This window comes from Numida meleagris, chromosome 1, assembly GCF_002078875.1.
Source record: "Numida meleagris isolate 19003 breed g44 Domestic line chromosome 1, NumMel1.0, whole genome shotgun sequence".
NCBI classification, from domain to species: domain Eukaryota; kingdom Metazoa; phylum Chordata; class Aves; order Galliformes; family Numididae; genus Numida; species Numida meleagris.
The window spans coordinates 151,564,368-151,631,755 of NC_034409.1; the positions used below are offsets into that span (position 1 = coordinate 151,564,368).

Sequence of the window (67,388 nt, forward strand, 5' to 3'; positions counted from 1 at the left end):
AGTCTAGCCCTAGACAGCAGGAAAGCTAAGTTTGTATCTATACTAGAAAATTAAGTAGGCCAGCACCTATTTTCTGGATGTGACTGAAATGGTAAATACAGTGCAGATATACCAAAAATCATCTTTGTATTCCTCCTCCTGGAACACCTTCTGGAAACCATTCGTGTCTCAATCTATCTCCTGAACAACACACAAGCATTATTTGGGAGAAGGCTAGTTTGCACAGCCCCAACATTATGCATGTTAATCAATGGTTATTTGCACAGCTGCATGTATATCAATGCTGGACTCTACGATTTGGCCCTGTTCAGCTTGGTGAAGACCTGATTAAAACTAAGAGGACAGGACTTTGTTCTACACAACAGCACTCACATTAACAAGAATCATAGCTGGAGCTACTGGAGGATCCCATTTCATAATGGGAAAAAGTGGCCTTCCAACTACCAGGAGAGTGAAAAAGATGTAAAATTCTTCTCTTCAGAGCTCACCTCTCTCTAAAGATAGGCATTACAAGCTTACTGGAATGACTGTGAGTAATGGCCTATTAATTCTCATTGTGAAATGAGACAATATGATTTCATTTTTTACAGTGATGATAAAATGGAAACATTAATTATTTCTATGCCAGTTAGGAAGTAGCTTATGGTATAGACAAATGATTTGAAATTTCTGTCCATAAGAAAGTGTGCACAAATAGTATATCTGGACAAAACAGAGATCACGTAGACTAATCTCCTGCTAAAGCAGGTTCCCTACAGTGGGTTGCACAGGAAAGCATGAGCAAGCAACCTGCTGTGATACAAGCACTTGGTATAAATAGCAAGCCTGATGTAGAGATTGCCACCAATTTGTACTGCATCCAAAGCAGAACAGGAAAAAAGTGTCTAAGTTTCATAAAGTGTCAACAGTTCATGGAAGATGGATTATTGTGGAGATAATAATAGAATCACAGAATCAGAGAATGGTTTCGGTTGGAAGGGGCCTTTAAGACCATCTAGTTCCAACCCCCTGCTATAGGCAGGGACACCTCCCTCTAGACCAGGTTGCTCAAAGCCCCATCCAGACTGGCCTTGAATGCTTCCAGGGAGGGGGCATCCTCAGCCTCACTGGGCAACCTGTTCCAGCGTCTCACCACCCTCACAGTAAAGAATTTATTCCCAATATCTAGTCTATATCTACCAGTTTAAAGCCATTTCCCCTCATCCTCTTGCTACCTGCCCTTATAAAATATAATAAACATGTACAATTTTTATTTTCCTAAATATATAACCATTAAAAGGAAAACCACTGCATGATGGAGGGTGATGAAGGCCCAGGCTGCTGCCCCAATACATGCAGTGATGGACTGTGAGGTCACCAACCAAGAGGTTGAGACATCAGCAAGAGATGACCATGACCTAAGAAACCCTCACTGTATAAATTCAGGAACAGCAGGGACAAGCATGGACTCACACCTAGACTCCAGTTGAGCACATCTGTGAGAACTGGACCACAGAACGAAGCCTTGGCTGGGTGAAGGAAGTGCTGGAATGAAGGAAGTGTAGGAATGAAATCTTGGTCACTCTTTTTTTGTCAAAAGATAATACAAAATTTCTATACACAAGAACTGAAAGTAATTGCCCAACTGTGTTAAAATTTCTGCTTGGTTCAAAAAGATCCTGAATAGCAGAATCTCACAAGGTCTCCTGGCTCAAACGCTTTAGTAGTCATCAACAGACAGCACCAACTATTTCCTACAAATCTTGGAGCTAAAATTTAAAAAATAACTGCTAGACAATTAAATAGATAGTTCTTCTGTCACTGAAGAAAAGAATAAACATGTTTTCAGCACAAAACATTGTTGTTGCACACAAGACTGACACTGGGACAGCCAGTCTATTTACAGTTTGGTGGCAATGTAATTACTTATCTTCCCTCCTACTTTCCATTCTGAAAACTTTCCTTTTGAAATCTAACTTTTCTATGAAGAGATTATTTTTGTCTGTACTACACAAAATGCACTACTATCTGGTCTCTTCTGGTTAGGATCACTAGGTGCTATTGTGATACAAACAGCAAATCATAGTATCCTAAGTATTTTGTAACACTGTATTTATTACATTATCAGTCTTCCCCTGAAATGCAATGTTCCCATCACCATTTACAGTCTACAATTTTATTGTCTGTATCTATTTAACATGTTGTCTATTTTCTGTCTAGGTACCTAACTATCCACCAAAGTTGTATCCAAATCTTACAAATATATTTTTTCATTTTCTTACTTTTAAGTCATGCCTGTAATTGTCACATTTAAAATTGTTTCTTTCATAGCAGACGATCCCTTCTAAACAAAGGAACAAAAGCTGTATTAACTGATGGAATGACGTATCTGTATGTATTTGCACCACCACTTCATAGAACATTTTGAAGGATCCATCTTCATGGCATTGTTCTGTCCTGTTTGAAGAATTATGGCAGCCTGCTCAAAGGACAAAAGCAACATCAGGATAATCCATGAAACTCCAGCCACTTCCAGTGATATCCTGCCTTTTCTATCTAGTAAATACTAAGCTGTTCCCTAGAGGTCATTAGGGCTTGTTTTGCTGTCTTAGAAGTTGTCCTCAAACATGATACTTTTAAATGTAGGGTCACAGTACTTTGTGATACATGGGGCATGCAAACCCCATCAATAAACAGTTTGCAATTGCCATTCCTTGATTCTGAATACATGTAACGGTTACTTCTTCTTCTCATTTTTTCTTCTGCTTCATCATAAAAATATAAGATGTGGTTTCTGACCTCCCCCCTTTCCTCACACCACCACCTGCCAATGAAGACATTCTACAGCATAAATAATTAATGCTGTCATGTTAATTCCTAGGCTGCTACCAAGAAGCATGGCCTTTTCATAGTTTCTTTTCTGTTTCTTCAGTCGTTGCTGCATCCATAATGAAGTGCAACAGTAATGTAACATTAAAGTTGCAAATTTAAACACAGAGAAGTGTGGAAATGGAAGCATTACTACTCTCACAATAATGCTAAGTCCACTATTTCTGACACTTAGAAAAGATAAGATACTGCAAAAAAATCTGCTAGTTAGCGGGAGAAGGAAGTAGACTCCATACAGCATGAAGACTGGCTCGTTATCCATGCTAAAGATAGTCTGCCTCTGTTGTGATTTCTGCCATATTGTTGGCAATTGCAGTGCAAAAGTTGCTTCCCAGCTTGACTCCAAGTCTTCCAAACCTCAGAGGCAGGAAATACAAGAATTCACTTTCCTCTGCAACAGCAAGGAAGCTGATAGCAGTTTCAGATTTTTCAGAGGAAACAAGTTAATGATGGGCACCACTTACAAAGCATCATTAGCTCAGATCCAGCATGAGTGAAACTGTGCTAAAAACCATGTCAGAATCTCTATTACACTTGGTCTCTGATAGATTTTGGTTTCTAACAAGTGCTTACTCAAATGTACTCTACACCTTTACAGAGGCATTGTAGTACTGTTGTACCACTCTGCTGTGTTGGCTAGGTTGTTAATTGCCAGGTAAGAATGTTGCCTGTAAGACTGAACACAGACATTAGAGTCATTGGTGCTGGCACAATAAACCAGGCATGATACAGAACATGAAGATGGCACTTTCTATCACATCTAGAATCACCTACAGAAAGCCTAAATACGTAGCCTATTTTATTTGCCAGAATGAAATAACTTGAAGAACCACTGAGACACAACACTGTCAATCTCCAAATTTAAAAAAGTATCTCCGTTCAAGACATCAGGAGATGGCCAGTCACCAGTTTGCACTACTGAAACTGAAATTATCACTTTGGATGAATTCAGTTACATTTCACAGGCACCTGAAGCTATTTGAGATACCCTAGTGCATTGTACCTGGACTTTCGCTATTACCACAGAAGCTCACTGGTCTCCCATGACTCCTGTATCACATATCCCAGCTGATCCCATACACATGATCAAGATACTTTAGGGCATTTAAAATGGCCTGAGAAACCTGAGTATGAAGTTGATCCCTTAGCAAGATTAGAATTAATCTCACCTAAAACAAGTGAGATCATCTAATTTACTTTTCCAGGCTCTTGCCTGTTATCAGTGAATAAGTACAAGCACACTCAAAAGTTTTTCATTCCTTGCTACAGTAGACATCCAAGATTATTGAAATGAACTGTCTTTTGAAATTTAGATTTGCTTTACTTTGTCCAGGAATACGAGATTTATAGTAAGTAAATATTCACTTACTCATTTAATAAGTATAATCTTAAGCATTTTCCTGTAGGTAAGTATGTTAGAGTTAGCATATATTTTATCCTAAATATTTTAGGCATCCATAACCTGAAAGCTAATGCAGACTTCAAACAGTATTTTGATTCCTACTTTATTAGTACCTTATAAAGTTTTCAACTTTCATTGAACAAAGCACTTTTTTCACCTTAATGTTCAAAATATTGTTTTCATGATGTGAAAACAAATAAAATTTACAGTTATGAGAAGTAGTATCGTGAGGCCTGTTCTTGAGGTCTGTCTCCCAAGTCAAATTTAGTGATGCACACAGATGGACCTGTCTTTAAATTAAAGATTAATTTCTAGCTAATGTGGTAAAGATTAATTTCTAGAGAATATGGTTTTCTATGGCAGCAGTTTCCAGTCTTTTTACCATAGTGAAAATCCCTTATGTGTATTCAAATCAGTGGAAGTTCCAACCTATTATAAATAACAAATTTAGGTAAAGCACCAATAGCAGCATTTTCTTACTTAATTTAGCATGTCTTCAAATTTTTTTCGGTGGAATCCTCAAGATAGACTATTGGTTGAATATTGCAGGTTACTACTATCCTTTTTCAAAATGTAGAAGAGTAAAAACATCTTCCAAATCTACATTTTAAATTTAAGTTATTGAATAAGCTATTATAAACAAACAGATAAATGACAAAACCCTTCACTGAGGACTGGAAGACAAGGTGTGAAACTACACCCTACCAGACAGCAACACCCATTTAAAAAGTTTCAATCACTGTTTTGCTGTTTTTTGTTTCTAAGTTAGGATTTCTTAAAAGTTTGAATAAGATTTTAAAATTTTTTCCTATAATCAGATGCAGTGAACCCTGTCCACCATTTTGACTGAATCACCATGTGTGTAAAAATAATTAGAAATCTCATTGTCAGATTCAGAAAAATATAAGAAACGCTGCTAATGAATTTAACTGCATAGCACATCTTTGATTATACCAATAACTTCCCTTCAAATACAAGAAAGATCATGTCCAAACTAATATCCTTATGCTAAACGAGTAAGGATGTGAATTTGATTAAGAAGAAAGTGACCAAAATTTTCTGAGAGAGACACTCACAACCTTTGAGAACAAAAGAAGCAAATTTCAGAGGAAAATTCCTTCCAATAATTGAAAAGGTTTTTTACTAGAAGTGCTTAGTAATCTCCTAATGAAAACTCTCTATGGGTGAGTGGCTTTCAAGCTTCCCATCACCTTCGTTTGAGAGTAACAGAATTGGAAATGGAAAGAAAACTAAATTGATCACAAAGCTAATGTGGACAGGAAAGATAATCTAGTCACAGAACAAATGGTTCTGCCATAACTGTCCATTTTACATTGGCTCCTGAGCCTTAATGAACTGATGAATGTAATATGTAATGGCTCACAGAAGTTATATATAATGTCTCTTCAAATTTTGATGGTGATGACATCTCGACATTCGCTGTCAAGTATGTAGGACCATTTGTGTACCTCCAGCTTCTTGAATGCTAATCAGTTATATACCTCTGATTTCACGAGAGATGAAAAGGTCAGATGCACCACATCATTCCACAGTAATTCTGCTGAAGAATAAAAATAGCACAGCAAAAAAAATAAATAAATAAAATAAAAAATTATGCATTCACCACCAGTACCCTGGAGAATGTAGGGGAAATAGAACAATACAAAACTAATACAAACATGTTATTCAAGGTCTTAGATTATTTTCTTCTTCTTTTTTTTTTTTTAAAGAGACTAAACCAGATTTTCCTAGTAAAGAAAGACTACTGAAAGAAAGATGAAAGTCTCAACTGTGTTGATGCCTGCAAGAAGTCGGCACCTCAAATAGGTGACAGCTACAATAAAACTACTTGACATCTGTGCCACTCATTTTTAGGATAATGTCTGACATCTGTTCTAACACTCACCCTTCACTATATAGGCAAACTGTAGTGTATTCTAATGAGTCTTAGACCATCACACCAGGCTCACCAAGGCCTGGTTCCTAATGACAAAGGGATTCAAGGGAGGGCTTGGTTTTAACAAATTCTGTGAACGTGTATTGGACACCACTAGTAGAAGGAGATGCATTTCCTTCACTGCCTGGTGAACTTCTCCAAATAACTCCCAGGCTTTGTCTCTGAATCAAATACACAAAAGATCCTATTCACCTGAAGAAAGTCAAGATTTTGCCTTGTAAATCCTGGACGGAAATACAAATCAGGACTTCTCTACTACACAGAGGGATTTCTCAGTATGTACTGACTATGTCCCGACACTTTGACAAAGTGAAGAGATACACACCAGTTAAGTTTTGAATATGTTTAAATCACGTTGTCTACTGAGATTTTAAAATTTCCTTCAATCCTCTTTTTAGCATAACCCTTGACAATGCCAAAGTCTCTAATATTATATCCAACAAGTGAGCTTAATAATCATTTGGTAGTTTACTCAGAAATGCTTGCTTCTTACAGGCCATTCATAGCTTGTGTAAAATTATTGTCTATCACACATATCAACAAGACAATAGAGTAAATTTTAAACATGCTTATTTTAAAGGTATTTTCTACATTTTCTACAGCACAGATTCACAAAATGTTGGATGTCACTCTCTCACAAAGAAAGATGAAAAACTGTTATCACAAATGGTAGAAAAGCAAGGTCAAAGCATACATTTCTTCCACCTATCCTTTCACCTATTAATCTGATAGATTTGCTCTTCAAGAGAAATGAAAGACATCAAATCTTTCCTCCAAATTAGCTGAAACATTAGAAGTCACATGCGGCTACAGTTGGTCACATAAAGAACTTGTAGTTTGCAACTGATAAGAGCTAAATGGTTTATATCCATACATTTGTAAGAAGAATACAAAAAAAGTCAGCAACTAGATCTGCTGGAACTGTAAGTGAAGGAAAACAAGAGGCTAGTTAGAATGATGTAAAAGCCACAAGTGAAGAAGTTCCAGATACCAGAAAGAGCAAAAAAAAAAAAAAAAAAAAAATGGAGTGAAGTCAAGGATGTTGGTATCAGCTCCAGACAAAATAAAGGTATCTGCAAGGGAATTATGAGCTTCAGTATAAGTATGTATGACTATTTGAGACACCATCACAGGATGGACAGACATGATGTCAGCGTCCTTACTTTGGCAAGTTAGGTTACCTTAGGTTATCTCAGATGGCAACTGTATCTCACCCTGGGTGCCTAAGATGTCATCATAGTTCACCTACATCTATCCCAGTGGAATACAGAAAGTTATTTAGCTGGCAAAACATAGGTCAAGGTTAACTGGGTAGCTCTCCACACTTCAATGACTATTACTAACTAAATTGTCTCCTTTGGCTAAAATTGGCTTAACATCTATCTCACAGCTAGGAAGACAACCCAGTTCACACACTCATATTTAGATACCCACTTTGAAGACGAACCCTTTCCCAAACAGCAGGGTCTCATTTAGCGCCTGGGCACAGGCACGTAGTGCCCTCAGATGAGAGAGGACATCCTGGATTACTGGCTGATCAGATTTGAGACTTGTAGGAAACCTGAACCCTTCTACCCAAGTTGTAGGTTGCCAAGAACATTTCAAATGCTCCTAAACACTGTATTTAGGAAAATCAATCAAGACCTATTTATTTATCATGTGAACCTGAATCGTGCCCATTCTATCTGTCCTATTAAGATCTTCAAGGACAGAACCCCATGCATATTCTAAGTCTGTTCTAGTGATAGCTGTTTGCCAATAGACAGCAAGCCCACAGGTCTTTTCAAATCAGTTTTCCAACTGAGGAAAGACAGAAACCACTTGTTATATTCCATGTATCATCCACATGAACATGGACCCACTGAGACACGTCAGCATGGAGGCAAGCTCTTCTTCCAGAATATTGAAATAGTATCAAAGCCCTATTTGGGGAAAAAATTTGCTTCTATTATTTTATCAGAATAAATGCATTCCCTTAGTGTGTGGGTATATATTTCTTATTTTGAAAAGATTTTTTGTACACTGAAAGATTCCAAGGCTACAAGCTACCAAGACCAACATATCTTAGGAGCCCAGTCCTTCTCACCTGCTAACAAAAGAAACCTGACATAAGAGTTTTAACAGAGTCACCTGCAGATACATTTCATATCAAGGCAGGGTAGCTGGTGTAGGGACCTGCAAATAGCACCACTGCTTGGAAGATGCTTCCTACTAATTCCCTCTCCACTCACGACTTCACAGGAAAAAATGCTGGAGTATTACAGTACACCCACACAGCCAGATAACTGACCTTCTCAGGTCTGCAAAAATATTGCTTTGCCTCTGGGGTCTTTTTAGGAATGAACCATCTAACACCCTTCAAAACAGAAATCAAGTGGAGTTCTGGGGACAGACCACTGTAGGGATCACTGCTAAAAGACAGTACAGAGGGGACTGATCCAAAGCTGATACCCTCAACCCTGCACTGTCCTGCTACACTGAAAAAAAAAAGAACAAGCAAAGGTCCAACAATGCTTCCACAGGCTGAGGATCATTCCCTAAGGCAAATTCATCAGGCAGTGTAGATGCAGCATTAGATGCTACCCCCAAGGGAGAAATGCACAATTTCTTCAACTGTTTTTCATCCCACATGGATTTTTCATTGTAAACAATACAGGAAAAAGCCAGATAGAATGAATTATGTTTCTAAATGTCACACTTTCCCCACATATGACAAATGCAGAGAAAAATCAGTGTTAGGAAGGTATTAGGCAAACTGTGGATCCTGGGTTGTAGACTATGATCTGTCATTAGCCAACTTGCTTGTTGAAAGCAGTTGAGGAACTTGAAGAATATGGGGCAAAGCTAACTGATAGCAGGAAAATTAAGCAAATAGAAAATTCTGCATTTCAAAAGATGATTCATAATTTAAAAAAATGAGAGCCAATATGCGACACCTGGAAGGTAGAGTTCAGGGTAGGAAGAGGAAGGAAAGGAGGAAGAGCTCAAGCATGGGAGTTCTCTGACTTTCAGGAGAGAAAATGCATCACACCACTGGTTTTGTATTTTGCAAAACATCCTACATCTTACTGATTCCTTTTCACTTAATCCTGCTGCATGCAACCATGCATCAACTGTTGTGAAACAGAAGTCTTGCTGTCAGCTCAGGAGTAGTAAATGTTGGGATTCACAGAGACACATGGAATAAACTCACTCTCATCTTAGGTTTCTTTCCTCTTTCACAAAGGGTGGTTTCTCTAATTATGATGGAGGGTAGATGAAGAAATATTTCATGGTGTCATAAGGGTTGTTTGAAGACTCTACAAGGCTACCAACCAAAACAGTGTAATAAACACAGTTCTCACATGTTTGGGTTTTTTTGTTTTGTTATTATTCTTGATATTGTTGTAACCTCTTCTATTATTACAACTGAAAATTATAGTTAATTATACCATACCACTGTATGGTATAAATTAATTCCTCTTTAATTTATATCAGTTGCCACTGGACTGCAAAAATTTTCCTTACACTGAGAGTTTATTGTAAAATCATTAATTAAGGATTGGAAAAGAAATCACACAATGTTTCAGAAAAAAATACTAACACCAATCACCATCCTGGAATATATTAGCAAAGTCTGAGCTAAATTAGAGAGTTGATAAATATATTAGCACAGCACCAATAGTGCATAATGAAATCTTTTAAGGAACATAGGGAAAAGGAATAAAGTTATTAAAAATAAATGTCTTTTTCTACAATGGTACATGCAAGGGGTCTCCACCGTATTAAAGCACATAAAAATAATGGAGAACAAAATTGAGCTGTGAGCTCTGAGATTTTCTACATTTGCTTATTTTTATCGTAGAACTCAGGCAGGTGTCCGAGGCAATAAACTACAGTTTCATGTATAAATGAAGCAGTAAGTTTCAGTAACTTGAAATTAATTTAGATTAAAATTAAAGTTTAGCTCCATACAGAATTGAGTTGTGAAATAGTGCTGTCAAAAATGTATGGAGATCTAAATTTAAAATGTCTGTTGGCTAACAGAACAGTGGAATATAGGTAAAAGACTGTGATTTGAAGCCCACACTTACTAAAGAGCAGATAAAACCAAGTTTTTTAAGTATCTGGCCCATGTTAGCCATCATATCAGCTTGTCACTAAGTTAGCAATATTTACTGTCTTCCTTTATTTTGTAAGTACAAAACATGTTTACAATGATGCCATACAAATCTTTATCTGACTTTTATGTTAATGTTTCTGAAAAAGATCCAAAAAATGAAATATTTCTTTCGTTACTACTAATGTTTTTAAGCCACATTTGAACTCTTTATTTAAAAGCAAACAAGCAGTAAAACCCTTTTGCTTCATTACGGCAGTACTGTCCAAATCATTTGGATATTTTATTAAAATATACATCAATAAGAAATGTTAAAAATCAGAAGTGACATTATTTTGGAGGGTGAATTGCTAATAAAGCAACACAGATTTTCATCCTGTGTGAAACAGCTGGACCATGACGGGATCACATTAGCACTAATTAAAATGATATTTTTTTGGTGCAGTTTTTGTTAATCCAGCTTCATTGCACTCAAAAGGATTTTTGCAATCTGTAATAAAGGCTATTATGTAATCTTACTCTGGTTCTTTTGCATCAGGTTACTGTGTGAAATTTTCCCATAATAAGCCATATTTTCTTAAAAGTCTCACTCAATAAAATCAATATTAAGTTTTTTACTATTACACCATTTTTCCCCAATATATGATGCTAATTTAATTTAAAAAAAAATTAAAGCTTTAATTTATTTTTGCTTGATGAACAAGAAAAATATCATATTAAAGATAACATTTTGCCATGTTTCTCTTTCTCCCTCACTTTCCTGGGTCCCTGTTGTTCCCAATGTATAATTTGCAAAACATATTGCTTCAATACTTACAATGAGAGAGGCGGCCCAGCTGTGGGAGGGAAAGGACAGCAGTCTCCAATATTACCATAATAATCTGCCCAAGGTCCCATGAGCCCTCTGGAGTATACAATTCTCTATACTGCAGGCCCCAGCTGGAGAATGTTCTCTTGACATGTATGCCAACCTTTGCCTGCAGGCAAAATAAAAAAAGGCAGAGAAGTAATCATGAAAATAAAAAATCTTGTCAACTGTGGTAGGATGCAGTTTCCATGTTTTTTTGCTCACGTAGGCAGTCATTGTGCTAACAAAATGATAGGAGACTTTAAAAGACTGCAGCTGGTATGTGTTTAGCTGGAGAGGGAAGAACATCATGTGCCATGTTAATTCTGCAATTCTAACTTTGGGAAAAAATGAGCAGTGGTATTGTATTGTATTACTGTCAATATGCATGACAGCTTTATTTACCTCCTCTTCCAATGGCTGCTCATTATAGGATTTAAGCAGGAAAGTGAAACCTTGACAGCGTTGTGCTAATTGCAAAGGGCCAGATTGTGAGCCTCTTTTTTTTTTTCTTTTTTTTCACAGTGATGTAAGCTCTCAGGCAAAGAGTCTTGCTGGCTCAGTGGGACTAATTGGGAAGTAAGTATTCACCACTGTGAAAGGCATACAGTTGGCTTAGAGCAGTTTCCAAGAAAAATGTATAACTTTAAATGAAATAATGGAATAAGCAGAAAAGGTGGTTGCATCAATGACCAAATATATACTTTTGCTCTTCAGTTTCAAACTCAGTTTCCTCCAAAACTCAAGTTCCTTCTTCTGATTGTATTCAAACAGATGTGAGAGGAAACCGCTATCACAGACTCCAAATCAAGTCCCATGTTGCTACAGACTTTTTGAGTAAAGAGATAAAAGGTGTGTGTGTACCAGTTGTGGGTGAAAGGCTGTATTTTCTAAACAGCGTTGTCAAAGTAGGAGAAAGGGTTATTTACCATTGTAACCCTAATTAACACTAAGGTAAGAATGCCTTTTACTTTACCTTGTTATTGTAAATGCGCAGTATTTCACCTCAGTTTAACCCTGCGGATTTCACAAGTTTACTCAAGGTGGAAAATAGGTGGTACTAAACCAGTACCCAAACTGAAAGCCTTAGCTCTCCCATCTGAATGAGTTCAGAATGTAGAGTCCATAGAAGAAAATGATACATTTCTTCATCTGATGACTAAATGCCTTTAGGATAGGGCGGATTTGTGTAGCCATAAGCCTGTATGCAAGCAGTGAAAATGTACATGGAAAGCTAACAGATCAGAAGCAACCTGATCTGAACCAGCAATCAGATTGTTGCTGGTGGCTCAGGGTATACAGACATGAAGGAGACTCAAGAGAGAGGGGCTGCTCCCAGTAGGGGAAGATTCAATGCAGTCTCCATCTTCCTCCTCCCTTCTAAACCCCACTCCCTTCCTACTCCACACTAATCCACAGAGAGCTTTCCTTCACACAATTAATAAAAGCAAAAAGCTTTTAAAAGATCAGAAAAAAACTTTTTACCTACCTCTGTGTTCGTATGTATGTATGTTTGGGTTGGGTTTTTTTGTTTCCAAAGTCATTTGGCCTCCTTTCTTTAAGGCATCTAGGAAAAAAAAAAAGAGCATGTATTAGCTCAATAATTGCTCTTGAAGGATATGTACAGTAGTGAGTTAAAGAGTTCAATTTGTTGTCTGCAAGTGGAAGTCATTACTTACACTGGGTGGACTTGGGAGAGACCCCGTCTGTCTGGCAGATGAGTGAGATCATTCTTTAAGTCTGCAGGCTCACAGGCCAAACAGAGCTTAATCGAAGATGCTAGAGAACTTAAAAATGAGGATAAAATGAAAACAAAATAAAATATATATTAAAACAACTGTGCCAAGGTTAAAAAGCATAGAGAGTATTCCATGTGGATGTAAGAAAAAGGAGGAAGCACAGCCAAAGCCTATTTATACAGACTTTAACAAGGTCCCGTCTCAAAATTACTGGAACTGAAGAACATGACTCTCCAGAAAGACATGGCTTTTAGACTCCAAGGCACTACCCTTAGGAGAAGTTTTCACGTAATGCAGCTTTGGATATAGGTGTCTAAACTGTCTATTTGCATTTCATGGTGGACAAATATGAATAAATTAGATCTGTTTCTTACCATGGAATGAGTAGGAAGCCCAGTTATTGTCACTGTGTTTGAGGCAGATATATAACCTTGCTATCAGGTTCATCTATGTTCTTGTAAGAATGAATAGAAGTTTGAGGTGGCATTCCTTCTCTGTCTTCTTAATTGCAAAAACCCTTGTGGCTTGTTAACGTGGTTTGTGTTAACTACTTAACACATCTGAAGCCACAGCTCTGTCAGTAAATTCAGCACTCCTTAGGCCATGGTCATGGAATGAGAATCATTTGAGTTGGAAGGGATCTTTTAAGGTCATCAAGTCTAACTCCCCTGTGATGAACAGGGACAACTACAGCTACAGCAAGTTGCTCAGAGCCCCATCCAGCCTGACCCTGGATGTCTCCAGGGACAGAGCATCCACTAAACAGTCCAGATGAGAACAATTAAACCCGAACTCTACTACTCTCTGCAACAGGGGACCTTAACAAAGCTGCTTATTGGGAACCAAGAGTGGCTTCATAAACTCTTAGACTTAGATCATCCCCAGGAACAGTCTGGGAAAGCATGGGCCAAAACCATGGGTAGAAAGATTTCTACTGCTACTTACCAATATAGATGCAGCATGAACACATTTTGCTTATAAATGAAATTAATTTAATGGATTTTAATGGATTGGTGAGATCACCATAAGAACATAAAAACAGTTACCATAACACAAAGCAAGTAAATAGTTCAAAAAAAGTACTCTATAAACATGTTACAGAACTTTGTGAAACATTTATGCTTTATTTCCTGCTTGGACCACTTGAAAATATATAAAGTTTGATATGAAATGTCACTGTGACATAAAAAATTAAATATTTTTTCAGAAAATGTAAGAATATATGCTAGCTTAAAAAAGCACATTTGGTTTTCATCTGAGACAATTTTATCAATTCAACCCAAGAAGAACATACATTTTTTACTTACCTGGATTTGCATTTTTCTTCAACTAGGTCTACTCATAGATACTAGGCATAGCAGTAAGCATCTGGCTGATAATCAATATGAGACAGGAGGCCAGGGTCAGATTCCATTAGGAAAAAAAACAACCACCATCTAGTGGAAAAATGTGTTTTGACAACTGTAGCCCTCCCACCATCTCTGAATTACATAATTTCATGTTTTTGTCTTGATAATAGGAATACAAGCAGGGGTTTCTCAGATTAATTTTGTCTTTCTTTCTTCACACAATGAAATGAATCCCAACCCACTTTATCTTATGCATCTATTTTTGCATGGGATGAAATCTGGAAGTTCTAGTCTCTCTCCAGAGACAGCCTAGTTAGCTAGTTGATCAGACAGCCAAACTTACGTAAAATGAATGGCATGTTTCTATTACTTCATGTCGCTTTGGAAAATCCCTCTAGGCAGGTACTAAGATGTGCCAACTGCCTTTAAAAATCCAGCTCCCGATCTCCACAAAATCCCAACCACCTGTGTTATGTTCTCAGTTTGCAAGTACTTTTCTGTGCTTTACAGACTCCCCTGGCTCACGTCAGCAGAAAATATTTGCAACCAGTCCAAGCAATTCCAACTGCAGATGCTGCTGAGAAGCTGGCTCACCCATGGAAGAGGAGGTCAGCAGTCAGCGCAGTACTGACAAAAGCAAAAGCAAAGCAAAATGTGTACACATACAACCAAGATTTTCTCAGCAGCCCTCTGATTAAGAGAACCAACCGGAACTGGGCATGCCATAGCAGCTACCACAGACCTTGAGCTGAAGAAACACAATGGATGTCTACCTAAGAAAAGGAGATTAGAGCACTTGCCCAAAACAGAAAAACAAAATGAAAACAAGCTTTTCTGAAAGTGGGAGTAAGTACTTCTCTGTTGAGTGCGACAGTTTGTTGACAAACTGTTGACAAGTATCTGAAATACTGACTACAGCATAAACCAGATGGACTCCTTGTCACATGGTATTTTGTACCTCTGTCAAGGCCATGAAAGGAAAATACGAGGGAAGAGTAAAAACTAGAAGACTAAAATTTACTGAAAGGCTGATTCAAACTCAATAGAATATTGGACTTTAATGAATTTTGATTCAGTATTGTGTGTGAACAAGAGTTTTGGTAGTAAGCAGTGCCAGGAAAAATGCTTATAGTTGAATTAGAGGCCTTTAAGAGTGTTATGAAGCATGGTGAGCAATAGGATGGGTTTTTATAATTAGTAAACGTGCTTAAAAATAAGGATATTAATTTAAAGTTGTAAATTTACTGGTTGGAGCTTAAAATAAACCCCCTAAACAAAGAATAAAATAAATATGGTTTGCCAGGAAAAAATTGAATGCCAGAGCCACTCAAAAGATGTTTGGAAAAAGAAGAGAACTGGGAGTACTGAAGGAAAGCAGGATTATGATGTCAATAATCAGAGGAAAAGAAAGTTGAGTCAGGCCTCAGAGATTTTTCTTTTTCTGAATTGTCTAATATCAGTTAATTTTATTCTCTCCTTCTCTGGGTTTTCTAGTGCTGTCCCCATTCTGGGCTCAATTCATCTCCTGTTCAAGAAAGAGACAGCGATGCTGTGACTGAGTTCTTTGCAAAAGGAAAACTGACTGTGGTAATTCAGATTAATGTACAGGCATGAGTTTTCCTTATCAAGCTGCTAACGCAGATGCAAGTCTTTGCAAAGGCTCAGCTCTGCTTTCTTCTACCCAGACCCTCTCCCTTCTGACTCCCTTGCTCCCAAAAGAAGTGAAGGGGACAGTGGCAGGTCAGGTCATTTTCCTTCTCACTCTCTTTCCTTGACATCCATTTACAAACCTAAAAGCATATTTGTTCACTATTTGTTTTGCTGTCATAACTAAGGCGTTCTATCAGATACAGGAATCTGACTTCAAAACACACCGGAAGATTACCTCTGTCTCAGAAAGCTCTTGGGGACAAGACTAATTTACTTCTGTAGGGAGAAAGGGAGGGAAGATGCTAGCAATAGAAATGTCATTCATTGGAAGGCAAAAACTAATAATGTTGCACAGAAATAAAAATATAAGTCTGTCCAAACAAGAAATGTAGGAGTGTAACTCATGTAACTGACTCAAGAAACAAGAAAGATTATCAGTCTTGTCTTAAATAAAAATAGTTGCTTCTTTGCTTGAAAGATACAACTAAAGCAGTGGTTGCTCCTAAGCAAGGCACTTTAATTTCTCAGAAAGCTCAGGAGACTGACCTGAAAATCTGAGTTTACAGAAGCCATGAATTCAAATTCAAACCAGGACTGTGGTCTTGGTGGATGCAACAGTGATGCTGCGAACAAGAAGCATAACACATGGTGGAGCAAATGCTAAGGGACTGTGGCTTTTGCATATATAGTCGCATCCAGAGGAAGACTTGAGCAAACATGGGACAACTTGGGCAAAATTTAAAATGTGTAATACAAAGCTCATTTATCAAGAAGTCCAAAATTCAAAACTTAGGCTTAACAGCTGAAGCATCTCAGCATCAAATTCTGAAATTATGAAATTCTGCTACTGGGAAAATGTCAGGTTTGAAACAGAGCTACTGGGATTCGTGAACTACATGTGAAAGTGTAAGCACTGCGTTGTTTTCAATTTTCATGCTTTAGAACCCCTTACGAAGCAGTGTGCAAGTAGCATAAGGGAGTTGGTGTCACAGAAAAAAAAGCATGCTCAGGTTGTTTGCCTAACATTGCTTAAGCCAGAGCTTACAGCAAGAAATCAGGCCTGCTAAGGGCATTGCCCATTATTAAGGTCCAGGGACATGTTCTGGCCATATCTCAGCTACACACTGGGAGCAGTAGGCCACTGCAGCAGTCTCATAATTTTTTATGCTGCTATTATTACTCTGAGTTCAATTTAAGGAAACCCAGGCTGCTGTCTGAGCAGCACGTGGTTGGATCCAAACTACTCCCCAGCCTGCATGATCAGGGGATGAGAATTCTTGTATACACAGAGTTGAAGAAATAAAGCAGCTGATGGAGTGCTTAGTCCCATGTGTGACTGACTTTCATCTAACTTGCCATATCCTCTACACCTCTCCATAACTTTTGTTTAGAAAGGATGATTCTGGACTAGAAACATCAAGTGAGGGAAGCTTGCCACTGTAGCTGTCCCTTCACTCCTCCATTCTCTCATTCTTCCCTTATGCTGGCCTCCAGCACTCCTGAGAAGAATCATTAGCTTTTTCAGTCTGTTTTTCCTGGGAAAGATATTTAGTCATGCCTGAGTAACGATATTGCTGTTAATGTCAAACAGGGAGGTTAGATATTCTAATAGCCAAGGAAAATTCTTGTGGTCATTCTTGATATGTTATCTGCATGTTCATAACCTTTATTGAAAAAGGGGGTCATAGAATACCTACTTTCCTTAAAGACCAGTTTGTCACTTAAAAATAAATAAATAAGCAGAAATTAACTACTTTTCTAATGGATTTGAGTTCCATGTGATTGTTTACCTGCTCTTCAGAATCAGGAATAATAAATTAGGACAGTAAATCTAGACAGATACATTAATAAAAATTATAGACTGATGCCAGCAGCTGTGACACAAGGATGGTTTTGTATCTGTGATCACACTAGCTCAGTGTAAAGTGTTTTGAGAACCTAGGATATAACAACAGCAACAACAAAACCCCCAAAATGTGACTGCATTATTTATTCAATACAGTCTATACCACATGCTGCATTAGCATATAAAGAGTACCTTACACTGAGTAGAGAGGCAGGCGAGATTTGTTGGATCACCTCTTCCACCTTCCTGCTAACATGGTAGCATTTCCTATTTTCCAACAGATCTCACAGTCAGTGTCACCTGTTGTTAGATCTCTATTTCTTCCAGTGCACTCAATTACCTTCAACTCCCTCTTAGACCATCTATCATCCCAACTCTTCCATTTCCCACCTGGGCAATTGCATTCTTCAAATTCTGAAGACTGCTATTAGTGCCTTCAAAATTGCTTTGTCAACTTTCTTTTTTCTTATTTAAAAAAAAAAAAAAGTAAAAGATGGATGATGGTATCAGTGTATAAAAGGGCAAAAAAAAATGGAAGTGAAGTTGAATCTGTGCTGAAAGAAAATGAAGATTCATAGAAAGAAACAGAAAAAAAAAAAAGACCAAATAGGGTTGAGTGCTGAAAGAAATCTGCCAAGGTGAAGAAAAAGTTACTGAGAAGTAAAATGTATCACAACTGTTACAAGTTTTGGACCTGATCCTTAAAATCAACACTCCTATGAATTCAATGAGGTTGACCAATGCTAGTCTACACATTTGAGTAGTTCTTAAACATGGTGGACTGGCTTCCATCAGGATTCAATACAAAACGCTGCATACCAGATTGACCTATGTTGCTAGAGAAAATTCTTTTAAGTACATCCTTTGGAATTCATGAAATTCATTCATGTAATAAATCTATAATCGCAAACAGTAGTTTAATCCAAAAGTTTCCAACTGAATAGAAAACTAGCTTTCTAGGATTGTTATTTTATAGAAAGACTATAAACTGAAATAAGGTAGTGCAAAAAGACACAGTTTTCCATTGTTTAAAAAAAAAATGTCACTCTAAAATGAAACAGAACTAAACAGAGGTAGAATGTTAATTTTATTTGAAAATAATGCTTAGATCTAGATCCTAAGTACATCTAGAAAATTCCTAAAACGCTTATGGTGGAAGAGTTTCTGAGAAATATTGGCCAAAGAAAATTCAGTAAAAAACTAGTTTTGCATATACGCATGAGAGATCACACCCATGTGAGTAAACAGACTTTCCTGAGATGTGAATAACGAAGCTAATTGGTTTCTTCTCTGAACATCTGACAGAAGTCCAGCTACACTAAGCCAACATTTTCAAAGTGATTTGTAACTTTTAATTATTTTATTTTTCAGCTCTCCAATTAGTCATCTAGGGCATAATTTCCAAGCATGTTGTGCAACACAATATCAGTGAAGTTTATTTACATTCATAGTATCCAGAAGTTATACACTATATTTGCAATAATTATCCCACACATCCCTAAAGACGTTATTTTGAATTAGTAGATTATCTGAGTTAGCTTGAGGGTTTGCTGGGTTTGCTCAAAGTTGTCGAGAGAAATAAGCAGTCTTTTGTCCTTACAGTTTTGATCACTTTAACTGAGGTTTTGCTTGAAAGCAAATGCTGGCAAAAACAACACCACTTGTATATTAAGCATTTCCATGTGCTTGTTCAAGCAAGATGTCTAACCAAATAAAAAAAAAGTTCTGTAAATGTGATAGTGCCTAAACAGTCTTCATACTGCTCATCCTGAAGGGTGACTTCAAGAGAAGATGTCATTCAACATTTACGATAGATACGTTATGATTTTAAGCCCAAGTCATGATTCTATCAAACAGTGTTTTCACTACAAATACAGATTCCCAGTCAGGCCACAATTTGATATATAATCATAGGTCATATTAATTCATACAGGCCAATAATCAAAACTGTCTGCTGACAAGTCACCACCAAAATCAATACCTTTTGAACAACCCCTTTCAAACAGTTTCCTTTTCATACAACTGACACAGGACCTGGTGAAAAAACCTTTGAAAGAACATTTCACTTCAGGGTACTTCACCAAGAATTTATCTTTTCCAAACCTGTATCTCTTAGTTGCTACAAAAGAATGCTAATACTATTTTTAAGTTACAATAAGCCTTTTTTTTATTCTACCATGATATCATGTATAAAAATTATATCTATTCTTATATGAGCATAGCATAATATTAAGATACAACTGTTATTGTTTTATTCCATTTTCCCTGATGCATTATTACGCTGAGGAAAATCTGAAGAGGAGTCTCTCGAATTCCTCTTAAAGCCCTCCCAAGAGTGATTTTCCTACCTTGGGGTGCTGAGTTGTTTGTTTACAGAACTTCATTCATGACAAATTCTAAGGTTCTTTGCACTCTTCTTCGTGCTTATGAATGCAAAATATTTGTATACATAATATCACATATATGGAAATATTAGCTTGACATCTAAGAATATTCATTTAACTTGCCTTTGAAAACAAGTCGTCACCAAAAGTGGAGTTCCACCTACAAATGCAAATTCCCATCATTTATGTGCAAAATTATTACTTGTGATAGCTTTTTTGTACATTAAGAAGATTATTTTTAAGTCTCATTTCCCTACCCGCTGGTGCTAAAAATGGGTATTTTGTGCCTAAAGGAAATCCATAGCTTTCCAGAGGAACATTTCTCATGTTTTTCACCCTTGAACGCTACAAGATAGCACACTCTACAATCATGTAAAGATATATATACCTGGAAGAAGCGCTATCCAAGGTGGCTTCACAAGGGGAGTATTTTCAGACAAACAGCAAATGTGGAAAAATATGACCATATGAAATGTGAGCAGTGAAAAACTTGAAGACAAATGTTTTTCTGCCTTCAGTTGAAAGGTAAACCAATCAAACTTGGGATTGCTATCTCAGTCTATCAGCCTATGTGGATCTAATATACAAACCTCCATATTTCCTGTTGAAATAGCAAGCTGGAAGCATTAATTTCCAAGTACTCCAGGTATATTGAGCTCCATCCACACAATCTTAAAAGCACATATACTAAACTATTTAAATTAGAAATAACATATCGTTTACAGTGTAATAGTATTGCCTGTAAAATGGCAAGTCACGGTATCTGCATCTGCTGGTACGCAGGTAAGTAAGCATGTAGGAAAATGGAAAGGCATTTCAACTGATAGGTATGGTCTCACAACATGACTATTATCATATAGTATCCTTGGTGGCAGAAGTGGTCATTAAATGAAGCCCATTGTAGGCTGCACGTGTAATTTATGTTTTAACTTCTGTAAACATCACCTAGGTGCTGTTGCTGGAGGCTCTGTATAAATCATTAAACAAATATATTCAACAATTTATACAGAGTCAAGAAGGAAGTCTCTATTTCCATATTTAAATCTGCCTCTATGTACATCATTACTTTATTTGATTAACTTGCCAATATATGCACCCCATCTGCATACAGCATTGAAGACAGCTGGCTTTCTTGCATCCTATAGTTTGAGAATTTGGTATGGAGCCATAGAAAAATAAATACAACTTGTAGCGATGGATTGTAACCTTTCTTTAAACAATCAGGTCAATAGAAGTCCAAAATCAGCTTAATAAAATTGCTACTTACTGTAAAGAAACAAGTTAAGGCTGCAAGTCACAGTCAAATTGGGTCTTACAGAGCAAACATATATGGTCTCTTCCAAGCTCACATGGGCCCTGTTCCAGAAAGCTCCAAACTGAAAAAACCATCCCTACAAAGGCTGAAGCACTTGCTCCAAACTTAATGTGAGTACTCACATTAGCACCACTTGAACTTATTCATGTGCTTAAACACATTGGCAAGTCTTCACAGGATTGGTATCTAAATTCAAACGGTTGGACTTTTATGGAATACAGAAATTGCAGAGTGCATAACTCTTAAGAAAAAAATGTACTTTTATGGTTGATTTTACTCACCTAAACAGTTCAGACTTCTAATATAAGGCAAACAGAATAATAGTATAAAATTATTCTTATCCCTTATTCTCAGTAGCATCAGTCAATGAGAAAAAAAGAATATAGCCTATCTATATTTAATTATAAAGAAGGTTTCTCTCTGATTAATTGAATCATTAAACATGCACAGATACATTTCATGGTATTAAATATTAGTTACCTTCCAGTATATTATGAAGTAAAAATCAGAGTGGATTAAATGGGAAGAATTATTCTTAGTGTATGTCTTGCGGTGCATAAAACCACTCACTTGTTTCCCAGGAAACGAAAAGGAAGCACAGACATTCACCACAGAGCAACGAAATGTGCACAGTCTGCAGAACAACCAGCAAAAAAAATCTTGGCCTCTCTTTAATTTATTTATGGCTTCAGCTATTGTACTGTTTATTCTAGCTTTTACAAAAGAACAATTCCAGTACTTCCCATAGTCCTGTACTGTCGGTGTTTGTATTAAAAATACAATAAAATACTACTTTAGGCATTAGGAGATATGGAAGAACATATCCAACCAAAATATCTGCAGCATATGTTCACAATAGGGAAGGACTGATCAAAATGTTTTCATTTGAAACCCCCTGTGTTTTAAGTAGCAAGTAACTGCATTAACAAGCGTTGCACCTCAGCTTACAGAATTATAAATGTACATAAACACAATTTGTATCCAAATAATTGACTTGAATCCAAAAACTTCATTAAAAGATAATATGAAGAAATATTTCAAATTATTAATAATATACTAAAATAAAAAAAATCAGGCGTCACTCAAAGAAATGACAAGGCTGGGCAAATAGTTTGGAGCGGAGGTTTTCAGCTGCCATGCTGTGCCTTTCACAGCTGCCTACATTTCATATCATTAATAACCAGTAAATAAGATCTGCAGGTGGGCACATAGGGCACCCTGAGCCAAGAAGCTGTAGCTAAGGCTTCTGTCTCTAAGATGGGTGGCCAGGCCCATTTGCACAAGGCTACTTATGTTTCCGTAAAGAAGGGTAACCCTACTTAGCATAGCTTCAGGGAAGCTACCACAATGCAGAGGATGCTAATTACTGTAACCAACTGGCAATGATGCATCCAAAATTAAATGGCCTGTGACTGAGCAGATGAACAATTTTTATAGCCCTAAGTTCAGGGAACATGGATATTGTCAAATTAACAGACAGTCTATTTGGTCTTAGTAGGTAAATTGGAGTCTTTTAAAAGACATTTAGATGTGTTATTAAGTTATCAGTGTAAGTACAGTTCTAGTTTAGTTTAAAGGCATCCAATTTCAATCTAAAATACTCATAGCCTATTACAGCTAAAAGCAAAACAACAAAAAAATCATGGCCCTTATGAACTGCATTTCCAGGAGAAGATGCAGCATGGCCTCTGCTCCTACTCTAGGTTCCCGTTCATCTCTTTGTACTCAGGCAAAATTCCCACTGAAGTCAGCAGGAGCGCTTGAACAGGGGCCTCTGGGCACAGGCACTGCACGCTGCCTCCCCTGAGGTACTTGGGCTTCAGTGCCAGAGAAATGTAGGGGCTTTAAGGAGAATATTGTAAAGATCAAAGTTTTTACTTAGTTCTCCACAATGAGCTTTAACAAGCAAATCAAAGCAAAGGCCAGACATAAGTAGTTCTTGATTTTGCTGATCGCACTTCATGAATGAATTACCCATACATTTCAGAATAGAAGATACACCAGTCCAGCCTTCCTACAAGCACTTCCAACAAATACATGTATTCATCAGCTGCCTTTACTATCTTCTTTTAAGTCACCATATCTTTTCCTGAATAGGAAAAAAATACTTAAGGAAAAAAAAATGTAAATGAAATATTTATAAGAAAGTTCTGAAAAAACACTTTTTATTGTCATAGTGTGACATTTTGCAAAGGAAGTTTTGTAGCAAGCGAAGCTTACAAAGAAAGCTGTCGGTGCAGTGTACCTAGCAGAATGATTTTTTTGTAAAATTTACAAATTAACCAGTAAGCAAGGCTGGCTGCATTCAGGGGAAGCAGAGTTATAAGCAGGTCTGCCTTCATCTCCTTCCAATTGATATGAAGCTGGATATAAACCCCAGTGAACTTAGGATGTTATTACAAAAATGTCGCTAAACTCAAGACTGTTATTTCTCAGAGCTCCTTTTCTTCGTTGATTATCCTGAATTGAAACACAGATGTCTCTTCATTCCAGCTTCCCAGCACTAAGAATGGGATTTGCCTCATCTGTCTTAAGACATATTTACAATGTCTGGTCTTCTCACCCTAGGGTCCCTTTATAGTCAATGGAGAAAAACTAGGCACTTTTAAAATATAATTCACTTAACCTATTTAGGATGTTTATCTTAAAATATGATGCATCGTGTCCTAAAATGCTCTGTTTCTCAGCAGTTACTCTCAGATGTGTTTGGTGACATTTGCATTTATGTCAATGTCTATGTCTTTTGGCTGGGTGAAGCGGAGCTTCCAAAAAAAACTCTCCCTCATTTTTCAGATACCCAAGATGAAAGCTGCACACTCTTCACAAAGGGCTCTTTATGTATTCCTTAAAGAGCAGGTGTGCTCTGGGAGATGCCCTTTTCGTGGACATCAGGATTCGTGCAGGTTCCATCTTCTTCACTCACATGAGCGTGGAGAGGTGAGGGAGCTGCAGAGATGAGCCAGCCGAACAGCTGCAGCCACTGTTCAAGTGGGAACTGATGGATATGGATAACATTGTCTGAATACCTCTGAAGTTCTCACAGTGGACCCTCTCTTCCCTTTGCTTATTGGCTCTTTTCTACAATTGCTTCAATTTTTGCTTTTCCATTTTTCCATTTATCTCCTAACATAACCTCCCTGGATAGATTTAAAAAACAACACCACAATGCTTACAAAACTCCAGCAGTTCTTGGATATAAGTTACATCCTTCCCTCCCTTTCTCTCTTGTCTATTTAAGATCTGTACAGCAGTCTGTTTCTTAGCTGTGTTTTTTCCTGAAACTAGCCTCGGAGGTGAAGTCTATGTTTACCTGAGCTGTGGTGTCCTCAAAGCACTCTGAAGTCTCTGAAGTTGTGTCCAACAAGCTATAACCTACTAATGAAAATGGAGCGGGTGTTTCTGTTTTAATCCGGTAACATTATTGTAACATACAACAAGAAACATTACTTGAATATATTGCTCTACTGCAATGAAAAGAGAGAGAAACTGGGACTGCAGATTTCAGAGGGAAGTCAACCAAGAAAGACCTAGGACTGCTTTGGGTCCATAGCATCTTGCATGTCTTGGTCCTGCAAGGACCCATGCCTTGGTTACCACCACAGTTCATAGGTCTCTGACTCTGAGCCAAAGGTAAATACACATATCAACAAAATGCAAAACAACACGTCTTACAAGAAAAAAGTGTTTGCAGGCTGGATGGGGTTTTGAGCAACCTGCTCAAAAGGCTTAGTGGGAGATGTCCCTGCCTATAGCAGGGGGTTGGAACTAGACGGTCTTAAAGGTCCCTTCCAACCCAAACCATTCTACGATTCTATGATTCTATGAAACCCACTTAAAAGCCTTTTGAAGATCAGCTGAACTTATTAAATCAACTCAATCCAATTAATAGGAAATTTAGAGAGATGGAAATATCAACTGCGTATACTAGCAGGAAAGATGCCATTATTATCTTACATATATTACGAAGTTAAAATTATCGGATGAAAAACACATCTTTGTATATCTTTGGATTAAAATAACTCTGGGCATTTAGGGAGATATCAAAATATTAAAAAAAAAAAAAAAAAAGTATTTCCATAAACTAGTAGCTTGCTTTCAACTACAGGATTCATTCTCAGAAGTGGTAGTTGAGCAGTGAGTTAGTGACACAATACTTCAGCATAGAAACTCCAGTTGGGCCATTTTGCAGGTGTTGCAGCAAAAAGCCAGGAAGAGCTAGGGCACTGTTACAATCATCTCTCTCTATTGCTTTGCAGCTCTGGCTCTTCTTTTCTGCCAGGAAAGATTGTCCAGGATTACTGAGTTTTATACAGAATGTAACACACCGTTCACATTCACACTAACATCTGTCAAAACACAGGATAAAGAGAGAGCTGGTTCAGACTGCCACACTACTGTAAAGAAGTGCTTAGGATATTTACTAGATTTCCTTATCATCCCTCCTAGTTGAAGAGATCAACTGCAACTAGACTTGAGATCTGATTCTGATTGCGCAACACACAGAGAACAACAGATAGGGATCTGTGTATCCTTTTAAGGCTATAACTGGAGTAATGCTATGTATCCGTCACTGCCAGCACTCCTCTGCTGGTCATGACTATCCCCATACCAGTCAATTACATACAAATACTTCTTGATTTGCCACAGTGCAAAACAAACAACTTATGCCCAACATTTCACAGACAGAGAAAGCTAAAAATGAGTTTGATTTTGCAGCAAATCAGTGAGGAGAAGAGAGGTAGCAAACAGCTCTCATTTATAAGATATTATTTACAAACACTATTTATAACTAGCCACAGCAATTTATAAACAAATGCATTATTTGGATGCTCTCTATGCATTATCTCTGATATGAGCCTGAAAGGACAGAAAAGCCCTGTGTACAATTGAGATTTAAAGGAAATAGTCTAAGAATTTGCTGTAGTCTGATTCCATTTTTAAGGGGAAAAATTAGTATTGTGGATATGCCAAACATATATGAGCATGCTACACCAGAATATATGGTAAATGAATAGTATGTTTTGACTGGGGAATATGATTCTGAAAAGTAATTTGGATCCAAGGACCTGGAACTGTGTTTTTTTCACTCTTAGATATGAACAGCCACAAAAATGATCCATTCTCCATATTACACACACCAATGTGAGCAAAAATATAGATTGCTGACAGAGGCTCATGTGACTCCAGTTGGTACCGATGCTGAGGAGCACAGCAGGACATTGTTGCCCATTATTTGAAGCCTCCCAGAAGAGCTGTGCCAGGATAACCATAGTTTTGGAATGATCGTAGAATCATAGAATGGCCTGGGTTGAAAAGGACCTCAAAGATCATCCAGTTTCAACCCCCCCTGCTGAGTGCAAGGTCGCCAACCACTAGACCAGGCTGCCCAGAGCCACGTCCAGCCTGGCCTTGAATGCCTCCAGGGATGGGGCATCCACAACCTCTCCGGGCAACCCGTTCCAGTGCGTCACCACCCTCTGTGTGAAAAACTTCCTCCTAATATCTAACCTAAACCTCCCCTGTCTCAGTTTAAAACCATTCCCCCTTGTCCTATCGCTATCCAGCCTCGTGAACAATCGTTCCCCCTCCTGTTTATACGCTCCCTTCAAGTACTGGAAGGCCACAATGAGGTTTCCCTGGAGCCTTCTCCTCTCCAAACTAAACAAGTCCAGTTCCCTCAACCTTTTCTCAGACATTAAAGATGAGGCTAGGCCTTATTAGAAATGTAAAACATGGTGGCTACATGACAACTTCACTCTGAACGAAAGTCATCACTATGAAAAAAGAGTCCAGGCCCTTCCTCACAACATTTCTTCTTTAAAATCCTTAGATTTTCTCTTTATAACTGCAACTCCTTCAAAATCAAGTATTTAGTTCTCAGCCATGCACAAGAGTGGACACTGCAAGAGCCCATCCACGTACCTTCACCATCCTGGAATGGGTCACTGCCTCTATATGACCTCCATGACGGCCACTAGAGCAGGACCAGGGCACATTTGATAGAAGCACCCACAAGCACACCTACTCAAGCAGCTTGTCTAGTGCTTGGGGGAGGCCAAAAAGCTGACACCACCATCAGAAAGGCACAATTATCTGTGACGGACTAACAGGAATCAGGAACACAGCCACTGAAGGCAAGATGGGAAAACCCAGAGCTCTCTTTTCTTCTCTTGAAAAGAATCCATATTTATGTACAAATCACTCCTTTTCCCAGAGATGGCAGTGGCTTGCAACTTCCAACTACACAGGCTTTTAGAGGTGACAGATGCCAACCAGCAGGCCCTACTCATATGCACTGTGGGTGCTTGGGACCCTTCAGCACGAGGTGACAAACCTGCCGAGAGGTGGCACAATGTGCAGTGACTGCATTGTTAGCTAGCCGCTCAAATTAAATTTTAATAGAACTTTTAAAAATAATTTCAGCGTAAACCACAATGTATGTGAGTGAGCCTAAATTAATAAAAAAACTATCTTTCAAGAATGAAAAATAAATGTAATCTGAGATCAATATTTATGAAGCTGTGATTAATTGACTGATGACCAAATGATTACAAACTTCTGTCTGAGGCAGCTACTCAAACGTATTAGCTTTGATGGAAAAAAATTAAAAAAAAAAATACAAACTGGGTCAATGAAAGAATGCATTCCTAATCAATTTTTAATAGCACTTAAGATTTTATGATTTTTTAAACTTTCCTTTTAATAATTAATCAGAAAAATGAATCTAATTTAAACAAGGTGCTGTAAGGTGTTCTGTATCTGTTTGATGGTGTTCCTAATGAAGAAATTCAATTAGGGCTGACTTTTCATTATAAATCTCTTGGTTTTAAGGAAGGTTCTGATTGGCTGGTAAACATTCGAGACAGGAAGAATAACTGAGGAGAACCGCACTGCTCAGCACAAGCTACTCATTAAGATTTTACACTGTTAATTCCTGCTCCTTCTCACTTCCAAAAAAAAAAAAAAGAAAGAAAGAAAGAAATTCTGTTATCTCTGTGATCTGTAACTTCATTATACTTTTCTAGTTGTGCTGCTTTTCCTCATTCTTGCTATAGATGATCTTAGTGGTCTTTTCCAGCCTTGATGAAGCTATGATTCTATGATATCCCAGGGCACAGATACTCAGCTGGCAGCAAGCACCACAAGGCTCTCATAATGAGACTTTAAATCAAGTGAAGGCCTGTCACACTCAAGCATGTATTTTCTCAGCAACATATTTCATGGCACAAACTCTGGTGGAAGGAAGAACATTCTGTCGTGGCCAAACTTTGCAGAATAATGGCCTCCCTCCTGAAGATGTTCCCTGTGTGGCCAAACAGAAGCACCATTCTCCTAAAGTCAGTTAAATCTCTGCAGACAGAAGGCTTAGAGAGGAGTTTCCCACACATGAAAAGTAGCTAAAATGCACTTCGTTACATTGCCCACTTCACAAAGACTCTGTATCTGCTAGTAAATAAAATGAGTGCAAGATGCAGTGCTTTTGATGGTCGGGGCTCTACTTGGTGCAGTTTGGGGTCATTTCAACCATCCTACCCCAGCCAGTCCCCGGGCAGAGCCCAGAATGCAACACAACCCTATTTTTTTTGTAGGGAGTGAGTTCAGGCAATGCTGGCATGAGCAGGACTGCATCACATCGCCAAAAGATCAGAGTGCATGCCCTGACATTTTGCTTTTAGCAGGACAAAGCTGGCTTTAGTGCATGTCTACGTAGTGTTGCAAGGTGACCACGAGCCTGATCTCGGCCTGGGTCTGAGCTGGGACTGAGTGCCATGCTAAGTGCAGAAACGCAGCCTCCAGCACAGTGTGGGCAGAGCTCAGCACAGCTGCATGAAAAGCCCGTGGATATATCCTTAGGCTAAGACATACAATTACAGGTGTGTTAGAGTGCCGGCACAGCATAATACTCCCGGAACTTCTCGCCCTAGGATGTCATTCTAATATAATTCAGTTTGTTCGGATAAAATATTCATCTGGAAAAGAGTCTGACAGGAAATCAACCTCTTACATGTGCCTCAAAATGAAAGAGGAGGATAGTCTAATCTCCCTTAGCATACAAGTTACATCAACTTCAGATATAACCCAGCCCTTTTAATTACTTCTTTGGTTCCTTGCTAACACATAGCAAGAAAAACACAAGCGTTAGAAGGGCAACGTCAAAAAAATCCTAACGAGGTCATAAAGAACAGGGTTTTTCTGACTTCACTTTGGATGTCTAAGAGAAGGATGCCTAAGTCTGAGCTAGTCACTTTAAATCCCTTCATGGACAACGCAGCTTGAGAGCAGGTACATTCTACTTTGAGACGAGATAAAGTCAGGGCAGTTAAACTCAAAAAGAAAACTGAATCTATGGAAGTAATTCATCATCTTTTATTATTTCGTGTGAAGAAGACTATCTGCACCAAGCTTACTGTCAATCTCAAGCACTATTAAATCGCCAAAGCAACATCTTACCCTGCCCCCAGCCCACTTACCCAAAGGGCAGAGATTTACACCCTGGCCTCTGGCACTCTTTCCCTTTCCAGCGGCACAACATTCTCCTACAGCCAGAAACAAAACATTCTTTCTGGGAGAAAGCCAAAATTCACCTCTCTTTTAAAATGAAAGCTGAGCAGGAGCTCACAAAGGTAGTCTACAGTATAGATAGAGGGTACCTGAGAGTTACGAATTTCTGCTGGCTTCTGAATGGCACCAGGAACCAGCAAAGCAGATGCTGCTGTTCAGGAGGGCTGTCACTCTGTGGCACTTCTCAATAGAAAAATCCTAAGCGCTGGGAACCTGTCACCCTCTCGGAAAGTAAGAGGTTTTATGTACAACAGGCACAAGAATCCCCAGCTTAAATCCCTTCTTTACTCTTGCTTTTGGGAAATTTAACTCTATATTCCCCTAAATGAGGTAAAATCCTGGGAAGTCCTTCTTAAGAGCTAAGAATCCAGCCTTGTTTCTTGAACAGGAAACTCTTAATTCCAAACTCTAGCAGACTTCACTGTTACAGAAGCAGATACTGAGAGTGGATATTCTGGCTTGGCACAACCTGGCAGCTTCCAGACATTTCTACCTTTCACAAAGCCACACATCCAAACCTACATTCTGGTAATTTATCAGAACCAGTACAGGTGTACTAGTTACCTTTCATTTACCACTTGGGCTAACCAACCAAGACTACACTGCTCACAGCCTTACTTGGACTCCTAGCTATCTCTGCTCAACATGCTGGTGAAAAACAAACACACAGCTAAATACAGGTAACTCATGCACTTTAAGCCAAAAATACAGTGATTTTATTCAGCTTCGTGAGTCAAAAAATACACGAATGAGTCTCAAGTTGAAAAAAGTTAGTGAGCTTAGTTTAGTACTCTGACCAGTTTATCTTGTCCAAATTCGGTTTCTTCAAAGCTCTCATTAAAAAAAAAAAAAAAAAAAAAAAAAAAAACACCTTTTATTTTCTGTGATAAGTAATGTTTTATAGTTTCTGAGATTTCAGGAGCACGTGGCTCAGCTATTTCACAAAGAAAGCCTCAATCCTGGGAGATCACTGGTGGTTAGGATCTTGGCTTTTAACCTGTCCTCCTCCATCCTTTCTCTGCAGATATATTAGCAGCAGTGTTCAGACACCTATCTCCTGCCCGTGTGTTCGATCCTTATGCCCAAGTGCCCCACCGGACATACCAGACATCCCAGGAAGGTTTTTATCTTTTGTGTTCTGTCTCCAGTTCTGCTGCAAAAGCACCGTCCCCACCACACTGCACTACAGCGTTATGTGGTCCGGACCCTTTAAATGTTTGTCACCTCCTGTAGTCATGTTACATTTCTCAGCTCTCCTTAGCTGCAGTAGATTGTTACCCCTCCAGCTCCCTTCTTCTCGCTCTCTGTGGTCTCTCTCTCTCAGCACTACAGAAGTATTTTCCATGCCCCTGAAGAGATGGTAACATCATCCCATAAATTTCAACTAAACCTCAGGCACTACTAGATCACAAATAATTTCTGAAGTATTTGTTCTCTGAGTAGGCATCCAACTTCAGCAGAAATCTGCTAAACAAATAAGTTTAACCTCCTTAAACAGAAAATATATTCCTTTTAGCAGCTTATTCAGAGAAATAAGCTCCTTTACGAGCTATTTTTGGTTAGGAGAAAATATATACATTTCAACAGATCTCGTCCTCTAACAGGTCACTCGCTAGTTACACAGAATGTTTTGAAGCAGTGGAAGCTATGCAGTTGAAAAGTTTCCCTCTTCATTCCGGATTCATTTTAAAGGGTTTCATGTGTCAGCTGTGTTTCCTTGTGTTTCCTCATTTTTGATTTCTCTTTTATGTATTTACCCTTTCTACTCTTCAAATTGTCAATTTAAATAAAAATCAATATGTAGATAAAGCTAAGAAAGACAAATAACAGGTTCACTGCCTCCCACGTTTTGCTTGCTGCATGATAAATTCACCTAAGGTATGTCATGTTCCAGTGGCTCTCTTTAAAGCTCAAAAGCCAGTGATTTTAGATTTCTCTTTTACAAATCCTCAGAGCACTTTCTCATCTTATCGACAGCTAGATCATTCCAGGTCTAAAAGTGTCTCCTCACAGCTGATGTCCCCTCACTCCAGCCTAAAACAAGTAACAGTATGTCTTCTGTGCCATTAATTAGTCCTTTTTCTAACTGACAAAAAGAAACTTTTTTCTGATACTTACTAAAAAGTGTTGTATTTTAGCAAGCAAATATTCAATTTTTTCAAGCACACCTTATTCTGAATTGTCCTTTTCCACCCAGGAGCACGTTACCATCAAAGCTGCCGAGCGCCATCAGCACTACCATGTCAGTACGGATTAGTTTGCTCACTTTATTTGCAGTTACTCACCTATATCAAATTGAAATGCACCCGTGCAACTCAGCTGTGTCAGTCTAAGATACTTTCCTTGTTAATCATTGCATCCACAACTTTATGCTTGTTTGAATTAGCTGCTCAGCATTCCCAGCATTTATCATGTGGTGCAATGTTAAATCACTCAGGTCTGTAATTTTCAGCATGCTGTGGCACGTTTACAAGAAACTACAGGGATCCCGGGACTGAGGTCAAGCTAACTGACTCCTATGAGTCCTGTCCCACCAGCACCACTGTCAGGCAGCCTGCAACGCACAAATCCTGCATTTGGAGATGTGTTGGTGAAAGCAGGGCAGCATACAAGTTTACAGCCATGGGTTTGTTTCCATAGATGAGAGCAGGAGCCTCCACTGAGGTTCATTAGGCAAATGCTGCTGTACTTGCAGGGCTTTCAGCTGCAATTTCCCTTTTGCCATCATAGCTCTATAGGCTGTGAAAATCTCACCAACAGGCAACACCTTGAGACAAGGAGTGAAGGTTTTGACTGAGCGGTCTTGTGGGAGCTGTCAGCCAATGCCAGGCATGAAGACACTGAGAGCACTGGGGAAATGGCCACCAGCAGCCAATGCTTTGGGTGGTGGGGAAGGTGGTTCACATCCTGGGGAATTTAGCATCACTGAACTCTTTAGGCTGAAAAAGACCTTCCAGAACAAGTCCAACCATCAGCGTGACCAGCCAAGTCCCATCACTAAACTATGTCCCTTAGTGCCATATTCACATGTCTCTTAAAAACCTTCAGGGATGGGGATTCCACCACCTCCCTGGGCAGACCATTCCAATGTTCAATCACTCTTTCCATGTCAGTTGGTCGTCAGCTCAATATGAGCCATCAGCGTGTGCAGGTGGCCAAGAAGCCATGGCATCCTGGCTTGTATCAGAAATAGCATGGCCAGAAGGAGCAGGGAGGCGATTGTCTCTCTGTACTCAGCTCTGGTGAGGCTGCACCTCAAGTAGTGTGTTCAGTTTTGGGCCCCTCAGTACAAGAAGGATATTGTGTTGCTCAAGTGCTTGGAGAGAAGAGCCATGATGCTGGTGAAGGACCTGGACACAAGGGTTACAAAGAACGGTTGAGGTTGTTTAGTTTGGAAAAGAGAAGGCTGAACAGAGACCTTACTGCTCCCTACAAATACCTGAAAGAGGTTGTGGCAAGGTAGGGGTTGGTTTCTTCTTCCAGGAGACAATAGGACACAAGGAAATCATCTCAATTCTGACAGAGGAGTTTCAGATTGGACATTAGGAAGAATTATCTCATGGAAAGAGTCATGCATTAGGATGGGCTGCCCAGGGGAGTGGTGAAATCCTCAACCCTGGAGCTGTTTAAGAGAGTTGTGGAAATGGCATTAAGGGATATGGTTTAGTGATAGGACTCAGCAGGCCAGGTTGATGGCTGGACATGATGATCTGCAAGGTCTTTTCCAACCTGGATGATTCCATGATTCAAACCTCCTTGGTCACCTAGGCTGAGTACAGAGGGACGATCACTTCCCTGCTCCTGCTAGCAATACTATTTCTGACACAAGCCAGGATGTCGTTGGCCTTCTTGGCCACCTGGCCACACTGCTGGCTCACGTTCAGCATATTATCAACAGATATCTGCCATTTAATCCACACTGCAGTCTCATTTGTGGTGTTTTTGAAGAAAGGGGAAGTTAGAAAAAAATGCGGAGGAAGGCCAAGGGGAATTAAACGTCAAAACGGCCAACACAGAATCATAGAATCACAGAATTATAGAATGGCCTGGGTTGAAAAGGACCTCAAAGATCATCCAGTTTCAACCCCCCCTGCTGAGTGCAAGGTCGCCAACCACTAGACCAGGCTGCCCAGAGCCATGTCCAGCCTGGCCCTGAATGCCTCCAGGGATGGGGCATCCACAACCTCTCCAGGCAACCTGTCCCAGTGCATCAACACAGTCTGAGTGAAAAACTTCCTCCTAATATCTAACCTAAATCTCCCCGTCTTAGTTTAAAACCATTCCCCCTTGTCCTATCACTATCTACCCATGTAAACAGTTGTTCCTCCTCCTGTTTATACGTTCTCTTCAAGTACTGGAAAGCCACAATGTGGTCTCCCTGGAGCCTTCTCTTCTCCAAGCTGAACAAGCCCAGCTCCCTCAACTTTTCTTCATAGGAGAGGTACTCCAGCCCTCTGATCATCTTAGTGGCCCTCCTCTGGACCCATTCCAAGAGCTCCATGTATTTCTTGTGCTGGGGGCCCCAGGCCTGGACACAGTACTCCAGGTGGGGCCTCACAAGAGCTGAGTAAAGCGGGACAATCACCTCCCTCTTCCTGATGGCAACCCATTTTTTAATGCAGCCAAGGATGTATTTGGCCTTTTGAGCTGCCAGCGCACACTGCTGGCTCATGTCCAGTTTCTCGTCCACCAGGACCCCCAAGTCCTTTTCCGCAGGGCTGCTCTCGAGTAGATCTTCTCCCAGTCCGTATAAACATCTAGCGTGGCACAATGCAAAGAGAGGAAGGAACGGCCAACTAGGGCCCAAACTACCCTCCTGCAGCCGTCCTCCTCTCGGGCCACCTCCTCCACGTGGCACAGCACGGGCCGGCGAGGCCTGGCCCTGCCGCGGGGTACGGCCGCAGGGAGCCGGGGGGCGCCATGAGGGCAGCCACGAGGCCGGCGTCGGGGCTTCCCGCTGCTCCCGCCCGCCCCCCAGGGGAGCGCTTCAAAAGCGCGCGCGCCGCGCTACGCTACATTCCCCCTCCCCAGCGCCGGGCGGCACTTGGCCTCGCCGGCTTGCCGTAGCGGGGCCGCCGGCGCGCTGCTCCCACCCGCTCTTCCGTGACTTCCGTGCGGACGGCGCGGCGATGGCGCAGCACGGCCCGAGCGTCACGCTGTCCCTCACGCTGCCCATCACCTGCCACATCTGCCTGGGGAAGGTAACGGCCCTGTGGCGGCTGCTGCCCGGCCTTCTCCTCCCCCACGCTGCTGGGCTACGGGGAGGAAGGCGGCCGGCCCGCGGCTGCTCGGGGGTCCCGCCGTGCCCTCTGCGAACAGAGAGGAGATCCCCTGTGGGGGTGGGAGGGGTCCTGGCCCCCGCGCCGAGGGGCTGCTGGCACCGTGCGGGTGGGGGGAGCCCCGCGGGACGTCCCTGGGTGCCGTGAGGGCCGCGGGCCCCGAGTCGCCGTCCCCCCCTCCCTTCCCCCTACACACACACACACACACTTGAAACCCGAACCGCGGGCGCAGTGCTTTCGGAGTGAAGATTTTGAGGTTTTGTCTTCTGATAGCTGCGGGAGATGGAACAGTCTTAGGATGCTAGGCAGGGTTGTGTCTGAGGGCGCTGTGAGGCCAGGCGGAACAAAGAAGTGTAGAGCCCGGCGTGGTGAAAGCGTTCAGCAGAATTACAGCTTTTGGAGAAAAGGTTATGATTTTCTGACCCGAGAGGGTCTCTGTCACATTCTCAACTCTCTCAGGCGGCGGAGAGTTGTTGGGTCTGTTTGGCTCTGAAAGCCCCCGGAGCCAGCTGCCGTCACTAACTGCTTTGCACATTCCTATCTCGCTCCCCATTTCTCTTTTTCATGTTTCCTTGCATCCCAAAGCAAACCTCTTAAAATACATCTTCACTCACAAGTGAAGAAAGAACCTTTGTATTTGTACTGTAGAATTTACCGCCTGCTTTCCTCCTGCCCCATGTGGGTGTGCCTCTGAGGCCTGCTCTGCTCGCCCAGTAACCAAAGAAGGGGTGCATTTGGTGCACGCAGCAGGTATAGCACTGGTAGTGGCAGTAGTTGGATATCTCCCTTTATTCAGCTGTCCTACCTTGACAGTGCTGCTTCTAGCAACCACATGTGCTCATTTCTTGGCTTTTCATTGGAGGCCAAGCAAGGCAGGAATGCAGTCCTCTTATTTCTCCTTTTGTGCTTTTAATACGAAGGGAGGAGAACACAAGTTTGCTGTGTATGTAATGAAGAGTGGTTGTTTCTTGAAAAGGATTTGAAGTCCAATTGTGATGATTTCCAACATAATCAAAACATGTTTAAATTGTGTTATGTATTCATTCATATTTTGCTATAAACCCACTCGCTCATTTCGAGACGTTGCTTCTTTCTTCCTCACCACTTCTGGAATTGGCTGGGAATTGATGTAGGGTAGGGCAGAAGGTGAAGCTGAGGGCTGACAGGTAGTGATACTTCAGTATTTTGTAACTTGGGTATCAAATGGAATGTAAAGCCCACCCTGCAGTCAGAACATACCGCTTGCTACCTGCAGAACTTGAAGGGGAGTGGCTGCAGAACAGCAACTTCGCTGTGCATAGTGGTAAGGGGATAAAAAGGGATGTTAAGTAGAAATTCCTTCAGTATTGTCATCCACATGTATCTAATGAAGCAGAGTTCTTTGGTGGTTGGAGAAGATCAGTGGATTTTGGTAGCACAAAGTATATTTGCAAGATGGGTGAATAAACATTTATAACAAGAATTAACTGCTCTTTTGTAATCAGTGTTCTTTTAAGGTAGGTCTGGGCTAACTTCTCATATTCGTAATTGGCAAGTCGATCAGAAGCTGTCTGCATGAGGCCTTCTGGCTTACTTGTTGCAGATTGGCTGAAGGTCTCATCAGGCTGATTTCAGCAGTGATGATTTGCGTGGCCTCAGGCTTGAGGTTCTGTGTGCACTGAAATCTCTGAGGATGTCCAGGGGTTCGTTCTCTGGTATCAGTGTGCTTATTTTCCATATGCCTGCTCCTCAGTCAATGCTGCTTAAAGGTCCAGAAGAGCCTTCAAGGTGGGATAGATGTTTAGGGGATTTGATTTTGATCCATGTAAGAATCACATTGTGTGGGAAGGAAAAAAACAAGACAATACTCAAATTTTCCTAAGCTAATCAAGCCTTTGCAGATAAACTCTAGTCTTTCCACCTGTTGCAGTCAGTTAAGGAACTGAAACTGTGCTGTAGTTCAAATAAAATGCTTTTTAGTAATGTGTGTCATGATCCCCCACCCCCAAGTTTCTCACGGCCTCAGGGACTTCGTGAAGGGAAGTGGCACCCTCAGCCTTTGTGTTTCCTGATGACATTTCAGCAGCAGCTCCTGCTGCTGTTGCATGGATTGCTTTGTGCCAATTCTGAGCTAATACAAGTATAAACCTGAAATGAAATGTGTAAACATATAAATCAGGAGCGCTGTCCCCTAGAGAGTAGTAATTGTGACTTCTGTTTTGCTAGAGTTGTAGAGTCAACACTCACTTGCAAGAAGAGTACATCCATGTCAGGTTTGGGGTAACTGAGGTTCTCTTGCTCCCCTGGGAGGAGACCTACACTCTTGAAATGTGTTCTCCTATTCAGACTATTATATATTATTCTTCTGTGTATTGTAACTATCCATGTATCTGTGCTCATGTGACGTCTACTTCTGGATGAGAAAGAAGACCAACCAGAGGAAAAAGTTGTTGGTTTTTTTTTTTCTTCTAGCTGGTGGAAAGCTCTTCTGGTTAAGAAGGCAGTAAATGACAAGGATGTATTTCTTACGTATCTATATTATTGAAATATTTAAATGTTTACAAAGCATCAGTATGCTAATGCTTACATTAATCACAAAAAAAAGCCTCAATTAGAGGTGAAAATGTGCAGATGCTTGCAGAAATCATTTAATCTCTCACCTTCAGGAACTTGAGTTTCTGCTTGTGTATAGACAGTCCTGAGGCTCCTAGGCTGTCATATCAGAAGTTTTTAAACTACTAGTAATCCTATAATGTGTTATAGGCATAGAAAGCAAAATGGAGGAGCTGACACATCTGGCTCTTACTTCAGATCTGTTGTATCTGAGTGGTAAAACACTTGGTTTCTAGCTTGTGCAACATTGATTGTGTAGGTACGATTACTTCAGGACATTTCTTACCTGTTTTCCAAAGTGGTTATTAGTTCTGCTTTCCACTTACTTGATTTTCCCTGCCAACATTTCATTTCTCCATCTTAGCTTGACAACTTTACTAATAGAATGAATGAGGAGAAGCTTGAGGCTGATGAGGACTCCCTTTGCAGCTGAAAGAATTCTCCTGAACTTTGTCTTCTAAGTGCTTAACAGGAGCAGTGCAGCAGATAGAAGTAGTAGGTGCTGCTACCTCTTGTGTATCAGAAGACGTTTATTGGGCAAAGATAGTGATGAAGTAATAGCAAATATTACTTTGACAAAACCTGAACACAGATATTGTCAAGTCTTAGGAGACTTGAGAGTTTATTACTGCAGCAGGCGGCTCAGTAAAGCACAGGTGTAGGGAAAAGTCATTTTCTTCTGTATCGTATTTAGTCTCTCTGTGCCATACTTATTTTCAAACAGGATTTATAGTTAATCATTGAACCATTAAGGTTGGAAAAGACCTCTAAGATCATCTAGTCCAACCATCCACCTACCACCAGTATTGCCTACTAAACCATGTCTCCAAGTACTACATCTACCAGGAACGGTGACTCTACCACCTCCCTGGGCAACCTATTCCAATGCTTAACTACTCTTTTGAAGAAGAATTTCTTTTTAATATCCAATCTCAACCTTTCCTCGTGCAACTTGAGGCCATTCCCTCTCGTTCTATCACTAGTTAGGTGGGAGAAGAGGCTGACCCCACCTTGCCACAACTTCCTTTCAGGGAGTTGTAGAGTGTGATAAGATCTCCCCTGAGTCTCCTCCAGGGGAAACAACCTCAGTTCCCTCGGCTGCTCCTCATAAGAGTTGTGCTCCAGACCCTTAACTACCTTTGTTTTCCTTCTCTGGACATGCTCCAGAGTCTTGATGTCTTTGTTGTAGTGAGGGGCCCAAAACTGAACACAGTAATGGGGTGCGGCCTCACCAGTGCTGAGTACAGGGGGACGATCACCTCCCTGGTCCTGCTGGCTACGCTATTTCTGATAAAAGGCAGGATGATGTTGGCTGTCTTGACCACCTGAGCACACTGCTGGCTCATGTTCATCCGAGCTTCAACTAACACCCTCAGATCCTTTTCCACTGTGCGGCTTCCCAGCCACTCACTCCAAGCCTGTAGCATCACATGGATTTGTTGTGACTAAAGTTCAGGACCCAGCACTTGGTCTTGATGAACTTTATTCCATTGGCCTCAGCCCATCAATCCAACCTGTCCAGGTCCTTCAGTAGGCTTTCCTACCTTCAGGTAGATGAACACAGCCTCCTGGCTTGGTATCATTTGCATGTTTACTGAGGGTGCGCTCAATTCCCATATCCAAATCATCAATAAAGGCATTAAACAGGGTAGACCCCAATATTGAACCCTGGGGAACACCACTTGTGACTGATTACCAGCTGATTTTAGCTCCATTCATCACCACTTTCTGGCCCCAGACATCGAGACATATTTTTTACCCAGCAAAGAGTGTACCCATCGAAGCCGTGGGCTGCCAGCTTCTCCAGGGGAATACTGTGGGAGACGGCTTTGAAGGCTTTGCAAGAGTCTAGGTAAAAGACATCAACAGCCTTTCCCTCATCCACCTTGTAGGTCACCTAGAAGGACGTGAGGCTGGTAAAGCAGGAGCTGCCATTCGTGAACCCTTGCTGGCTGGGCCTGATCCCCTGGTTGTCCCCCACCTGCTGCGTGGCTGCACTCAAGATGATCTGTTTCATAACTTTCCCTGGCAATGAGGTCGGGCTGACAGGGTAGTTCCCCAGATTGTCCTTACCAGTCTTCTTAACGATGGGCATCGCATTTGCAAGTCTCCAGCCATCTGGGGCTTTTCTGCTTGACCAGGACTACTGAGAGATAGTGGAAAGCAGCTTAGCAATCACCTCTGCTGGCTCCCTCAGCACCCTCAGGTGGATCCCATCTGGCCCCAAATAACATGCAAGAATAATGCAAAAGTTTGTTTACTCTGTTGTTTTGGCCAGGAGGGGAGATGGTTCTTGAGAGGAACTGTGTTTGATCTTTAAGCTGTCCCATTCTGTTCTAATGACTAGTAGCAATACATGTCTTGCAAAAGGCTCCTTGAGTGACTGTTGGTTCACATTTCTGCTCTTGTGGTTTTTGGCCCATATCATTTTTAAAAGTATATTTTCATAAAGCTGATAACACACAGTCTGGAGATAATAGGTAATGCTGGTCATTTCAGTGATAGCTCTCAAGGCAAAGCCTTGGTTGTTGCTAGGAGCTCTCATTCCCTTTCTTTTGGAAGTGAGTGAATGTACATGTTTTAGTCTCCCTCTGTGTAGGAATGTGAACTCATTTCACTGGTGTGGTTGGCTGCTCTTCTTGGAGATGGCTTTCACACTGTGTATTAATGAGCTCACAGGATTGAGGATCTCTAATTTTGCAAAGATGGTTGTAGCTGTAGTGCCACCAATTATAGGGAAATTTGGTGCTGTAAGTCAGGAAACCACTCCTAGTCACGTGAAACAGCAGTGTCACTTTCCTCTTGAAGACTAGTCTTGCTTTGAGAGATTGGGGTAGTATATTTTTATGTTCTATTATCTGAAAGTGTTTTTAAGTATTAATGGCATCTTTCTGGTTTTTTTTGTTTTTTTTCTTTTCCCCCTCTTCTCCTCCTCCTTGTTGATGCTCAAAGGTCCGTCACCCAGTAATCTGTGTCAACAACCATGTCTTCTGTTCCATTTGTATTGAAGTCTGGTTGAAGAATAATAATCAGTGTCCAGCTTGCAGGATTCCCATCACACCTGAAAATCCTTGCAAGGAAATTATAGGTAAGGACAACTTGAGGCTTTGAAATAACTTTTTAATGTTTACTGCTGGAGGAGGTTCTTTCGGGTCCAAAGATGTCTGGATACTTTTTCCAACTAAGCGTGATCTATTTGGAAGCATGCATAATAACTGTAAGATAAAAAATGCCATAGACTGTGTATAATAATGACTTGATTATTCAATGGCAGAATGCACCCCACCACTGCAGTTTGTTTTCTTTTTTTTTTTTTGTAATCTTGGGTTGAACAATGACTTTAACTGGATAAAATGAATCTCACTTCAAATATCTTACCGATGTGTTGCAGTTTGACCTAAGAGGATAGCATCTAGCTGAGAAATAGCGTCCTTAAATCCACAGTCATAAAAGAGTATGTGTTCTTTTTAACTGTTAGTTGATTTTGTGGTTTTGTTTACCATGTCTTTTTTGCTTTATTTTTAAGAAAATGTCGAAGGTGCTTATGAAAGACAAGGCTACGAAACTTGAATGAGGATACGAACTTCCTCAGGGCTGAGAAATACTGGAATCTTTTCTTGACATAAAATACCAACGTTGCTATTTGTTTCTAATAGAAAAAATATACACGTAGCCTTTAGAAACATATGCTGTTGTATGCTAAACTGATGTATTTGTGTTGGTTTTTATTGTGTACTTTTTTCCTTTCTGTCCTGTTTTTGCCAGGATACAGTTCACTTTCTTCCTAGTTGCTGACGTAGTGCTGTGTTGTTGATTTGGGGTGAGAATGATATTGATAACATAGTAATGTTTTAGTTGTTGCTGAATAGTATACTAACTCAAAGACTTTTCAGCTTCTTGTGCTGCCTCAACAGTGAGAAGCTGGGAGTGCACAAGGAGTTGAGAGAGGACAGAGCCAGGACAGCTGACCTAAACTGGCTGAAGGGATATCCCGTACCATATGACATCATACTGAACAATAAAACTGGGTTGCCCTGGGCGGGGACTGCCTGTGCTTGGGAATTGGCTGGTTATTAGTTGGTGGGTGGTGAGCAGTTGTGTTGTGCATCACTTGTTTTTATATATTCTTTTATTATTGCTGTTATTTTATTATTATTTTCTCTTTGTTTTCTATCCTGTTTAAGGGTCTTTACCTCAATCCACAGGTTTCTTTTTCTTTTTTTCATTCGCTCTCCCATCCCTCTGAGAGCTGGAGAGTGAGTGAACAGCTGCATGGTGCTGAGCTGCCTGCTGGGTTAAACTACAACAGTCCTTTTGGTGCCCAGTGTGGGGCTCAAAGGGTTGAAATAACAATAGATCTGACTGGAGCATTTCAACACAGATTTGTCACAATATTGATTTTCCTGATCTTAGGGTTCTGTTGTATAGCACCTTACTTGCTGTATGTGAAGCTCTTGCACTTTTTACCATCTTTGGGGGCTGGATTAAGGTTATCATTTTGCTGTATTGTACATATACCTATGGCTTATGCTCTGACAAAATTACCAGTTGTGAGACTAATCTGGTTTTTGTAGTCAGCATTGCCGCCATCTCCATATTTCAGGAACCATCTCTCAGAACCTATTAACAATTACTTCTTAGAGAGACAGTCCATGGGGGAGGTAAGAGCGACGGTTTCCTCTGTTCCTTTACCCCTCCCTTTCTTCTTCTCTTCCAGGATGGTTACAGTAGCTCTTGAGAATCTTGAATATTCTTGGAATGTTCAGACCAGCACGTTCCTATTGCTTTGTCTCCTGATTGTGTTCCACGTCTTGTTTAAGGTTAAACAACTATTTACAAATATCTCCCAGGGATCTGCCCCTGGGAAGAATAGTTATGAGTCTAGGATGGTGTGGGCAGGCACCTAGAATGGTGGGCGCCTCCAGTGTTTTGGAATGTTATCCTCAATCAAGTACAGGATCCTGAAAAAGGTGTGCTATCACTCTGGCAATTCCAAAGAGACATAAATCACTGCAACGTGCAGGGTCTGAGTCTATGCCTACCAAGCTGCACTAAACACTGCTCTAACCCCTGCTGCATACAGGTCATGCAGCTGACCTGGAAAACCAACCCATGTAGGTATCAGACAAGACAAAACAATGGATGCTGAAGTCAGCTCATTTAGTAAGGAAGAAACTCCTACTAAGAAGAGGAAGCGGATAAGACAGGCTACTGTGAAGCAGAGCCACCACAAGAACAGGAAGAGGAAAAGGCAGAGGTTATAAATGAGACAGGAACCACCAAATGGCTACCCCTACATGAGCTATGTGAAAAGATTTCAGCTGTGATCAAGGTGAGCACACTGTCACCTGTCTGCTCTGAGGCTGGGATAATGGGGCCAGTCATCTGGATTTAGTGGGCAGTGAAGCCAGGCATCTGAGATCTTTCTCAAGGGAAGGGGACATTGACAAAACAATTGGAAAAGGGGAACAAGCCCTCATCCTCTGGAGGTGACTCCTGTCAGCTGTTTAAGAAAGATGACTCCCAGATTTCCATTCATCAGCCGATTAATCGACTGGAGAGCCAAGCAGTCACCAGCCAGACTCGTTCCCCCTTCAGTAGTCCCATATGGCAACTGCAGAAATCCAATGGAGAGTGGAGGCTGACAGTGGACTATCATGGCCTGAATGAAGTCATGCCACCGCTGATGTGCCAGACATGCTGGAGCTGCAATATGAACTGGAATCAAAGGCAGCCAAGTGGTATGCCACAACTGATATTGCCAGTGTGTTTTTCTCAATTCCTTTGGCAGCAGAGTGCAGGCCCCAGTTTGCTTTTGCTTGGAGGGTCATTCAGTACAACTGGAATCAACTGCCCCTGGGGTGGAAACACAGCCCTACTATTTGTCGTGGGCTGATCCAGGCTGTACTGGAACAGGGGGAACCCTGTTCAGGGTGTGGCTGGGCATCAGTCAGCTGGTGGTGAGCAATTGCATTGTAAATAATTTGTTTTCTGTGTTCTTTTATCACTATTATTGTTATCCCTTCCTTTCCTGTCATATTAAACTCTTTATCTCAAACCATGAGTTCTGCCTTTTTTTTCGGATTCTCCATCCCAGTGGGAGAAGTAAGCAAGCACCGGTGTGGTGCTTAGATGCCTTCTGGTTAAACCACAACACCCTCCCTTAGATTTGTTTTAACAGTGTGGTCTTAAATAAGACATGAATCTGTCAAGGGTAATACAAAGTTGAAAAAATTCAAATGTTGTCTTCCTGCTGTGAGACAGGATTTTGTCTTCTAAACATCACTAATAGATTCCCTGTCTAAGCTGTTCTGAAAATGAAAAGTTGTAGTTTCCCATGACAGTAGATTGGTCCAATATTAGCTGTATTTGTAGCTGATAATATGAAAAACGCTGCAAGGTGGGTTGCTAGTGTTGACTGAAAAAGAAATAATAATAGTGTTTTTTCTTCTGTGCTGCTTTAGGAGGAACGAGTGAAAGTGATCCTATATTTAGTCCAACAGTTAGAAAGCACCTACGTAAAACAAGGCTTGAATTGCTCCACAAAGAATATGAGGTGAGCACGTGGGAGTGTTGTGACTTTCCAGATGAACTGCAGCTGTTACATTACTGTATACAACTGGTCTTCCCGCTTTGAGACCCGATGTTTATAATTCGAGCGATGCTATATATTGAATCTGCATGAAACTCAGGTGCATTAAAATTGCACTTTCTGGCTGAGGCTAGGGGAGAGCACTTGCTGGTGGTTGAATAGATCCTGCAGATGTTACGGTGATATTCTGTCTAAGCTAGAGGTAGACAACGACAGCCAGAGGCTGTGGAAATTGAACCCCATGATAGTATGGATTTCCTTTATGCATATTGGATGTTGGGTACAAACATCTTCTGAAATGATTCCCTGTTGCTTGTGGAGACTAAACTTCTTTTTAAAGAATAAACCCTCCCGGAATATTCTGGTGTAGGCTAACTTCATTATTGTTGCTTTATTGTTTTGTGAGAGTGGATGAATGCTTGGAAATTCTTCTTCTCTCCTGCTGGAAAAATATTCTAGGAATGAGGTTAAAAGGTATATAAGGAATATATATATAAGGAATATGCTTAGTTTATCTTCTCAGTTATTGTTTCCTTAGTAGCAGCAGTGTGAAGACATCGCACATTTTTCAAGGAAACCTGTCTCATAGCAAGGAGAATGAGAGAAAGGAAACGGACACTGTATGTATCCTTAATGCAGGGGTAGTCTTTATGACAAGTTGGCCCGGAGCTCAGCTTCTTTCATAGGCAAATCACAAGAAGGGAGTTTCCTTTGTTTCTTTTAAGTCAACTCCAAAATCACACAGATGGGCATAGAATAACATAAATCTCTTCCAAAAAAAAAAAGAAAAATCTATTTTAAAATGATTGTGAGATTTTATTGTTTATTTGGGATTTCTTTGTTGGGTGGTTTTTTGTTTGGTTTTTCTTTGGGGAGGGAGGAGGGGAGAGGGTGGTAGATGGTGGTTATTTGTGCAAATATGTCTTTAATTTATGTGAGTGCCATAACATGGCCTCCTTTAGAAATCTTACCGTGAGCAGTGCAAGTATTAAGTTGGAAAAGAGTAAAGAAGACATTTTCAGGATAAATTCAGGATAAATTATATGCTTTTTATCCCTTTAACAGTAGGCTTTTTCTTCTCTATGGCTCCAGATTGATACAGCTAACGGCTTTGTTCTTTGTTTTTCAGTCTTTCCTTAAATATTTCTACTCCTGTGCAGCTGGAGCAGCCTCTTCCAGGCAGTGTTCTGTCCATTTTAAATCTTGAGACTTTCAGCATCTGAACATGTAATGTTTCAGAATGGCTCTCCCATATTGTTCTCAAATAACAGCAAATGAGTCAGCATAGGACGACCTTAGGAACACTCTTCATACAGGAAATCCTCCCACAGAGCACCCTAATAATAGATCAATGTTGCTGAATGCTTCAAAGCTTTTGATCTGCCCACCAGTTTGTTCAGGGTCCTTTATGTAGTCAAGGGATTCCCTTCACTAAAACCTTCACTATGCCTGAGTGTGCAAATTGATTAAAATCCTGCCTGGAGCATGATACATAAGCGTACTTAGGTGCATAAGTGAAGGCACGCGTCTGGGCTCGCCAAAGAACCAATGGTTCTTTAGTGCTGTGGAAACTTGCCAGCATTATTTAATTAATCTCACATATTTTAATTCCTGTGAATTTCTGACACCTTTAGGATGAAATAGAATCCCTGCAAAAAGAAGTGGAAGAACTGAGAGACAGAAATCTCAATTTACAGACGCAACTGAAATCTCTTCTGGATCCTACAGTACCAGCTTTGCGTTGCCAAAATGAAGAAACCAGCCAATCAGCAGATGAAGCAAGTACTAGTGGCCCAGAAACCCCAGAAGAATGGAGCAAAAAGCTGAAAGCTGCCAATGATATATGTGAAAAAGTGATAGATAATGTAGAAAAGTTAAAAGAGGTAATAAATACATTTCTTCATCTACCTTGAAGTACAATTTTCGTCTTAGTTAAAGGGGTGAGAGCAAGGCCTGACCTCTGGGTACTTCATAGATCCAGGAAAAAATGGGGAAAAAATTGAATTCCAGTGGCTGTTGATATATCATAGTATTTCCATACAGCATTTGCAAGTGTCAGATATTATTGCTTGTTTTAGTGAGCCTTACGTGTGGCTCTTCCTCAACTCTGTCACTCTATGACTGGGTAATTGGATTATAGTAGTGCTTGTCACCAGTATTGATGGCCAGATTTTTCAGGCTTGCAATAATCTATATAATATATCTATTTTACAACATTCAATGGCTAAACACAGTACAGTTGGCTGAGGTAGATTTTGCACTATTGCCCTTCTTGCTAGCCAATATTTTTGGTACAATTTGCTGAGACAGAGTAACTTGACCTGTTGACCGAAAATAGACAAGCTTCAGCATTTTATAACCAGAGGATCCTTTACTGGAAGCCTGCATCTTTTTCATACATCTCAAATGTAATATAATAATGGTATTGCAAAAGGAGGGGTGCAGGAGATAGATTTATTTAGATGGACTTTCACAAAACTGTCTTGCAAAATGTACCAAATTGATGGGCACAAGAAAAATCACATCAACCATTGACTGAGAGTGAATTTTCAAGGTTAATTTGAAACCATTGACAAAGGGCAAGGTAGAGAGATCTGTACTTGCATTTATTCAGTATACTACCTATATTTTTTCTACCAGCAATTCTGTGTTGTTTCCTGCAAAACTGAAGTTCTATGTTCAAGAACAGTCTTTTTCTTTTCTAAGAATTAGTAGTGTTTACACTTTACATCTCCTTCAAACTCAAAGGTACACGTTACACCATTCTGTTACACTTCTAGATTTCTGTCTTTGTAAGCTAAAGGAAATTCTGGCTCTGCCTAAACTAGATAAAATCTTTGCATATTAAACACTAAAAATGTGACCAAAAAGTAAACTTGAGTTTCCAAAATGAGCTTTTCCAATAGTTTGGCTAGGCTTGGACTTCAGTTTTTCAGGCAGAGACACAGGTGACCTTCTGAGAGGAAACTTCAGGAGCTTCAGAGTAATTTCTGATTGGCTAAAAGGTATTCACAGCAGAGAGTTCTACTGTTTTTTCTTCCTTAGCATTAAAAAGTAATGTATCTTTTGTGTGGTGACAGAGGTTTATAACTCTTTGTCATAGATAAGATAAAAGCAGAATGTAGCAGAGATTGGGGGTGGAACAGTGGTTTGTTTTGGTTCGTTGGTTGTTCTTTTTTCCTCCAACATAACTTCAGCCTTAGCAATGCAAGGTTTTTATGGAGTTTCTGATTTTGGTGAAGGATTAGATACAAATAGCAGCTTAGATGGGTTTTAGGGACCAAGTCCAAACCTCTGATGCAGACGCTTTCTTTCAGTCTGTTTCATGTTCAGTAGCTGCTCAATTCTGGAAATATCACTTAGCTCTTTTTTTGACCTCATTTGACTTGTGAAATAAGAGTGCACCGACCAAGCCCAGTCTGAACAACAGAGACCTCTCCCACATAAAATCAGTCTGGAGCCAGAAACTTCCTTATCCTCTAAAGTACCTGACACAGGAGCTTCAAACACACCTCACTTCTCAGTTGAGACGGAGTCCCTCAGAACATACCACTGCTGTCCTCCTCTAAACCAGTCTGAGGGAGGAAATGAGTCACTGTTATCCTTTATTGTCCTAGGACAGAGACTCCCAGGGTAGGCATTGTAACTTTGAAGAGAGCCATAGCAAATCTGAAAGTGCCGATAGAAACTTTGTAATAGAAATATTAGATGAAGCACACTCACTTAGGTCATGTGAAGTCGCAAATCTAGGTGCTGCTGCATGGGGATATGCCTTGCAGGTTACAGACTTGGAGGTTAGAGCACCGTCTAGAAGAAGGAGACTAGGGAGATTCACTTCTACCTTGCCATGATTAGCTGGATCCCTAGATAGCAACGCCACACAAGTTGTTCACCTTCTATTTGACTGTGCCAGTGAGAGAACTGTGTCTCTGGAGAGAAAGGTCTTGGCCTTGTTATAAAATGGTTTGATGCTCCTGGATTCTTATTCATTACCTTCAGGATAGCTTTTTGTTTTCTTATTTTTTTAATACACAATAGAGTGGTTGACACACTGATACCAAAGCTCTGGGCTCACCCTTTCTATTCCTTCTGTGCAGGAAATCTCTGCTTTTTTTTTTTTTTGTCTCTGGGAATATTGTAGGATTTTTTTAAGTTACGTTTATTTCCCCTCCGTTCCTGCCCCCACATCCCCCTCTATCTTAGCCTTACCTGAGGAGGTTTCTGGGGATATTTGTACAAGCATTTAGGGTTTTTTGTCTCTCTTGCACTGTTTAATGCTTCCCACGAAGTACATTTCATTCATGAGCCTATTTTCTTAGCTCCTTCTTCAGGTCTAACTTGAGATCATACTTCAAGTATTCAGTGGAAGCATTGTCTAAGTGAGGCCATGAATTACAGGTCCTGGATTGGTGCAGTTTTCAACATACAGAGATTGAGGAGGCTATTAAGTACAAAGAGTTCTTTCTACTTGTTAGGATGGTGGCATTCATTGTTCTGAAACACGGCAGCAGGAAAGCTTCTCTTTATAAGAGGTACCTTGTTAACAAGAGCGTCTGCTGAACTGAGAAGAAGGAATTGACCTCAATTCAAGGAGTGAGAAGAGTTGTGAGTCAGGAGTCTTAATCATAAGATCTTGGAAGAAAGTAAAGAAAGGCTGCAAATAGCTTGTCATAATGGATTTACATCCATAGGATAACTACTTTAAAAACAAGAAGCCAAAAAAAAACCCCAAAGTAATCTTAATCTAATTTGGGATGGAGGAAGCTGTTCAACATTAGTTTTGCTGATACCTGCACATTGTAATGTTAATGCACTTAACGTATTTAGTCATGTGGAAAAAAAACATGGAATTGCCATTAGTACATCTCCTTAATGACTTTCTGTACTAACTAACATAGCTGTGTTTATTTCCCTAGATAGGACACTTGCAGTGTATTTTGGGAATATAAATTAAAAATGTCTGTTCGCTATTCAGTTTTGCAAGCCATTTCCCATGATGATTTTTAAGTGGTGTCCCTGTCTGAAGGCTGTTTCCTGCTTTCACATTTCTAGTTCTGTCCCTTTAAAAAAAAGCAGAAACAGCTTGTCCTATAAATATTAGAAGTCATTTCTGTTTTATTGTATACTTATTTTTTTCCTTTTCTTTTCCTTAGGCAAATAAGAAACTGAGCATGGAGAACAATAGCCTTTTAAGAGAGAATTTGCGACTAAAAGCTGAAGTTGATAGTAGATCACCCCAAAAGTATGTGAATATTTTAAAAGCTGCTATATTTTATTTATAGACTCTTTAACTGTTGTAGGACTTGAACCTAAAACTCTGACGGTGTAAATAGCATTACATATGTGTCGCAAAGTAGACTGTGGAGTTTTCATCCTCATAGACTTGGGTGACAAATGCAACTTACAGAATAGCAGCAAGTCTGCAGTAGAGGAATATGTGCTGACCACAAATGCTGTTGTTTTGTTTTGTCTGTTTTGTACTGAAGAGCTGGATCTATTACTTGAATTCTACAGTTAACTTATTTTTTGTTACTAAGAAATTTTATTTAAATCTGGCATCTTTTTGTTAAAGTAGGTTTGTTACTGTGAGCCAAGATTCTGCTTGTTTGTATTTGTTTGGTTTGGGTTTTTTTTCTTTCTTTTTGTTGCCTTCAAAGTTTGTTCTGTGAACTTAGGCTGCTCATTCAAGGAATGTTCCTGACAGCCTTTATCTGAACAGGATCTATAGAACCAGGCTTCTGCAGCATAAGGACATCATTCCCAAAGCCCATGTCTGCTTGATACTCCTAAGCAGTTAAACACTAACAACAATGACTTCCAACAGCAGAAAACTTTTTCATACCAATTACAGTTGTGTGCTGAGGTCCCTCTCCTTGGAAGTATTTTGTGAAGCAAAGCAATCATATTTTTTAAGGTTGTGTCTTTGAAAGCTAAGAGCAGCATTAGTCAAAGGTTTATATGGTGCTTTTGGGAAAGGGGGCTAGGGGGCCTTCTGAATAACGTCAGAGACGAGCTCTCTGGGATTTGTTCTAGCTCACAACTAACTTGCTGGAAGATGAAATTATTCCTTTATAGAAAGCTTCCTTGCCAAACTATTAGTTGTTCAAGGCCCCAAGAAAGCAGATGCATGATCCTTATGCTGTAAGTGTATAAAGGTACGCTTTGCTCTTGTACCCACTAATAAAGGAGATAGCGCACTATTAAAGGTCTTGGCAGTGAAAAGGAATTTAATGGCAAGAAATATCTTTTTCCTGTAAGATTTAAGAGGAAGTTGATGAGATGGCAGACTTGTAGACAGATGCAACAATGTCAGTAAAGAAATCCTAGAGAAGAAGAGCTGGAAGAGACCAAATCATTTACCTTTCTTCTGTTTAAGGTCAGATAAACTCCCCACTGGAAAGAATTTCTGTTCTTCTAACTTGTTTGTGTTTTACCATCCTATTTGTCAGAAAGATGAGATATCAAGGGAGGAAGAGCAAGACTGTTGCAGACTGGTTGCTTTATCATCTTTTGTCCACACAGCCTATAAGAATAGCTGGTGACTTTCCTCTTTGGAAGCACAGGTATAGCCAAATGTTACTATAAACTGGACAGAGGAGGCCTCTTTCACAACCCAGATGTCAGCTGGATTTGCCTGTTCATGTCTCTGTTAGAACTCTTTTTCACCTCCCTAACAAATAGTCACATCCTACCTGTATGTTAGGAGTGATCTTCTGCTGATAATAAGCCTGGAAGTTGGGGCCAAACTTAAACCCACTCAGGAACAGTTCAAACACTTCAAAAGTATAAACAGTTGCAAGTCTGTACCCTACTTCTGTTATCTTCTACTTTGGTTTCATTTTGACCTAGGTGGTTTACTGCAAGGATTTAAGTATATTCAAGGAAAAAAAATGTGTGACTTAGGAGGAAAAGTAAGCATCTGTTTTAGATGGTGTTGCTTTACTCTATTGTCTGTGGTTTTCAGAAGCTATGATGCTTAGAGCTGGATACAAGATTCTAAATTAGGCCTCAGTAGCACTGAGTAGAGCAGAACTCTTGCCCTGACGCAACATTCTTTCATCTTGCAGTACTGTTTTTATTACTTCATTTTATCTGACACTTCTAGCATGAGCAGCTAGTACTGGTTCTGCTAAACAGCTGCTGAAAAAGTTATACTGCTACCTCATGTTGTATTTCTGCTGCAGAGTGTGGGACTTGACCCACTTATTGGCTTTCCTCAGGTGGATGTTTTGATGTTTATGTCAAACTTCAAGTAATCACTTTGAATTCCAGTCCCGTGGCAGGAAGTCTCTACCATCTTTGTGTTGCTAGCAGACAAGTGAGCTCTCTTTGATCCTTGTGGTCATTAGTATAGTCAGTATTGAGACCAGACGTAAGGGTGAACTTTGATACCCAATATTGAGGTCTTTAAACTAAGCTTTATATGCTGAACAGTGGTTGCAATAACTTACGTTGCTTATGAAATCAGAACTTAAAGTATTAACACAAGAACCCAACAGCATCACTGTAGTTCAACTGTTTTTATGCAGGTACACTGTTTTGCTAATGCAGTTGTTTTTGGTATATTTTATTCACAGTTGTTCAGGTGGTAAGTTTTGGGAAAAGTTTCTGAACGGGGCTCTAGAACAATTCAAAACAGCTTCTAAATTAGGTAATTACTATTTCATGTCACGGCCGTTCTTTCATTTGTTGTATTTCTTAGTGAGCATTGAATTGCTATATATGGATTCACGCTTAAACAACTAGCTAACTAACTAACTAAAACTTGAATCTAATTGTTTTGGAAAGGATCTGTCATTGTTCGGTCCCCTTGACCCAGATGTAATACAGCTTAATAATGCTGAAGCTAAGTATCACAACTAAAATCATTTTAACAGGCTTTGCTTTACAGCAAAGGAAACACTGATAGCAAATGAATGATCCCTTTGTAACGTGAGCTCTACATCTGACATCATAGGGAAAATATGGTTAGCTTTCTTCAGTGATCAGTAGAAATCTTTCCTTTTATCATAATCTTGAGTTGTTTTTTCTTTGATCATATCCATTAAAACCTACTGAAAAATAACAGCAGTGATAGATTTTTACAAAATTTTTGATTATGCTTATTGATTCAATGTTTTTTGTTTTGTTTTCCGATTCTAAAACATTTTTGCTAATAGAGTCTGAGACCCAGAATTTAATTTTTGAGTGAAACAGTTGGGAAGGCAGAGACTTTCACCAAACCATTATATAGCTGGGATATAAAACTTGAAAAGCAAATAGAGATAAGTTTCTTGGTCTGATTCTCATCAGAGACCTCTGTTAGTCTCCCATTTCTCAGCCAGATCAGAGTGCTTGGTGGTTGCTTGCTTGCTCTTTACTTGTTCTTTCTCCCAGGGATTTTTTGTCACTTGTTTTTCTGGTACAAAGTGGTGTAGAATAGGAAAACTAAAACTTAAGTTTGCAGGATGATGAAGCCCTACTACTTCCAACTCTACTTAAAATAGAAGACTCTTAGGTCAATTGGCAAAGCACAGTGAAATCTAAAAGCATTTTTGGCAAAGGAATGTTTGCTTTTTACCTGAAGGAAAATAACTAGTGAGTCCATCTGCTCCAGGGTACAGTGCATTTTATGAATGGTTAGATTCAAATTAGCTTGTATCAGACTCTTAGGCTTCCTAGGATTCTTTTTCCTAAATATTTAATTTCTTCTGCCAGTTAAAATCCCAGTATGAAAAACACGCTGCAAATTGTTGCGTTTCTGTTGGTTTTCTTTGTTTTGTTTTGTTCTGTTTGGTTTGTTTTTTTTAAAAAAAAAAAAAAAAACACAGTTTTATTGTTTGTCTTGTTTAGGTTTGTGACTTTGGGTATCTGCACACTGAAATCTAATGCTTTTGACTTTTTAGGTCATTGTGTGTATCATTCACTTTTTACTCAGTTTGAATATTTCCACTTTCGCCAGGCTATTCAATTCAGCTTGTATGTAACTGAGCCTACCAATAGGCTTCTAGTAACCTGTATCCGGGGTGCAGCTGTCTTCTTGAATAGAAAGCTGGGCTACTTTCTCTATCTCCCAGCAAGCTGCCTGTCCCAGAGGAGTGGCAGTTTTCAAAGAACTTATTCTTGTACAAGCTTAGGAAGTAAGCTATAGCAAGTCTTCCTCATGCTTCCTTAGGGAAGGAGATGATGGGACTGGCTATAGATGTGCGCTCTGATATTGCCCGAATGTCAATCTGTGACAGGCCTTGACTGTATATTGTAACTACCCACTTCCTAGCCTTTGTTGCTCTTGGAGGATGGATTATGTTCATGTTTCTGAGCCTCAGAGCATTCCCCTGTTTGGACCATTAGGTGATTAGGAGAGTCATCTGCCATGGTATCAATGCAGTCCCAGTCTTTTGTATATGATTGCATAGGAAAACTGTGTTTGCTGCAGTTGCTTACTGTACAAAAAAAAAGTGTCTAGGAAGCTGTGTGGGTTCAAAGTGGATTCATATGAGGTTAAGGGCTTAACTGGACAGGCCTGCAATGGTCAGTGGTCACTGATATGTGAAAATAAAGCCCTAAAGATGAATTCACAAAACTTATAGATAAGGAGAGAAGAAACAACTGAAGAAGTTTTATCTTTCATAAGGAGAGAGACTACTGAAGTTTGCAAACTGTTCCTAAATGGATATCTTCAGGAGCATTCAAACATAATAAAGGGAAGCAGCTTTGGGATAATGAAGGACAATTGCTCAAACATTGTAATAATGTTGCAAGTTATGTCTTGTTCACTGTAGATGAGCAAACTGCTAACTTTCTTACTGATGGTGTCAAGTTAAAATACTTCTAAGGCAAGACTCTGAGGAAAGATCCTGAAATACGGGGCTTAGGTGCTCGTCTAGACATCCAATGCTACCTCAAACACTAAAGATCTCTAATATGTGTATCCATGGCTGGCAGTTGTGATACAGGACCTATAGAAAATGTCTGTCCTTCCAGAGAGATAACTGGAGGCCAGCAGTTACTTAAAAGACCTTTGGCCGTTTAAAATATCACTAGGTGCCTATGTTGGAGGGTCTGAATTCCTACTGAAATGTCTTTATTTGCACTGAATGACCACTAGCTTTTCTGGTCTTCCAGTTTTTTATAGAAAAGATGTGCTTGAAACAAAAGTAGTGAGATACAAATGGACTGTTTAATAGATATAGCTAAAGAACAGGCCCCCAGCTCTGAAAATGCTTGGTCCATGCAGGAGAACATGAAAAGGGCTCATTGTCATGTGTGTTGAATACCTGGACTTCTACTGATGGATGTCTTATCTTGTTCCCAAGTGTGAAATGATTCAGATACCTTTGGGGAACATAGTTTATCTAAGCTGTCAGGCCAAATTTTAGTTTATTTTCATGCAGCTGTTCTGTATTTTGTTATTAATACCCAGGTATAGCTTGGACTATGGCACAGCTCAGTGTACATCTGAGGGGAAGAGAAGAGGAAATTGCTTAGAGTAGTTGAATTAAGGGGATGGGGAGGATTCTGGCTTCTTTAGGCAAAATGTGTCTTCTAAGCTGTGAGCCACCCTGCTGGATCAGTTATCAGAACACCTCTGTCACCCTCTGGTCTGGAGCAGTTGGTTTAAATTGGTGCATTGTAATGTGCCTCGTAAAAATCCGTGTCCTTGAAAAATTTGGGAAATAAATGCGTTCAAGTCTCTAAGCAGAGCAAGAAGGCATCTACTGCTTTGGTTTTTAACTGCAGAGGTTTGTATTCAGTATGTCAGATGCTCCATTTGTTAAAACCAAAATTCTCAAGCACATCCCTCTACAACAATTAACATATTAGTGATGCTATTTGGCTTTGAACAGCATACTGTATTTTTTTTAACCTGAAGACACTTGTTATAAAAGTTGCACTTGAGAATACAGAGCTTCCTCTTCATAAGCAAATCTCAGGCTGTCACTAATGCTGTTTGCATTAAATAAACATATTACACCATTCTTCCATTAAAAAGGAGTTGCCAGGTATGCATATAAGTGTAAACATGTTTAATTTTTATGCCAAAGTATGTGTTACAGCAGATCCCAGAAAATCCTGCTTATTCTGCATGATAATTTTTCTCTGTCTCTCACTTGGCTCTTAAACTAATTATGTATTTTTATATCCTTTATTAAGCAGTATATGGAGTTTATTTCTGTAAGGCTGCATGAGAAAGTCTGTTAGGGAAAGGCAGAATAAATATTTCTGGATCTTACTCAGCCTCTGCCATGCTGTAGAGGCTACCTCAATACTTTAAACCAAAATCTGAGTTCTTTTCACTGAAGGGGGAAGTAAACCAAAATGTGTTGCATGTGAGGATGCTTATTTCATTGTAACCTCCTCATCACCTGAGAGTATAAGTGAAACATTGCTGAACTCTCTGTGATTCTGTTTTTATCTGATTTCGTATGGGGAAAGGAGGAAGTCTTGTACCATTTTTCTTCCATTTCCCTGTTGAATGAAATCAGAACCTCTACAGATAAATCAGAAAACTTGTTACAGATAGAATGAGCAAAAGAGAGATGGGCTACTTTAATTTTTGTGAAGACAGTGGTAATTGACTAGAGCTAATTTGTGGTAACGTGCCTTGATAGAGTTCTCATCAAGCAAGCTTCTTTGGCAGGAAAATTCTTACTGCGTTAACATTCTTATTCTAAATAGTGAACTGCTACCTTACACTTTTATATCTACACAGTAGTCAGTAATATCAAAATGTGTGGAATTTAGATTGATCTGATTTTAAAAGTGGTCTAGTAGCAATTCTGTGAAAGAAGTTATGTAGCCCGTGGTATGCATCTTTACTACCACTAAGTCCTTTAAATATGCAGATGTAACTGAACAGTGAAATAATACATCTGATCACTCGCGCCCAGCTTGTTCAGGGCTTGTGATGCCCCTTATTCCTTTCTCCCACTTCTAACGTGACCACATTGCAGTTGTCAGCATAGAGCAGTCTCCTGCTGCTTTGTGTTGAGTTTGGTTCCTTGCTGGAAATGCATGCTAGGATTTACGGATATTTCACCAGCATAATCATGGGCCACAGATGTGCCTCCTTCAGACCTTGTTGGTCTAAAAATTACAGTGGGAGCATTTTATGAAAGGGTAAGAATGTGGAATTAGGAAGTTTGTGGGGAAAATGGAGTGGGAATTCCCTGTGACTGTATGATTCCAAAAGAGGTATAGACAGACAAAGAAATGGAGAGGAAGCGGTCTTTGTGCTGGAATAGTGAATATAAAGTGCTGTAACATGGATCTGCAAGGTGGAAAGTGAATGATAAGCCCAAATAGAGAATTGTCATTTATTTGTGATATAAAACCATGTGTGGCAGAGTTTTAGGGTGGCTGCAGGTCCTTTCCACCTTCCTAATAATACCAGAACTTTAATTGTTTTACCTTACGGTAAATTGAAAGTCTTGGATGGAGCAGGAAATTCCCTGGTGCCCACCTGTCAGTGACAGGTTAGAATTAGTCAGGGCATATAGCTGAAACCTTCACCTGCCCTCTGGGGAAGGTCAGTCTTGAAAGCTGGTGGAGGATGGGGGGGGGGAAGGTAAGTCTGTATCCTTGCAGCTCAAAACGTGCTCAAGCTGGAAGCCCCACAAACACACAGTTCTAACAAACCGCAAGTGGCACTTTTTTTGTACTGGAGTTGAGGAAGGAATTAGATTGTTCCAGTTGTAAAACTCAGAAAAGAAGGAAAAACAAAATAGCTCTGACGTAAGCAGAAGTACCATCCATGCGATGGCTGTGGAAAAGCTGTATATCTAACAAGAACGTAATTGAAATGTTCTGCATAAGTATTTAAACCACCTCAAAGGAATAGTGCAATTTCTGAATTTTATATCGGCATTTTGTATTTGACAAGGTGACATTGTGTAGGAATTGTATTGTAAAACACTGCCGTACTGCAGGAAAATGATTGAATGTAAATATTTCAAGATGTGGACCACTGTTCAAATGTTATCATAAATCTTTGCCATTGTTTTAGGGGATAATTCTTCATGCATATTTGAGTTGAATTGATGGAACCAGCCCCTGGAAGGGTAATCTGCTTGTTATTGCCTTACTACCACTAATAGTTTAATTCTGGCTTCTCAGGCATTCACTGCAACGTATACATAACATACGCCACTTTATTTATATATTTATTTGGTTTTGCAATTAGCTGACAACTGAAACTATCGCTTTTGTTTTCAAATTAAGACAATAGAAAAGCACCATGTCTTTTTCCAGCTTAATTCTTCCTTTTTCTTTTTCTTGCAGATTTGGTAGGTTTACCATAGCTGCGCTTCAGTCCAAAGTGGAACAAAGCGAACGTGAAATGAACCGTCTAAAAAAGGCACTGGAAAGAAGTGATAAGTATATAGAGGAAATGGAGTGTCAGCTTTTACAGCTGAAAAGTGCAGGTGAAGGAACTCAGACCATAAGTGCTGGTAGTGAGCAAGCACTTTCTGCAGATGCTAAAGGAACTGAGAGCAGTGAAGATACTACATGTTTGAAAACCCAGGTTGAGGAGAAGAAAGCTGTGACCACCATTCAAAGTCCTGACAGTCTTGAACAGCTGGCAGATAGTGGAACATGCTCAAGCTCTTTGAGTCAGGATGGTTCAAATGGTTCGAACACCCAGTGTGTCCCAAAGAAAGAATTATTTCCAGGATGTCAGGGAGTCCATCTGGATGAAAATACTACAAGTATGGATACTTGCTTAGAACAGCAGTGGAATAAAATTGAGGAATGTACCCCATATAAGGATGAAGAACTTTATGATCTTCCAGCACCATGCACTCCTTTTCTGTCTCTTAGTCGCCTTCAGTTGAACACTCCTGATGGAAAGGAAAACACAGAGAAAACATCAACATTCTTGAGAAAACTGAAATTTGAAGAGTTCTGTGACACTTCAGATGACTGCAGCAAAGATTCTCGAGAGCATAGTACAAGCAGTGAAAAGAAGCTAAATTGCTTTTCTGTGGGAAAACCAGATTTTTGGGGCACTGGCCCAACTAGCTTCACAGAGAACTTAGATTTTGATGAATCAGCACAAAATTCAGTAGCTTGTCAGTCAGATGAAACAGCAGCAAAGTCCAGTGATAAAACAAGTTCATGCTTGCCTAAAAGGTTACATACTCTCTGCTCTTCTGAAATGAATCGCACAAGAACCTCTAGTGAGGCATCTATGGATGCTGCCTACCTTGATAAAATTTCTGAGTTGGACTCAATGATGTCTGAATCAGACAATAGCAAGAGTCCATGCTATAATTTTAAGTCCTCTGATCTTGATAATTCTTCAAAGTCAACAGAGGGCTCTAAACTTCTGGATGAAACCGAGAAGAAACTGGAAGGGATGAATGAGGAACAGAGTATGAAGTGCTCAGAAACGAGCGATCTATCAGTTGACAGAACTGGATGGAAACCTGCCATGTTTTCCATCCTATCCCCATCTGGACTAGATATGAATGACCACTTTCCCCTGTTTACAGGCCAAAATGTAGTAGCTAGTGAAATCAAACCTCCAAACTGTTTATTTCAAAGAGAGTTTTCCCAGAGTCTGCTATTCAGTAACTCACAGAGGCTGTTTGAGGAACAAAAGTTCGGGTCATGCTTTTTAAAGATGTCATCTGACCTGCACAATCAACTTAATCCTCCTTGGGTGCCTTCCTTTATCGCTGAAAAGAAAAATAAAAATGTCAGTCAGTCAACCAAGAGGAAAATTCAAAGCAGTCTTTCCAGTGCTAGTCCATCAAAAACTACCAAAAACTGATTCTATGTGGAAATCAAATGTGGCTCAGTCATCAGTCTGCAAATGTTTAGTACTTACCAAGTGAAATTCCTTTTTTTAAATGATTTCCATGCAGTCTGAACCTGCTTTCTTCTGAATAAGTGAAAACTGAACATTCCCTTGTCCATTACTAGCTCTTTCCTAGGGAGGAACCGTTCCAGATTCTCTTCTGTGGCTGGACATTTTGTTTACTTGGAATTTTTATGGTGTGGGGTTTTTTTCTCCTTCTAACTTTTCAGGTTTCATGGTCTTCCAGTTGCTAGCACAGTGAATGGCTCCCTTGAGCAGGACGGTTTTAAGTGGTCTTGTCAAATCAGTCATTTATGTAAGAACTTGCTTTAAAGGTTACATTTTCCTTTCCTAAAGATTACATTTTGTGCGTGCAAGGCAGCTACTGGCTATATATCCTATGGATTCATGAAATTGCTATAAAACAATGTCAGTTTTGCCATAAAACTTGCCTCCAAGAGGAAATCTTGCTGCTTAGATTGTTTCATGGCACTGTACTGTACCAAAACTCTTGTTTTAAGTAGGTATAAGGTAGCAGCCTCTTTCTTTTCAGGGTTACACTAGTTCAGTTAGAAAACATCGCTTCTTTAACACTGCAAATGTGGCTTGTATTTTTTGAAGTTAAGCACAATTTTTAATTTAGTTCCTAAAAAGTGTTGTTATTCTAAATGTGTTCAGTATGCCTGCGTAGACCATAAAAATGGGTTTGTATGCTAATGACTTGTTTATCTAATGTGCACTGAACATTTTACATTAATACTGTACCATTTTACATTAATACTGCATGCTTTTCTATGTGAATTGAATAAAACATGTTATAAGCACTGTAATCCTTGATGTTGTCTCTCAAATGTAGGATTAGCAAAAGAAAAAGAAAAGAATTGGAAAACTTTTTTTTTTTTTTGCATAATTTGGAAGATATCTAAGTTTTGTTAAACATAAATGTAAGCTTGTTCACAAAAAATAAAATCTCCTTTTCTCCTCCTTGTTAGATGTATTACCATTCTAGTGTCAGCATCAATACAGTTGATGGAAATGGCTTTCAGCCTCTCTGGAGGTGACTCTTCCATGAAGTATTGCATAGGTCAACATAATGTGATGGCCTACTACAGGCAGGAGACCTAATTAAGCAGCAGAGCAAAATTGGTTTCTTTGCATTATTGTGTTTTAAGGGTTTTTGTTGTTGTTTGGGGTTTTTTTTGTGTGGAGAGGTGGTGGTGGATTTTTAAATTTTTTTAAGAGCACATTTAATTGTAAGATTCCATTTTTTTTCTTTCTCTATAGGCCTCTGATGGCATTTTTTACAAAAAGATTGATCAATGCACATGATATGAAAAATCCATATGCTGCCTTTTGTCCCCTTGAAGAGAGTGATAGTCACCTGGAAAATTTCAATAGATGCTGTCTGGCTCATCTTTTGCGAAGTTAAGCAGTTAGAACAAGAATTACATTTCACACTGTAATGTGTACATGGATTTATGCAATTGGTATGTTCATTCTAGATGGGTTTGGGGGGGGGGTTGAGAAACAAACAAAAAAGTCATTGTTTGGGCCATACATGCAAGTCCCCTTTCATTGTGACATGTGCTTCCCTGCGCTATTTTCAATAAGCCACCTGAATTTTAATCTTCAAAGATTATAGTCATTCATTTTTCACTTAAGATTTTATTTTTTATTTTTGGAAGTAAAAGAGCAACCTTAGTAGATCATCTGAACATGAACTGCTGCTTGCTTTGAGTAGTTACTAAGTCAAAAAATGTTGCCTTGATTTAACCCTTTCAGAGAAGAGGTGAAGGTGTCTCAAATACCTTATTTTAAAATATCTTCATATTGCTAAACAATCAAATTAAGCGTTAAGATCACTGTATTGGTTCATTTTGGTTTGTAGAGATACGTTTCAGTGCTTACTCCAGTACAATCCTGATATATAAGCAGTTCTCAGTGAAAAGAACATGAATACAACTGATATTTTGTACATAAATCAAACTAGAATAAAGGTTATCCAGTGCTATTTTTTAGTTCTTTGGAAAGGAACACTTCTTACAGGCTTGCCCTTCAGTATGAACTTTGCTTGTCATGCATTTGGATAAAGAGAAAAAGAGGGTGTAAGGTTAGAGAAAATGCTGAAGGTCAAGGTCATAAACTTCGTATCTCATTCTCAAACGTGATCAAAAAGTGAGATGTTTCAAGGCACATGCTGGGTTTCCACTTACTTGAGGCTGGTAACTTCCTACATTGTGGCAAGAGATGGTGTATTTAGGTGTAGGAGCCCTTTTCCAAGCCTTCTCTTACTCAAATCTCAGCTACAAATTCAGTAGGTAGGCTTTGATTGCATCCAGTGCTGTAAGTAGGAGCTTTTTATGTTTTATGACTTTGAAAGCCGAAACAGTCTGAATTACTGTATTTTAGTTTTGCTTTGCTCACTTGTTCCTTTTGAGTACCATTAAAACAGCCACGCAGCTGTAGATTCACAGAATCATTGAATGTCTTGGGTTGGAAGGGACCCCAAGCATTACTGAGTTCCTACCCTCAGCTACAGGTGGGGCCACCAACCTAGAGCTGGTACTAGGCCAGGCTGCCGAGGGCCCTATCCAACCTGGTGTTGAATGCCTCCAGGGATGGAGCATCCACAGCCTCTCTGGGCAGCCTGTTCCAGCACCTCACCACTCCCTTTGTGAAGAACTTCCCCCTGACATCCAATCTAAAATTTCCCTCCTTGAACTTAAAACCATCCCCTCTTGTCCTATTACTATCTACCCTTGTAAAAAGTTTATTCCCCTCCTGTTTATAATCCCCTTTTAAATACTGGAAGGCTGCAATGAAATGAGGTCTCCTCACAGCCTTCTCTTCTCCAGGCTGAACGAGCCTGTCTACCTCAACCTGTCTTCATAGGGGAGGTGTTCCAGCCCTCTAATTCCTAGATTCTGCATTTATTGAAGTAACAAAGGTTGTATTCCTTTTGGCTCAAAGTTTGGAGAAATAGGTGATGCCGTAACAACTTAAAAATTGTATTTATATGTAACAGTAGTGTGATTTGGTTGGATTGGAGGGGACCCTTGAAAATCACCCAGTTCGATCCCCTTTGCCATGAGCAGGGACACTTTTCACTAGATCTGAATTTGGTGGGGCATCTGCTACTTCTCTGGGCAACCCTCAACATGAAACGTTTCTTCCTTACATCCAGTCTAAAACTGCACTTTCATTTTAAAAATTTTCATAGAGTTTCTTCAGTTACAAATTTGCTAGCTGTGGGGTTTCAGTTATTATAGAATCACAGAATGGCCTGGGTTGAAAAGGACCTCAAAGATCATCGAGTTTCAACCCCCCTGCTGTGTGCAGGGTTGCCAACCACTAGAGTTATCTAGGTTGCATTCTGTCAGTGCTGTGCTTCCTTAATTTCTTGCTGTCCTTACCATGTTCTCTGAATAAAAGAGCCTGCACGCGAGTTCATTGCTGTTAATTTTTTATGGCAGTTATGTAGTTATGTAGTTATCTAGTAATGTAGACTTGGAATATACAAGATCTAAAACTTAACTATTACAATTTTGATTAAGACAGTAGATTTTTCAAAGTGATGATGTCTAATGATATTAAATAGCTTGTAAAATTTTTACCTAATCTAATTATACCTACTGTACTAAATACCAGGCAACTTGCAGGCTTTAATATAGAAGAACACTCTCCAGGGTACTGATAGTACCGGAGAGTGAGATTGCTACCAGCCTCGGTTCATTGTTGGGTTACACCCAAAAGCAAGAATGGCAGCATCGGGTTTTCACTTGTTGGCAGGCAGATTTACCTACAGGCTGTCTGGCAAGTGACCTGTTCCCCCACGATTCCCTGAAGGCCTTGTGGGAGCCCCGTTCTGCTTGCCCTTGCCTCTTTCTATGAAAGGCTGCTGCAGTGGCTCTACCCATCAGCACCAAATACTGGTTGAGTCTCTGTGTGATTTTTTTTTTTTGGTGTTTTGTTGTCTCTTTTTAAAGTATCTTCCAAAAAAATGAGGGAGGAGAGGGGTGTGTAGCTTGTATACACAATACAAGGTGTGCTCACTTGCATCCCACTACTTCATTTTACAGTTGTCTCTGTCACCAAATTTAATTTAAAGGCAATTTGAGTCAACTAAATATAAATATAAATATAAAAGTTCTTGGGCAGCATTTAAGTGTGTTGCAGCTGCTAGAAAATAGTTCTGCTTCTCATCAGCCATAGGCTTGGAAAAACCTTTGCACGCCTCCTCCGTACTGTGGCTTAAGTAAATGTGTTGCAAAATGTGAAGACAACACTCCCTCCTTGCTGCCTTTGGTGTGGAACGGCACCACGTGAGTATACTCAGGCTTCTCCCTTTTCCAGGTTTGGAAGGGAAGAGAGGTGTCACTAAGGTAACTGGATATGGGCACTCAGGGTTATTCCAGAGAACACCTGCAGCCAAAGGTGATCACAGAATCACAGAATGGCTTTGGTTGGAGAGGACCTTAAAGTTCATTGAGCTCCAACTCAGTAGTTGCCACCCACCAGATCAAACTGCCCAGGGCCCCATCCAGCCTGGCGTTGAAAATTTCTGGGGATGGTGCATCCACAGCTTCTCTGGGCAGCCTGGTGATGAGTGTTCCCCTCCAGCTGTTCACCCAGGGCTGGTCCTTAGTCCCTTGCAGCCTGATAACTCTGTGGCAAGCTGCAGGCTGGGACCCAGGAAAGGACACTTCTGTGCCTCTGGGGCCTGAGATGAAGAGTGCCATGTCTCCCATCTCTGTGGCCCAAAATCAAGCCGTGGTCTAGCCATCTCCATCAACTGAAGGACAGAGAGCCAGGAAGAGCAGGTAGAGGGGACAGCATGCCTGTGCCTCAGCCATCATGGATGTAGAAGAGGAGGATGAAGATGGGCTGAAAAAAAGTTTACTATTTTTTTCAGCTTTTCTTGGTAGGAAGTGCTGTCTCTGATACTCAAACAGGTTAAGGGGTTGCTGTCTGCATTCTGCTTTTCAAGGAAGCCAAATCGGTGCCGTCAAGACCTCGGACAGCACCCGCTGCTCCTCAGCCCGGCCATCGGGCGCCAAAGGGATGCAACATGCCGGGAGAGCCAGGAGACCCGGCCCGGATGAGAATGATCCCTATCCCTTTCTCGGGCCTCTCTCCTGGAAGCACCGCCGCTCCGCTCATCCCACCGCAAATGATGGGAGGAATTTCGGGAGGGGAGCGCTGCCGCCGGTCCCGGCCTCTCGCAGCCCGGGGCTGCCCCCTCCGGCTCCGCCGGGCTCCTTCGCACCCCGCAGACAACGCCCGGGCCCGGCGGGTCCCCCCCCGCACTGGGCGCTGCCCTGCCCGGGCTCCCCCGCCCCGCACGCTGCATCCCCCCCGCCGTACGTTTTCCCCCGTCTCTGTTAACAAACCCCGGTGATTAAGACGCGAAACCAACAAAGAGTTTTTCTCCCACCTTAACCTTGCACACAATCCTTTAACAAATTAATTAATCCTAATGAATTAACACTTCATTTATTTAAACGCGCTACAGTTCATGAATTAAATTTTCATGCAGTGATTAAAGGCTGTTAAAATATGCATGATTTCGTTAAAATTTTATAATAAATCAGGGCAATGTGTTACATGACAAGGCAACCGCTTCCCAGCCCCTCGCTACGTGCTCCGATTCGTGTCGGGGGGTTGGGGGGCGGGGAGCGACGGCTCCGTGCCCGCTCCGAGCGCAGCGGGACGGGGCCCCCCGAAGCCCCCGGCGTTCCCCGGGGGCCGAGATCCGCCGTGGGCTGAGGAGTGCGGTGCCGGGGGCGGTTCTCGCTTGCAAGAAGCACCGAAGAGAAACTTTGCCATCAGCAGAGCGGTGCTTTCCCGCGGACCTCTCCGCAACTTTCCCGACAGAGACGCGGCGGACCGCCCCGGGACGCCCAGCAGCGCGGCGCGTTTCAATTTTTCATAGGACACCGTTCTACACTTTGGCTGCGGCCGCGGTGATGGCAGCGCGCACCGCGGTAATTAGCGGCTCTTTGCTGATGTAGGGAAAGTCTTCATTAGGACATGGAAATACTTTTTGTGCATTCAGCCAAAGGGTTATGATTACTTTTTTTTTTTTTCTTTCCGAAGGTTGGTTTTTGCCATCTAAAGGGAGAATAGCTGAGTTTTTTCCCTTTAGAAAGGGAAAACTCAGCTGGCGCTGAGTGGGATACTGACTTTCTTTGGGCTTGGCCACATAACGCCGTGCTGAGGCGTTCTCCCCGTGCTCCCTCTGATACACGGGGCAGCAAAACACTGCCACAAAGCAATGCTGGGTGGGATAAAGCGCCAGGGAGGGTCAGAGCGGGGTCCTGTGAGCCCCACGGAGACTCTGTAAGAGTCGGGATGTATGGCAAACTGTGGACAGGCGCGGACACTTAGTCCTTAATGTCCCTGTATTGCTAGAATCATAGAATCATTAAGGTTGGAAAAGACTACTAAGTCTATCTAGTCCAACCGTCCACCCGTCTTCGGGGAATCCTAAAAAGGAAAATCCAAACACAATGGGTTACAGCGATTCATTTATAAATGGTTTCCCTGCGGCCATAAGGGGCTGCTTTGGTGCCTTCTCGAGGTGGGCAGCACAGTCCACTGGGGAAACGTGCCTATTTCCTGCATCTGAAGCCAGAGAAAACCGCGGGAGACACATAACTGCATTATGTGTATATATGCACGTATATGTGTGTATACATACGTGTTCATATGTGTGTACACATATGTGTGTGTATATGCACGTGTATGTGTATATATATGTGCGTGTATATATATGCATGTATATGTGCATCCGTATGTGTCTCCATATATGTCTCTATGGCCCCCGCCCACCGAGCACCCCGGCCCACCGTGCCAGGGCCGCAGTGCTGCCGTCCCCTCAGCTCGGCCCTCGGACTGTGGCCAGCAGCACGGGGCTAGGGCGGGCCGCCGAGGAATGGACGCGAAGAGGATCTCTCCCAGGGGCGGCGCGGGGGGACCAAAGGGGCATCGAGTGGGGCGAGGGACTATATATATATATAATTATATATATATAAAGCGTTGGTCCACGTTAGCGCTTCGATAATAGTAGTAGTAATAGAGATGTCCCAAGGAAAGTTTTTCCTCTAGGGCTTGAAGTGCCGAGGAGGCAGAGCAAGCGCTGTCTGCACTCATAACATGAAACAATCCCCCTACCTCCCACCCCGCCTTCCCCGTGCCCTCTGCCTTTCCCACCCGCACTGTTTAAGATCTGGCAGGGAAGAAGTTGGCACCGGGTCCCCAGCGCCGCTGCGGCAGCGGCAGCTCCCGGCTCCAACCCTGAAGCCCGAGGGGACGAGCAGGGGTCCCGCTGCGACCCGAGTAGTGGTGGGCGTCTGTAAATCGAGAGAGCCCACTCCCGCCTCAGCGGTGTCTCGATGCCACGTTCATCCCCGCGCGGGGCTCCCAGAACAGCAGCAGTGCCGGACCCCCACGGAGTCCGCGCTTGTTCCCCCCCCGGCCGCGGGGGGGCTGCGGAAGGGTTCACCGGGACGGCTGCGGGCTCCTCTCGGGCTGCCCCGTGCTCCCCCGCCACCGCGTTCCGGAGGGGCAGAGCCGTCCCCGGGCGCTCCGAGGACCGAGGAGCGGGGCTGCCCCTTCCCGCTCCGGCCCCGCAGCCGTGCCCTGGGAGCGCGCTCCCAGCAATCGGTACGGGGAGTCACCGCTGCTTTGCCTCCGAGGATCTTCGAGTGCATGAGGAAGCTAGAAGGGAAAAACCGCTCTAAAGCGGGGCAATAGCCCCAAATAGCGCTCACAGAACAGCCGCGGGTTCCTAACTCCACTGTCCCTCCTGAAGTGTTTCATCTGAGTGCAAAAGTATTCGAAGAATGAGCCACGGGGAGAAAGAGAAGAGAGAGGAGCAAAGGAAGGAGGGAAGGATTCGTTCCTCAAAGCACTTCTCCTTTTTATTCAGTTTGGAACTGTGAGAGAGGGAATCAACATCCCTGTGGCAAATGGGAGGAGGGGTAGAAGGTGCGATAGGGAAAAAGGGGAGGGAAAAGGAAGAAAGAAAGGAAGAGATAGAGAAAGAAAGGAAATAAAAAGGAAAAGGGAAGTGAGAGAAAAAGAAAAAAGTAAAGGGAAAAAGAGAAAAAGGGAGGGAGGAAGG

At 40.7% G+C, this 67,388-nt stretch overlaps 1 protein-coding gene across 1 annotated transcript; it reads left to right on the forward strand.

The window, feature by feature from the left end:
* Positions 35,019 to 60,093, forward strand: RNF219 (ring finger protein 219). The gene is made up of 6 exons (XM_021416949.1): positions 35,019 to 35,219; positions 40,842 to 40,977; positions 44,354 to 44,445; positions 46,116 to 46,364; positions 49,635 to 49,723; positions 57,742 to 60,093. Exons 1-6 carry the CDS (start codon positions 35,148 to 35,150, stop codon positions 59,234 to 59,236), a joined length of 2,133 nt encoding a protein of 710 aa, XP_021272624.1. The 5' UTR covers positions 35,019 to 35,147; the 3' UTR covers positions 59,237 to 60,093.

What these genes read in the sequence shown, in the direction of transcription:
- RNF219 (XM_021416949.1), top strand. Translation starts at nt 35,148, where the DNA reads ATGGCGCAGCACGGCCCGAGCGTCACGCTGTCCCTCACGCTGCCCATC. An exon ending in GCCACATCTGCCTGGGGAAG is followed by an intron (nt 35,220 to 40,841) that starts GTAACGGCCCTG and finishes TGATGCTCAAAG; the next exon opens with GTCCGTCACCCAGTAATCTG. An exon ending in TGCTCCACAAAGAATATGAG is followed by an intron (nt 44,446 to 46,115) that starts GTGAGCACGTGG and finishes TGACACCTTTAG; the next exon opens with GATGAAATAGAATCCCTGCA.